The 61,725-nt window shown below is 36.1% G+C and overlaps 2 long non-coding RNA genes across 5 annotated transcripts; one reads left to right on the top strand and one right to left on the bottom strand.

The window, feature by feature from the left end:
• Positions 1–4,407: 4,407 nt before the first annotated feature.
• LOC141380901 (uncharacterized) lies at positions 4,408–27,599 on the top strand. 2 transcript variants are annotated; one of them, XR_012400268.1, is made up of 3 exons: positions 4,408–4,502; positions 12,332–12,454; positions 26,481–27,599. It is a non-coding gene; the product is annotated as an uncharacterized lncRNA (long non-coding RNA). The 2 variants fall into 2 exon arrangements; XR_012400267.1 differs by lacking the exon at positions 26,481–27,599 and adding an exon at positions 15,069–15,239 and having other exon boundaries at positions 4,412–4,502; positions 12,332–14,347.
• A 22,053-nt stretch (positions 27,600–49,652) lies between these two features.
• Positions 49,653–53,228, bottom strand: LOC110439127 (uncharacterized). 3 transcript variants are annotated; one of them, XR_012400432.1, is made up of 6 exons: positions 53,170–53,228; positions 52,981–53,042; positions 52,441–52,507; positions 51,590–51,642; positions 51,364–51,479; positions 49,653–50,594 (listed from the first exon to the last, which is right to left on the bottom strand). It is a non-coding gene; the product is annotated as an uncharacterized lncRNA (long non-coding RNA). The 3 variants fall into 3 exon arrangements; XR_012400434.1 differs by having other exon boundaries at positions 51,590–51,637; XR_012400433.1 differs by lacking the exon at positions 52,981–53,042.
• Positions 53,229–61,725: the final 8,497 nt, after the last annotated feature.

Genomic DNA, 61,725 nt, shown 5'->3' with positions numbered 1-61,725 from the left:
CAGCCTCCAGTTGCATAGTGTCATTGGCCTTGTGTCAGCAGTGCATTGTGGGAAAAGCAGAGTCCCAGCTCTAATTCTAGATGCGCTTACTCCTCATTTCTGAATGCATGAATAGCCTGCGGACCCGATACACACTTCAAGCAAAATCGAACAAATAACTATACTGGTGTGTCGTTTCCAACTAAATCAGGTCAAACAAAGTTCATATCAGGAGTTTGAAACAGCTTGCCAAAGTTAACTTTCCTGAAAAGTTTGCATTGACTACTAGATCTAAAACAAGGCAGTATGGACCCAGATTTGATTTTGGAAACTTGTACACTAAGAAATGACGTTTGTTCAAACTACTTATTTAAAATAAAGGGGGGCAACTTTATTGTTACATGTTCAATCGATCTAAATTTGCCAAAACTAACAAGTTAACTAAATTCCTTCATGCAGTCGGAAAACAACTTAATTGTGTGGAACCCAGCATTTTGTACAGTGTATTACTAAACTATACAAAAACAGAGGTGTTTAATAACAGAATTCAAGCAGAAAAGCATACATTGCATTGACAGTTTCACCAATCAGAGAGTTACAGTGAGCTAAAAGCCCCACCCACTCCAATTAAACAGATGTATGCAAGAAACCACATTATGATGCAGATGCTTACTGTGCAGCTAGCAAAGTGGCAGAAGAAGTGATCAAGCTCCCCCCTATACCATGAAGCAGCTTTGCGTTTTTATTTGAACTGATGTATCCATCCATCCATCTATCCAGTCAATTGTTTTCATTCATTCATCCATCCTTCCGTGTTATTTGTTACCATCCATCCGCGTGTTATTTCTTTACATCCATCCATGTCATTTGTTTCCATGCGTTCATCCATCCATACATTCATGTTTCAATTCATCTATCTGTCATTTGTTTCTATTCATTCATCTGTCCGTCCATCCATCCGTCCATCGATCCATCCATCCATCATTTGTTTACATTTATCCATGTCATTTGTTTCCATCTATTCATCCCATCTATCGTTTGTTTCTATGCATCATTTGCCGGCAGCTAGCTTTCTGCAACTCTCACATGTCGCCCACTGAAGCTAAGCAGGGCTGCGCCCGGTCAGTACCTGGATGGGAGACCACATGGGAAAGCTAGGTTGCTGCCGGAAGTGGTGTTAGTGAGGCCAGCAGGGGGCGCCCAACCTGCGGTCTGTGTCGGTCTTAATGCCCCAGTATAGTGACGGGGACGTTATACTGCTCAGTGAGCACCGTCTTTCGGATGAGACGTTAAACCGAGGTCCCGACTTTCTGTGGTCGTTAAAAATCCCAGGATGTCCTTCAAAAAGAGTAGGGGTTTAACCCCGGCATCCTGGCCAAATCTGCCCACTGGCCTTTGTCCATGATGGCCTCCTAACCATCCCCATATTCAATTGGCTGCATCACTGCCTCCTCTCCACCAATCAGCTGGTGTGTGGTGTGCGGTCTGGTGCAAAATGGCTGCCTTTGCGTCATCCAGGTGGATGCTGCACACTGGTGGTGGATGAGGTGATCCCCCCATTGTGTAAAGCACTTTGAGTGCCCAGAAAAGCGCTGTATAAAATGTGAGGAATTATTATTATTATTATTATTATCCACCCTTTTATTCATCCATACATCTATCCATTCATTCATCCATCTATCCGTCATTTGTTTACATGCATACATCTCATTTGTTTACATGCATTCATGTCATTTGTTTCCATCCATTCATCCATCCGTTCATGTTTCCATCCATTCATCCGTCATTTGTTTCCATCCATCCATCAATCCATCATTTGTTTCCATCCATCCATTATATCCATCTGCTCATTTATCCATGTGTCATATCCATCCATCCATGCCATATTATCCATCTGTTCATCTGTCATTTCCATCTGTCTATCCGTCCATCCATCCACGTTTCCGTTTGTCCTTCTGTCTGTCAATTGTTTCCATTTGTTTCTGTCTATCCATCCGTCCGTCATTTGTTTCCATTCCTCCATCCAAGTGTCATTTATGTCCCTCCATCCATCCATCCATCCATCCATCCATCCATCCATCCATCCATCCATCCATCCATCCATCCATCCATCCTTTCAAGTGTCATTTGTTTCCATCCATCCATCTGTCATATCTGTTCATCCGTCCGTCCATCATATCCACTAATTTGTCCATCCATCCGTCCGTCCGTCCGTCTGTCATTTGTTTCCATCTGCCCATCTTTGGAGTAATCACCACAAAACCGATAGGAAGTCTAATGATGTTTGTTGTTGAGTTTATAGATCAGCTTTGAGCTCTTTGATATAATATATATATATATATATATATATATATATATATATATATATATATATATATATATATATATATATATATATATTTTTTTTTTTTGTAGTTTTAAATACTGTTAGCGCCATTCATTCTTTAATTTCACGTATAGTGTATTTAGGCCTTAGTTACGCAAAAGTATTCCTGAAGTCAGACTGCATCTCGCTCACCTTCAGGCTGACAGGAGGGATGCGGAAGATGCTGAGGACAGGTAGCAGCTGTATTTTATTAGCCGCCGAGCCTTCTGGGAGCTGACTACACTGTAAGTTTGTCACGCAGGATTGATGACTCTTTTTCTATCTGGAAAAAATATTTAAATAAGATGCTATAATCCCTGAGGATGCGACGGCCACAATGAGCTTTAATACTGCCTGCGGTTTTCTCCTGCTGATATGAGCTTCATTCATTTTGGAGTTTACTTGCTTATTTATTTACTTCCCCATCATATCATATCTTTTCTTTTTCTTTTTTCGTTTTTTTTTGTAAACGCAGAATCGACAGATAGCTCGAGCCAAGAACACTTTAATTAAGAGGCCTGCTATAAATCACAATTTTAGCCAGGTGCTCTGTTTTTTAAGCTGATGCTCTATATTATTTATTATAACAATTATTATTAATATTATTTCAAAATTGAAAATTTTACGAAGCACCACAAATACAGTATTTATCAAGTATGGAAGGCCATTCCTGTCGTACAAGGAAAAAACAAGCATGAAATTATCATTTAAAAAGAGATTTTAAAAATAACAACAAAGTTGACGTTTATTTAAATATTGTATTTAAAATGAAATTTTTTGAGATTACTTGCTTTTTTTTTTTTTCCATCATGTCTTTTTTTTTCGTAGAATCGACAGATAGCTTGAGCCAAGGGCCCTTTAATTATAAGGCCTGCTATAAATCACAGTTTTAAGCTAGTTGCTCTGTTTATTTTTGATGACTTTAAAATAGATTTTTAACCCTCTACTGCACTTATTTTAATGGTACATGACAAAAATGATTCCTCATGATTTTTTGGTTCTTTTGGGAGCATTTTATTGTTAAAAGTTGTTTTTGGTTTGAGGCAACGTTATGCAACAGTGGTACAAAATCACAAAGAAAATTCTTCACATATTATATATCAAATAACATCAGTCAGTGATCAGAGAGCAATAATAATTTTACAAATCTTATTCGACTCATAACAGAATCATTAAGGAAATAGGGAAGAACGCATAAACGTAAACAGTGTTCAATATAACCGAGTACTCCCCATTTTGAAAAGTAACATTTTTATCCATTTATCAGTGAATATAGGCAATGTGTTTTGGTGCATTTAAACTCAACAGATTTATTAAACTGATATATTTATTAAAATAATATTTTATTCCCCAAACATCTTAAGATAATACATTTAAATTAATGCGAAAGTTTAGAAAAAAATAAACAATTTCAACTTAATTGTATATTTATTTGTTTCTGTTGAATTTTGCTCTTTTACATTTTTTTTGTTTAATATTTTCCTCTAACATATGAATTTAGGTGTACTAATTTTGGACCGTTATCATAAATTCTTTTGTTAGATTAGCCCTAGATCTAATAATAATTTAAATGAGAGATTTATGGAGGTGTACTCGTATATGTATTACTTTCTAGACAGTCAAAAGTTTACATACATTCCATTGGCATTTTTTTAGCTTTGCTTTTAAACTGTATATCTTTAGTCAAATGTTTTGGGTATCCTTCCACAAGCTTCTCACAATAGTTTGAAGGAATTTTGGCCCATTCCTCCTGACAGAATTGGTGTAACCGAGTCAGATTTGTTGACTGTAGACCAGTGGTGCTCAACCCTGTTCCTGGAGATCGATCTTCCTGCAAAGTTCAGCTCCAACCCTGATCAAACACACCTGAACCAATTAATTAGGACCTAAACAGCACTTGATAATTACAGGCAGGTGTGTTTAATATGGGTTGCAACTGAAATCTGCAGGAAGGTCGATCTCCATGTACAGGGTTGGTCACGCCTGCTGTAGACTGTTCCTGGCTGATGTCTTGAGATGCTGCTTCAGTATTTCTACATAATGTTCTTTCTTTCATGATCTATGCTGTGAAGTGGACCAGTGCCTCCAGCAGCAAAACAGTCCCACAACATGATACTTCCACCCCATACTACACAGTTGGGATGGTGTTCCTAGGCTGGTAAGTTTTCCCCTTTGTCCTCCAAATGTAACACTGGTCATTATGACCTAACACTTCAATCTTAGTTCCATCAGATCACAGGACATGTCTGCAAAAATTATTTGTTTTCCCTGTGTAATTTAGCTAATTGTAATCTGGCTTTTTTGTTGATTCTGGCTTGTTGATTTTCACACGTTGTCACACAAGGAAGCAGTGTGTTTGAGGTTTTCCTTAAATAGTATACTACATTTGTGCCTTAAATTAACTCAAATGTTGTCAATTAGCCAATCAGAAACTTCCAAAACCCTGACACCATCAACTGAGCTTTTTCAGAGGCATAATAATCTTATTGTATGTAAATTTGACATTCAAGAAAAAAATTGTAACAACTTCTCAAAATAATATCTCTCTCATTATTCTGCTATTAAGCATAACAGTAACAAATTTGATAATCCTAACTTACCTAAACGAGAAAAAGTTGTCACATTAACATCTGACTTTTTTTTAAATGGGTATGTGCCTTTTTATACGGTGTATGTAAACTTCTGGTTTCAACTGTATATGGTAGAAATGGTCTTCCACGTTGAAGTGAAGTTATATTTTATCCACAGACTTCCAAAAGCTTTCTGTTGCCGTAGACGGTGTGCAAGATCTCCAGAGAAGCGAGATCCTCAACGGCTTGAAGAGTATTTGCATTTCTGCCATCGTTTTTCACTCGCATTATGTCTTAAACCAAATGATTGGTGTCTGGAAACTCTTACTGGATCTCAGGGGCTTTCGAGGGAATGCAGAGGAGGAATAAGAGAAAAGACATCAATCAAAATGATGCACTTCATTATTTTTCTGAAGAGCTGTAATGTAGCGTACTGACATAATATACCTTATAGAAATGTGAAGAGAAATTCTCCGCATAGTTCAGTCATGCTGTATATTTTGTGTCTTGGTGAACTTGACAGGATTCTGAGTGTACATTCAAGGTCCTGTTACATTTATGTAATTACTTCAGGTAAATTCTTAGAAAAATTTCATGTCGTGTGAATGCGAATGATGAAAGGAATTTCACTTGGTTCTTTTTGTCCCTAAAAAGCAGTGACACTTTATAGCTGTGTGGTAGCCTCACAGCTAGAAGGTCACTGTTTCGAGTCCTGAATGAGCCAGTTGGCATTTCTGTGTGGAGTTTGCATGTTCTCCCCATGTTCAAATGGATTTCCTCCAGGTGCTCTGTTTATTCTCATGGTCCAAAGACATGTGCTATAGGTGAATAGATTAAGCTAAATTGACCGTAGTGTATGAGTATGTGTATGGTTGTTTCTCAGTACTGCGTTGCGTCTGAAAGGGCATCGGCTGTGTAAAACTTGTGCCTGAATAGTTGGGGGTTCATTCCACTGACCTCTGAAATAGAGACTATGCCAAAAGAAAATGAATAAATAAGTACCACATTATTGACATTTTATGGTTTTAATTTTACATTGCTAACAATAATAAATATAATAAGAATAATTTACATTTGTAATTCTGTAAGTATTTGTTCTTTACATTTACAAACAATTTATTATGTAAAATGTAAATATAAAAAACATTTTGGAAAATGCAAATTGAAATACAGAAATACATTGTCATTTAATATATTGCATTGCCATTTTGCATAATACATTTTGAAATGAATTATGCTACTCATATGCTTCCATAGATTAATATATTTATATTCAAACAAGTTATCGCAAAAATTTAAAAATACAAACTTCATTTATATAAATATATTTTATATAATTATATTATTATATATTTGTATATATATATATATATATTCTTTTCCTCTCTCTCTCTCTCTTAATTTTTTTATTTTTATTAAATTGTTTTAAATATTTTTCCCAATTTAATAATTTAGGTGTAGAAATGTTTGGACCATGACCTTATGTTTTTGCTACTGACTAATCAATAAATGTATTTTTGTAATACTGATGATTGTAATGTATATTCATTTATTCATTCATTAATTTTCCTTCGGCTTAGTCTTTGTAAAGCATCCCATTGAAAGTCATTTATGAGACTAGATTTATGAATATTTAATAATTTTATTTTAACATTTTACATAATACATAACTATTATTACTGTAGTTATTATTGTTAACTAAATGTAACATTTAAACTATAAAATTTATATAATGTAAAACTTATTTTTAGCATTTTACATAATTGGTTGTAAATGTAAAAACATTATGTAAAGAAATAAGTAATGTAAATTAGTACTATTGCCGTTAGTATTGTTTTTTTATTATTTTTTTCAGGGATTTTCACCTTTATTTGATAGGACAGTAGAGAATTGACATGCATGGGGAACAGAGAGAGGGGAAGATTCGGCATAGGACTGTGAGGTGGAATCGAACTTGGGTCTCCATGAGCACTGGAGTGCATGTGTCAACACCCTAACCACTACACCCCTGGTGCTGACTACAATTAGTATTCTTAACTAAATGTACAATTTTAACCACAAAATTTAAATAATGTGATTTTATATATATATATATATATATATATATATATATATATATATATATATATATATATATATATATATATATATATATATATATATATATTCAAAACAGTTTTTTTATATTAACATTTTACAAAATAATTTGAAAATGTAAATAATACATATGTATAGACATATGAATATTTTTAACAATCAATTTAGGAATAGTAGGAATTTTAAAAACATTTTAAGTTACCAACCTTACTAAGGCAAATAGTTTTAATAGTCAAAAGCAATTAAACAAACTATATCATCTCTTTATAATAAAATAAACATAAGTGTTAAAGAAACTCTTAATCTTTTTAATAAAATGTTACAAAGTGTGTGCAATGGTAAAGGTAGATCATCATCTGTAAGGTGTGAATAATAATGATACAGTAAACCTCAAACTCTGTAAACAACACAAATTTTGATAATCACATCTGAACTTTAAAGTAAAGGTGAATACCTATATTACCCCTATGCTAAAACATTTCAGAAGGGGTGCTGGTGGCTGGGATGCATAAGAAAAGAAACCAAAAAGCCACTCTGGCAACATCCTTACATCCTTTTTTAATTTACAATCTCTTAACTGCTGCTATACCGCCCTCATTTTTGCATGTGTTGTTATCCTGAAGTCACAAGCGCATGATTTCCTTCATCATTTTTTATGTGCTTTGTACTCTCGTGACTTGATGACCACCAACTGTTTTCCCAGCATGAACTACAGACAAACCATTGCTGCAGCTCCCATGTGTGTATTTCAAAATGAATAATGCTACTCATATGCTTCCATATTAACCTTATTTTCTAAAGGCGCTATGTGACCAAACTTTTATTTTAATTAGGGATGCACGATATATTGGCGGCCATATTGCTATCGACTGATGAATGCTACTTTTAAGGCTACCGTTATTGATCCGATGTCTAAATTAGGCCAATATCTTAAAGCCGATATATTATGTATTATGTATGTACAGAACTGCTGGCCTCGCGTATGCGTTGGCGGAACTTGTTCAGACTTGTCCAGTGCACTTTATGGAGCTCTTCCCACATTGTTTATTCCTTTAAAGTCTGTCCTTTTTTCATGTGGTATTGTTGTGCGTTAATAACTCCGTACTGTAAGTAGTGGTGGGCAAAGCGAGGCTTCATGAAACACTAAAACAGTCAAAGCAAATGTATCGAAGCTTCGAAACTCCACAAACACAGTGATACCTAGTGGTCATTTTTTTATGTATAGAACTGGAACATCTTCAGCAAAGAACAGTTGGGCAAATTGAGGTAATTAACCCCACTTTGTAGGATTGAACCTTCAAGAGATTTAGTGGAGCGGTTAGGGTTCCTGACTACCACTCTGGGATAGTGGGTTCGAATCCAGGCTAATGCAGCTATTTTGAAATGCTTTGTTCTTGTATCGTTTTGTTTCAACATTGGTCAGACATCCGAATATACACTTTGTGAAAAAATATGTCTTGTTTTGGTCACAAAACAGGGTTGTTGCTAGATCAGATACAGTAGTGGCCAGAAGTTAACAATAATTATTTATATTATTAATTAAATTCCCATTGTATTTTATTAACGTCTACCCAAAACCTAAACCCAACCATCACAGTACTTTAAAAAATATTAATTATTGTTTTACAGTGTTACAAAAATGATGCTAAATTGATTGCGGATCAGCAGCTGTATTCTATCTAGACTACACCATAAAACAGTAACATGATTAAAATCATGATTTTATGTATTTTGGAGTATTTGTACAAGTCTGGACTTGAACCCAAGGTAATTTGAAGCACAACATACAACATACGCACCCACAGTCCACTAGGCTATACAAGACAGAAGCTTAATTAAGACGCTGTTAGTCAAATGCAGATTCTTCAGGTCTCGAAACACTTCTGAAATGATCAATGCTTTGAATCGCTTTAGTCATGTGACCAGGTGTTTCAAAACACTTTAGTCACGTGACCTGGGTATTTCGGATCATGCTTTGGTGCGGTGTTTCAAATTGCGCTTCAAGATCTTGACACTGTGTCGAAACGTCAGTTTCATGTCAGCCATCCCTATCAGTAAGTAACCATATTCCTTATCCTTGAAGCTGTTTGATAGAGTATCATTGTGTGTTTTGGTTTAAATCTCCTCAGGAAGAAATATTACATGTGTAAACACAACAGCAGAGATGCACATGTGTCAAACAATTAGTTGGGTTGTTTGTAATCTAATAAGATTATTTGTTATTATTAACGCGTTGCTTACCATGTGTTGTTGATGTATGATTGTATTCAGTTTGATCGGAATATTCATATTGATTATAACGTGCGCACCTAACACTATCACTGCGCACGCACGCGCACACACACACACACACACACACACACACACACACACACACACACACACACACACACACACAATAGAGGTAAAGTTGGTTTTATATTCGGATATTAATTCGGATATATCCGATTTATATCTGATTTATATTCGGATAAGTATTCGGATATTCAGACATTCTCCTTAATAATATAATTTCAGAAAAGTATTCTTTGCAAATTCTAAATAGGGAAATCATATTAGCAGCCAATGACTATCAAAGTACAACATTGTTTACAGTCAGTTAGACAGTGCTAATGTTGTTTAAAGTCATACTTGCATGCTAATTCTGACAGAATATTCAAATTAGCATGGTAAAAAATTTTGAGACAGTTAAAAGAACAAATTTGTGAGTATAAAACCAACTTTACCTCAATACACACACATATCTGATATCTGTCTTCACAGCAGCACGATTGAAGTAAAGTTGGTTTTATATTTCTCTCTATATTATCGATATCGGCCAAAAAATCCATATCGGTGCATAATAGATACAACAATTTAATAAAAACTGTTTTGTTTCAATGAACCAACAATTTTTGTCAATATTAACTGAGAAAAGGATAAAAATATTCATTTTCAAAAGTGACTATACTCATTTATTCTCCTAATATGAACTGTGTATTATATATTTACATGTAAAATTTTATATTTGTATATTATTTTCTTCCAAATGAGTTTTGATCAGTTATCCCATTAAGAAGTAGAACAGAAAGAAAGCCCCCCGGAAATGAAGTTAGGAGAAAATATACTGAGCCAATTTCCTTGTTTATTATGACTAGTAAATCATGAGGCAGATTTTGGCGGTGCGGCTAGTGAGGCGTGCAGTCATGTGTTTGTTGATTGTCGGTCTCAAGGAGAAAACATTCATCTTTGCCTCTGATGTTGTGAACGATCTGTTGACTTCCGTTTTTACTTCAGAGACCAGAAAGACGAGCATGTTTCCTTTGTCTCTCGTTTTATGTTACCTTTTGATTTACTGAATGTGATCAACTGTTGTGCTGCAAGAATTATGGACTTTGTCTCCAATTCTTCCACCTCTTCTAGGATGATCCAATTTCCAGCCCCAGCTCCTGTCCCACACGTTGAGCTCATTTCCCAAAAATTCTGCCAGATGCCAGACAATCCTGCAAAATACAGCTATAGTCAAAAGTATTGGCACCCTTGGTGAATACCAGCAAATGAGGCTGTGAAAATGTCTGTGTATTGTTTATACTGTTATCGTTCATTGAAATATATACACTCACCGGCCACTTTATTAGGTACACCTTACTAGTAGCAGGTTGGACCTGTTTTTGCTTTCAGAACTGCCTTAATCCTTCAAGGAACTGATTCAAAAAGGTACTGGAAATATTCCTCTGAGATTTTGGTCCATACTGACATGATAGCATCACACAGTTGCTGCAGATTTGTCAGCAAATCTCCCATTCCACCACATCCCTAAAGGTGCTTTGCTGGATTGAGATCAGCTTAAATATTTAGTTTTTCAGAACAGAATTTCTCTCCAGGTTGTTTTTCCTTCAGTTTAGCCTCTCATTTTCTAAGTAGTTCATGTCAGGGGACTGGGGTGGCCACGATAGACCCTTGCTTTTGTGCTCAGTAGCACTTTTTTGTGTTAATTTTGATGTTTGTTCCAGCCATGCTTCATTGGTGTCAAGTTTTTTTGTATTGGTATTTGTCTATAGACTTTGTGATTCTGTTTATCTTATAAGTTGGCTGCTCAAAAAATGTTTTTTTTTTAACTGATCATAAAACTATCCCATTGAAGCAGCCCATCTGGCAGTTTTGTGTGTGTGTGTGTGTGTTTAAACAAAGTCTAATAGATGTCTAGACATAGATGACTTGGTTTTAAACAATGCTAAATTTGGGCTGTCAGTGAAAATCAAATAGACCTCTCATGATGCGTTCACTTCGGACAAGGTTGAAGCGTCATGCGCGAGTGATTTACATGTTAAGTCAGTACAAAGACATGAATAGACACACTGCAGCGCAAATGACGCGACGCGAGTTGATCTTTTTGTGCGTTTGATGCTTGAGTTGGAAAATCTGAACTTCAGCAGACATTTGCGCCGCATTAACCAATCAGGAGCTTGCTGTAGGTACATGATTATGATGTAGCGCCTGCAGTTGGTGTCTGGAAGGAAAATCCTGCTGCCGACACTAAACAACAGCTCATTAAACTGGGTTCAGCTCAGTTAGAAGTACCTCTAAAAGCATCCATCATCCAGGTATAGTTTTTGTAGGACTTGATGAGCTCAGAGAGCCGGGTGCACCCCTAAAAGGATCTAGTAGACTCAGACATGGCACCGAATGAATCTACGCTGTTTTTCAGCCTTCCTAAAGCACATAAAAACGCAGCGCTATTTCAATGAAATCCTTGTTAGACATTTAGCAACGAAGCTAGAGTAACCAGGCAGACAGAAACCCCACAGATGATATTCACTTCACAATAGACGTGGATTCATATCTTTAGACGTCTAGTAACTCAAAATTGCTGAGGGGAAGAAGTGGTGACTGACAATTGAATATAGATTTTGTCTTTAAATGAGTGCAAAATTATTTATTTTTGATATATATATATATATATATATATATATATATATATATATATATATATATATATAATTTTTATTTTTTTTATTTTTTTATTTTTTGGTGACAGTCAAAGACAACTTGCTGCATATGTAGGGGTGCCAATATTTTTGCCCGCTGTGTATTGAAGAAAAAAAACAAAAAACAATTTCCCTCCATTACCAGTTGTTTTATTTCATTGAAAGACTTGTTTTTATTTGAAAGAAAGATAAAGAAGGATAAACAGATTTATTTTGACAGCATTCTTTGCTCGTATGTACCAAGAACAATTTTGACCATGGCTGCATGTATAGACATATATTGGCAATTGTTTTTTTCCAAATAGGGGTTGTATGTTTAAAAATTGTGACTTCTGTGTTTACATGTGTTCCAGATTTCCCACATCTGCATTGGCAATGAGGGTAAAATGGCGTAAACAACATGAAGCATGATAAAAGGGATCATTCTACGATGTCGACATGTTCTGCATCTCACTGAAGAAAGCCTCCTATAAACAGTGAGTAATGATTTGTTGCTATTCCAGAGACAAATTATCAATAGCTAATGATTTTATCTGGTCAATAATGAAATGGCAACTGATTAACATGCTAATTTGACTATACAAATGTCAAAGGGAAAATGACACTTGGATCATGGAAGTAATGAAAAATTCTGTATGAGATTGAGAGGAACCATTCCATATCAGATATGAGCCATCTTTGAGAAAAAAAATCATGTTAAATTTAGATTCCTCAGAAATTCACAATTAAAGCTAGTTATATTTGTAGATAACACACACACACACACACACACACACACACACACACACACACACACACACACACAGTTTAAAACTCATTTAAAGTCATCCTCCTTTTTTGCACCATATATTTATACCATATTTATTTTTCCTGAAATTATTAACTACAAGAGTCTCAGATCAGAGTAGCTACTGTAAAAAAAAGCAGAAAAAAATATTAAAGAACAGCAAGAAAGTGAGAACATAGTCACCTCCTTTTCATCCTGATTAGTACAAATGTACTTTTCAAAGTCCTCAGAATAACAAAGTGGAGTCATTGTGACCCATGTTTGTGGGAAATGCAGTTAAAGTCTCCCTGAAATAAAACTGAAAAGTTGTATCAGGTGTTGGTATCAACACGTGTGTGCTCTAAGACAAAGACAAAAATTGCGTTTAGAACAAACAAAAACTTAAACCCTTGCAGTTTCTTACTGTTGCCAATATTGATCCACTGTGCACCTCCGCTTCTCTTCGGAACCCAGTATTCATAGAGTTTGCCTAAACACTTGCATATATATTAGAATAAAACAGTTGTGACAGTGTTGATCTGAACTCTACAACATTTATTAATCAAAGAAAGGAAGGGAAAAACTAAAAGGCCACAATGTTGAAACACAACCATGTACTCTCAGCTCTCTACAGACACAAACATACACACAGTCAGACAACTAGGATATTCAAAAGTATGTGTTATATGCAATTACAGTTTGTTTTTTGTTTTTTTTGGAACCTAGTGCGCTATTTAGTTCACAAACAGTTCAGGCAGTGTAAATTTATATGAATCAAGTCTGGTAAAGGGCCAGTATGTTATTGTTTGCCACTAGAGGGCATTAGTGTTGTCACGATAGCGAAATTTCAATACCAATTGGTAGTAAAATTTTAAAAATGTCCATTTCCAGCTAACATTTGAGAGCGTAATTAAACACCACTGGTTAATGACTGTGATTGGCTGTAAAGGTCATCGGTTCAAATTTTTCAACGATTTTCACCAAGTGCAAACATTTTTTATTTTTTTTCTGATTGTATAATTAAGACCCGCTTTGAGCAAAATTACCGCTGTAGTTTGTTTATGTTTACCCTGAGGTATAATTTCCGAACACAGGAAAGTGAAAGTGAAACCGCCTCTGTGACATGGGAATTATTTTCATGCAGTCTGCCATGCCACTATCATTTAGGATTATTAAAATCCTAAAGGGCCAGTATGTTATTTTTTGCCACTAGAGGGCAAGTATCAACAATATATACATACATATTTGACTTCAGCTATAACGAATGTAAAACGTAAAAGTACATTTGTAGTAGTTTGTAGGAGAACGTTTGTATTCAAAGTAGCAACGCCAAATTTGATGACGCAATAAACCAACACAATCTCACGGCAATTCGTAACTTTTTCATTTAGTGTCTAATTCGTATGAATTCGTACGACCTAATTCGTACAATTTAGTACGATTTGCTCATCCCCCAATGACGGTTGGGGTTAGGGGTGGGGTCAGGTTCCACGCCTCCTTTTTAAAATCGTACCATTTCGTACGACTGAACTCGTACGAATTCGTACCAATTAGCCACTGAACTGGCAAAACGTAAAATACTTAAGTTTTCTCGTGAGATCAGGCTGCAATAAACACAACAGCTTCAAACCAACGCAGGCTGACATTATGACAACTTAGATCTCACAGTGTAAAATACGAATCGTGTTTGTGCAGCCTGACATGTTACAATATTTTAGATTATTTACACAGTGTGAGCTGGGATTTATGTCCTAAAGCAGTGGTTCTCAAAGTGGGAGTCGGGACCCCTCGGGGGTCGCGAGACAATGAGGGTATGGTCGCTTAGTGATTTCCAAAAATCAACATTTTATTAAACTATAAAAAGAATGACCATAATTTATCCATAACCTCCTGGAGAACGAAACAGTAGTTAATAGTAACATTGTTAACATGTTAAGAATAAACATTAAGAAAACAGCATGCAACTAAAAACCATCAGCCTTTCAAAATGTTTTGTTCTTGTGACCCTAGGGGTGATTAAGTTCTATTTAAGACTTTATGAAGATTTTATGGCACCAGGTTAAACTTTCTGACATATTTACGGCACTCACATACATTAAAAATAAATACAGACCACAACTGGACATGGGGGATGGTGTCCGAGTGGCGTTCTCCAAAAATAAAAGATGAATAGACTTGGGCCTATTGGTATGTGTGCACTGTTGGGTGCAAGGTTTATATATTTATAATCACTTGAGAGGATATTGGGGATCGCGAGTGACTGGCTTTGTTTTTTTGTGGGTTGCAGGCTTAAAAGTTTGAGAACTCCTGTCCTAAAGGGCCAGAATGTAGTGTTAGCCACTAGAGGGCATGTATTCACAACAAACAATTGCATATTTGACCTTAGTTACGAGGAATGTCATGTGGAAGTATGTTTGTAGGAGAATGTTTGTATGCAAAGTAGGAACGCCGAATCTGATGACGCAGCGAATGCGGCAACTTCAAACCAACGCAGGACAAGTTTAATTTTTTTTTTTCTGATTGTATTATTGAAACTCCCTTTGAGCAAAATTATTGCTGCAGTTTGTTTATGTTTACCCCGAGACATAATTTCCGAACACAGGAAAGTGAAACTGCGGGTCAGTTTTCTTGCATGTTCACGTATGGCGCATATTGATTGTCTAACATTATGAGAACTGAGATCTTACAGTGTGACATGGGAATTATGTTGGCCCTTCTACAACCATTTAGCAATAAAAATACACAGCTGTAATGTAAATAAAACACTATTGGCTATTATTTTAAAGGAGGAGCGCCTGCAAATTTCAAGGCGCTTTAAAGGGATACCTGAGATCCCCCCCCCGGGTATCTCAGTCCGATCCTTGAGGTAGTCCAGCAGGAATCAGTGGATACACAGGTCTGTAGTGATACGAGGTGCATATAAAAGCGTTTGTTGGCTGAGGCTCCGACTGCAGCTCTGGGGTGATTCTGACTGCATTAAAGCAGGAAAACTGAGGAATTACTTCAGCATTGTGAAGCTGGATTGCATCAGATGTAGATGGAAACCTTTCCTCTGTTGCTCAGCCTACTGTACTGCGAAAATCATCAACTGAGGCAGGTGGATACTGTAAAATGTAACTGCTAGCCTGTCATTATTTATTTAGCTGTTACATATTAAAGGGATAGTTCACCCAAAAGGGAAAACTGTCATAATTTATTTATTCTCCACTTGAGCTTCTTTCTTCTGTTTAAATCAAAAGCAGATAATTTGAAGAATGATGGAAAACAGTAGCCTTTAAACTCTATAGTTGTATTTTTTGTTCCTGCTATGGATATCAGTTGTTAGTTTTTTGTTTTTATTTTTTAACACTCTTCTGATTGTCTTCTTTTGTGTGGGCTAGTTGGCATTTCTGTGTGGAGTTTGCATTTTCTCCCCGTGTTTGCGTGGGTTTCCTCCGGGTGCTCCCGTTTCCCCTACAAGTCCAAGGGCATAAGCTATAGGTGAATTGAATAAGCTAAATTGGTCATAGTATATGTGTGTGAATGCGGGTGTGTATCGGTGATTCCCAGTGCTGGGTTGCGGCTGGAAAAACACAGCACAGCGTAAAACATTTGTCTGATAAGCAACCCGTTTATTCCACTGTGGCGACCCCTTATAAGTGTATATAGCTGAAATGTGCCTCACAAAGGTGAGTGGTTCCAACAAACCACCTGTAGAAACAATCTTCTTTCTATAAGCACCAGACACTTTTTTTACAATCACTCTATATATCTAGAAAACATTGTGGATAGCTGAAGTGTGCCTCACACAGGTGAGTGGGTATGACAAACCAACTGTAAAAACACTCTTCTCTCAATAAGTATCAGACACTTTCTTACAATCACTCCATATCTCCTCCATATCTCTAGAAAGCATTGTGGATATCTGAAGTGTGCCTCACACAGGTGAGTGGGTATGACAAACCACCTGTAGAAACAATCTTCTCTCTATAAGCACCAGACACTTTCTTACAATCACTCTGTATATCTAGAAAACATTGTGGATAGCTGAAGTGTGCCTCAAACAGGTGAGTGGGTATGACAAACCAACTGTAGAAACACTCTTCTCTTAATAAGTATCAGACACTTTCTTACAATCACTCCATATCTCCTCCATATCTCTAGAAAGCATTGTGGATATCTGAAGTGTGCCTCACACAGGTGAGTGGGTATGACAAACCATCTGTAGAAACAATCTTCTCTCTATAAGCACCAGACACTTTCTTACAATCACTCTGTATATCTAGAAAACATTGTGGATAGCTGAAGTGTGCCTCAAACAGGTGAGTGGGTATGACAAACCAACTGTAGAAACACTCTTCTCTCAATAAGTATCAGACACTTTCTTACAATCACTCCATATCTCCTCCATATCTCTAGAAAGCATTGTGGATATCTGAAGTGTGCCTCACACAGGTGAGTGGGTATGACAAACCAACTGTAGAAACACTCTTCTCTCAATAAGTATCAGACACTTTCTTACAATCACTCCATATCTCCTCCATATCTCTAGAAAGCATTGTGAATATCTGAAGTGTGCCTCACACAGGTGAGTGGGTATGACAAACCACCTGTAGAAACACTCTTCTCTCAATAAGTATCAGACACTTTCTTACAATCACTCCATACCTCTAGAAAACATTGTGGATATCTGAAGTGTGCCTCAAACAGGTAAGTGGGTATGAAAAAACACCTGTAGAAACACTGTTCTCTCCATATGCAATTTATTTCACTTTTTAATTATTTTATGAATTGAAATAAAATTGTAAACCATAAACTACAAATAAAATAAAATAAATAATGATAAAATGTTTTTAAAAAAGTTTAGACAGCAAAGAATGATGGATCACAAAAATAACACAATTATGGAAAAGTAAGAATGAAGAGCAAAAAATACACTACAATAAAAGTTTTGTAATGTGTTAATTATGTGGTAATGTGTTCATTAAATAGCTCATCAATTCAACATAAATGAAGTAAGTTCACAGTGCTCATATAAATTAGTTTAACTCAGTTTGTTGCAACTGGTTTCCTTAAACGGTTTGAGTTGCCTTATTAGGTTTTACAAAACTAAGTAGGATTGAGTTCTTCATTTATCGAGTTTTACTGAGCTCAAATTGCTTATTTACTCAAATGGATTAAGTTCACAGTACTCATTAGTATTAGTTTTTTATTATTTAAATGGTTTGTTGCAATCGGTTTCCTCAAATGGTTTGAGTTACCTTAACTTTTTTGGTTTTATAGGGTAATAGAATACAGTAATAAAGAAACAAAAATATGGTAACTAAGTATAGCTAAATTATTAAAATACAATTATTAAAAAACAGCAAGATAATAAAAAATATATTCATCAATATCCCTTAATGCACATTTTTTTCTTGTATCCTATTAAAACCATCCATAAAATGAAGCTGCTAAGTTTTATATATAGCTCTACATAATCAATAGAAGCAAATATGAAGCAGATCTTACAAGTCACTATATGACAATACAAGCCTTGAAAGCATATAGTTAATATAATTGCACTCAAGCCTATTAATAACCTGCTTAGCGTACTAAACACTTAAGCGTTTACACTGGCGCCTTTCTTTCTTTTCCAGCTGTATCTGGTGACATCGACTCACTTTGCAGTCTCTTCAGAAACTTCTAGAAGAGCATAATTGCAGGAGGATGGTGATTATAGAGACCAAATGTGTAGGTAAATTGCTTAACTGAGCTGATAAGAGGAACAAAGGCGATGCGTTTGGAGTTTATTACTCTCCGCAATAATTCACTTCTGCGATTCGCTGTAGAGTGAAGCCACAGAAAGATTTTTCCTTTTAAACAACGGGAGGCTTTTTTTTTTGTTTTTTTGTCTATGTGTGCACATAAAAAGCATTTTTCAGAAAAAATAGTAGTTAAATAGTACGAAAAATAAAAATCGCAATAATAAAAATAATAATAATAGTAATAATAATAATAGCAATAATAGTATATAAAACCATAATTAAATAAATACAGTGCTCAGCATATATAAGTACACCCATCACAAATCTCTCTTTTAATTTAATATTTTAATAGGAAGCTATACAATATTATATTTGTGCATATACATAGATTAGTCATTTAGAAAATTTGTAGGTTGTAATTTGTTTTTGCAATATTTTTATCTTTCAATTTCTAAATATGTTTGGTGACTGAAATATTATTTAAATAAATATTTCTGTTTAATGAATCTGTTGTGTTTTAATGCACCAAAATACATACCTATATTCACTGACAAATGGATTGACTCAATTACGCTGAGCGCTGTACAATAAAAAGACAACGATTAAAAGACAATGTAAAAATGAATAGTACAAATAAAAGGTATAGCTAAAATAATAAAATACAAACAAAATATCTAATCAAAAGACTGCAAAATATTAAAAAACAAGCAAATAAAATGTCAAACAATAGCATACAGTTATAAAAGGGATGATCTAAATAAGAACATCAAAATAATAAAACAATACATAAAAACGCTAATTAAATGAATACAATGTAAAAACATAAGAAAAAAAATTAAAAAAATAAAAACTTATAAATAAATAAAATGCTATAATAAAACAGTGGAATACAATAAAAATAATTATGAAATATATATATATATATATATATATATATATATATATATATATATATATATATATATATATATATATATATATAATTTTTTTTATTATAATATATAATATATTTTTTTAATATATTGGATTTTGCATATTACAGTTAAAATCCGAATTATTAAATCCCCTTTTATGTTATTTTATTATTATTTATTTATATATTTCCCAAATGATGAACAGGGTAAGGAAATTTTCACAGTATGTCTGATAATATTTTATCTTATTTGTTTTATTTTGGCTAGAATAAAAACAGTTTTTAATTTAAAACCATTTTAAGGTCAAAATTAATAGCCAGTTTAAGCTATGCATTTTTCGATATAGACTACAGAACAAACCATCGTTATACAATAATTTGCCTAATTACCCTAATCTGCCTGGTTAACCTAGTTAGTTAAGCCTTTAAATGTCACTTTAAGCTGAAAAATATCTAGTAAAATATTATTAACTGTCATCATGGCAATGATAAAATAAAATATATGATAATGATAGTTACTAGAAATGAGTTATTAAAACTATTATGTTTAGAAATGTGTTGAAAAAATCTTCTCTCCGTTAAACAGAAATTGGGGGAAAAATTAAACAGGTGGACTAATAATTCAGGGGGTTAATATTTTTCATTTCAACTGTACCACTTTTTTAATTACTTATGTTTTTGTTTTGATATTTTCATGATATTCACTCATATGTAGGTCATCGCTGTGGTGGTCTGTGGAAAAAAAGAGCCATAAACATACTATTTTTAGACAAAGCAACATATGGGACACAACATCCAGAGCTGCTTATGGATAAGTTATAACCTTAGATCCTACATGTAAGCAAAAACAAATAAAAACTCAAACCAACAAATCTATAACTCCTGACACAGTGCAGAAACTAAGATGGTGAGGCTTTTTTTTTTTTTTTTTTTTAAGACCTGATTCTACTTGATTTCCATTAAGATCTATACTCACATATCAAATAAGATGTGTATTATGTTGAATGTCACATTTATGGTCAGATGAGGTTAATAGTAACATTTTTAAAAATGAAGATATAAGTAAATACATACTGTAAAGTAAATCTGTAAACTCTGGCAAATAAAAACCTAAATGATGCGTCTCTTCTTTTTGTAAAGATCAGAATCTACTGATGACTGATGATTAAGTCACATTTATTTTCAACTGAATTTAATAGTCCAGTTGAAGATATTTTTTGAAACTTTTCCCTTTTTTTTTTTCAAAAGCAAAAATAAATAACTAAAATAAAAAGTCCATGTGCATGATGTTTTTTTTTCCCTCTTCTTTTCTTTCTTTTTCCAATTGCCCTTGATTGTCTGTATTGTTTTCTTGTTATGTTTAAAATTCCATTAAGATCTACAGTATATCAAAATTGTAGTATATGATGTTAAATATGCCCCATATATGTTTCGCTGAAAATAATAGTCCAATATTGTCAAATAGGTCTTTTTCTTAAACAAGTCAGCAAAAATAAATAAATAAATAAATACTCAAATAAAATACTGATGCATCATGGTCCATGTATAGTCAATTCATCATCCAATCATTTAATTATTCATTTTTTTCTGGAAATTGAAACAGTAAATATTTAGTTTTTCTGTTTATTCTATAGGAGCAAAAAAAAAAAAAAAAAAAAAAAAGCTCATCTTTTATCCTGTCTGTAACGTCATTTACTTCCACATTCTTTACATTTTAAAGCTCTGTACTGGCCCAATACCCCCATAAGTGGTTCCGTTCTCTCATCAGTTGGAATGGAATAACTTTTGCATTTTACATTTTTCCTTTTGCCTGTGATTACTGACATGTGCAGGTACCAAGAAAATTAATTACAGCAACCTACAGTAGATCACACAGAACCTAAAAGGTACACTTATGAATTTCAGTTTACAAAAAAAAAGCCTCTTTTTTTGGAGGGGTTTATTATAACAAAGACAACAAATACACTTATTTTAATTACTTTTAATACTGTTTTATGAAAATCCTAAGAGTTTTCTTTAAAATAATACCAAATGTTTGCATTTACACCTCTGCATTTGGAAAGCTTTTAAATTTGGGTAGGCAAAATCCAGGCGGAAAGCCCAAAAGAGCACTTGTCTTTAAGAGGTTAACTCAAAATGGAAAATTAAAGCAAACACAAAACAAAAATAGAATAATGAGTTAAAAAACTGCATGTATTTGTTTATTCGTTTGATCAAATAACAAGCACAAAAAAAAAAAAGATTTTAAAGTGTGGGCGTGCAAGAAACACCCCTTTTTTCTGCCAATTGGTCAATAGCTTGCTGCTAGGGATGCTTTACCAATTGCAATAACGAAATTGAAGTGAAATTAATAGGCATATGTGGTCTCGGAATATAAAAAAACAAGTCTTTTTGTTTGTGTTTTATGCTCGTTTAATTTTTTGTTTTTACATCAAATCATTTTAAAATCTTGCTTATCCGTTTTTCACCGTCAAAAATAAAATATACTTTAATTTTTTTTTATCGTAAAACAAAAAATCAAAAACGTCAATATTTATTTCTAAAATGAAAGTCCAATGACCAAAATATACACATACATGGACCGTAGTGTTTCCAAATCAAATGACCCACAATATGAATGCAATTGTATTTGACCATTTTCTTCTTTAAAGACCCGATTCTGCTTGATTGTCTGTATTGTTTTCTTGGACTGGAGGTAATACCATTTACGTAGAAATCAATGCTGATAAATATGTCCCATATGTCTGATAGTCTATTAAAAAAAACAAAAAATGTTCAATTTCGCTGTATTTTCAAGTCTGCAAAAATAAAAATACCTCAAAACAAACCTGTAAGTTCTGACAAGTATGTTTGCAAAACAATCAACCGATGAGTCTGTGTATTTTATTTCCTTTTCTAAAGACTCGATTTTGCTTGATTGCCTGTATTGTTTTACTGGGCTGGATGAAAAACCATCAAGATCAAAATCCAAATATATGATGATAAATCCATCCCATTTATTATTCTCCAGAATGTGATCGTCCAATTTACAATCAACCCTCTGTCTCTGGAAACCCGATGCGATGCCTCAGTCCGTTCCAGCGCTTTTCATTGTCTTGCCGGGTGCCAATTCGTCAATCAACTCCATCCCGACCAACCGCTTCACATTTGATTGTTTGGAGTGTTTTAATGCATCTGTCCAGGCAAATGGCGAAGAGAGAGTGACAAAACAGATTTGTGTAAATAAAGATGGAGAGTAAACGGATGTGGCAATTTTTTGAAATTGGGCCAGTTGCGACAGACACCAATCTTTTCCTCCAGGACGGCGGCCGGGCACATCCAAAGCCTTTTGCTTCTTATTTCCATTTCCACGCTCCTAAAATCCTGTCAGCTCCTTCACACACGCAGACAGCCCTCGCATTTCACACCGAATTTCTGTCCTGGCCTCTCGAAACGCTGGAGAGAGAAAGAGAGGGAGAGATGGGGGAGAGAAAGAGAGCTTATCTAATCCATATTCACTGACAGAGAATTGAAAACCTAGACATAATGAGTAAACACAGATTTTTTTTTTTTTTGCAAATGTCTGCCGAGAAGATGTGGACTGTGATGTATGTTTTGCGGACGTCTGTAATGCATTGGGCCTGCAAAAACATGAAAATGTGATGTCTCGCCCACCATTAGCTCAACAAATTGACCGCCCCGAAGCCGCTCGGACTTGATTCATTCCAGCTTTAAAATAACACAACACACGTGTTTTAGACGCGTTGAGCTGCGGCGACAGTAGGGGAGATGCTGTTTTTAGGCTACAGGGGTTAGCGAATCACAGCAAGAAGGTCACTGGTTCGAGTGCTGTCTGGCCAGTTGACATTTCAGTGTGGAGTTTGCATGTTCTCCACTTGTTTACATGGGTTTCGTCCAGGTGCCTCGGTTTCCACCACAGCCCAAAGACATGCGCTGTAGGTTATTTGAATAAACTAAATTGGCAGTGGGATTGAGTGTGTATGAGTGTTGCCCAGTGGTGGGTTGTGGCTGAAAGGCCATCCGCTGCGTAAAACATATGCTGGAATAGTTGGCAGTTCATTCCGCTGTGGTGACCTCTGAAATAGAGACTAAGCCAAAGCAAGCAAGTCAGTGGCGAGGAACAAACTTTACCAATTGACGAAAGCGAATGAAAACCTCGAGAGAAACCAGGCTCAGTTGAGCACGACCATTTCTTCTCTGGCCAAACTTCCTGTGCAGAGCTGCAGTCTAGGAGAATGTTGGACATCCATCGTGGAGCAGCTGCAGGTGGGAGGTACCCGGCAGATGTTTAGGGTGCTTTCACACCTGCGAATCGATTCAGTTATTTTGAAACAGGGATTAAAATTGTTACATTGTTGCTCTTTGCTGTTAGTACGGTTCGCTTTCATGCTGCAAAGTTTCTAATTACTCAAGTTACATGTAAAGTAAACTCTCCTTACATTTGTCCGAGTTTCACGGTTTATTTTGTAGAGTCCCGCTCAGCTGTCAGGGAAGTGGTGGTTTGGTGGTGTTTGACAAGGTGCCCACGACGTTTCTGAAGGGTGAGGAGGGGTGAGAAGGGTGCGGGACGTATTTGAGAACCGGGAGGGACATGCGTGATTACCGGGAGATTATCACTCATTTGTGGGCATCCGGGAGACTCGGGATGTCTGTTGAATGACCTTCCACCCTACTCATAATTCTCTCTGCATATAGCTGTATGCCTATTATATCCATAAAACACTGTGATATAACCGGGCTCGGATCGTAACGCTTTCTCACTACAATCGATCTGCTCCAGAGTTCGTTTCAATCAAGCTTAAACGACCTCATTCAAGTGATCTTGGAGCAACAGTTTTGGCGCGGATCCAAGAGCGATTGGTGGATTTACATATGCCAAACAAACCGCGCTAACTGGGCAAACGAGACAGGTTCCGAAACAAAAGTCTTGGTGTGAAAGCACCCTTAGGCCAGCCTATGGGATGGATGCGCAGACTTGTCTGTCACTGGGGTCTTTCAGGATTCACTTCTAGAGGTATCCATAATCTTGGACCAGGTCGTATCCATTGATGTGATCCAAGATCTGTGAGGAGATTTTGCCAACCATTAAGGAACTCAGGGACAACACGTTCGAAGTGATGATAACAAACATAGAGGACATCAGGAGGTATCCAAAATCTTGGACCAGGCCATATCCTGAGCAGATGCTGTGGCGGTCATGGAGGAGTGGTGAGCGTGAGACTATGGTTGGCCTCATCACTTCGAATGTGTTGTTCCTGAGTTCCTTAATGGTTGGCAAAATCTCTTCACAGATCTTGGATCACATCAATGGAGCTGCACAATCTTTAGAGGCTTCAGGATGAGTATTACCATGTGGAAGTAGAGAATATAATTAGAGAAAACAATTAGCGTAGATACTGTTTATAGTGCATTTTCAATTCAGCTTATTTCATCTTAATTTTTTTTGCGCTTTTAGAATGTAGATTGTGTCAAAGCAGCTTGGAAGTTCTAGTGAATTCAAAGTGTCAGTTCAGTTTTTAGACTTACAGTTCAGTTTCAGTGAGGTTTAATTTTCACTGCTGAAAGTCCAAACACTGAAGAGCAAATCCAACGATGCGCAGCTCCACAAGTCCTAAATCAAACAAACCAGTGGCAACAGCGGTGAGGAACAAAACTTCACCAATTGACGTAAGGAAAAAAAAAAACGTGAAGGGAAAAAAAAAAAAACTTGACAGAAAACAATTGGGCATGACGATTTCTTCTCTGGCCAAACTTGTGCAGAGCTGCAGTCTAGGCGTCAGAAGCTGGAGAACACTGGACGTCCATTATGGAAAACAACAGATTTTAAACATTAATGCAAAAACTGAAGTGCTGTAAATGAAAATAGCAGTTATAGAAATAAACATAGAACCAAACATGTAAAGCATAGGAGTATTTCTAACAAAATGTCTGGTGCATTAAGACAGGAGAAGTGTGTCCTACAGGTGGTTTGTCGAACCCATTCACCTGCATGGAGCACACTTATGCATCATACTGTTATGATCGTTTTGAATTGAGAGAGTGTGTCTGAGCCTTGGACATTATTGAACATTATGTTTTGCAATAAATAAAACTTAATAATTGATTTGTTTCAGCTAATTATAAATGAGTAGTTTAAAAAAAAAACAGTAAGCATAATTTTTTGAGTGCACACTGTAAAAATACTGGGTTTCACACAATTCTTTCATGTTCTCCCGATGCAAATAATTACATTAACTCCAATTTATTTATTTATTTTTTTCATACATCCCCCCCCCCCCAATCCCCCCACCACCACAGACACACACACAAAATTTTTTTTTTTTAAATTGTGTTGTTTAGTTTCTAATACTTAATGTTAACACAATTGTTTTGGTGTAAGATGAACATTTGAAGTTAGAATTGTTAGCGTCCCTGAATTATTAGCCCCCCCTAATTATTTATGTTTATTTCTGTTTAACGGAGAGCATATTTTTTCGACACATTTCTAAACATAATAGTTTTAATTACTCATTTCTAATACCTGATTTATTTTATTTTTGCCATGATGACAGTAAATAATATTTTACAACATATTTTTCAACACACTTCTATACAGTTTAAAGTGACATTTAAAGGCTTAACTAGGTTAATTAGGTTAACTAGGCAGGTTAGGGTATTTAGGCAAGTTAGTCTACAGAACTAACCGTTGTTATACAATATTATATATATATATATATATATATATATATATATATATATATATATATATATATATATATATATAGCTTAAAGGGGCTAAAAATTTTGACCGTAAAAAACTGCTTTTATTCTAACCGAAATAAATCTTTCTCTAGAAGAAAAAAATTATCAGACCTACTGTGAAAATTTCCTTGCTCTGTTAAACATCATTTGGGAAAAAAATCTAAGGGGGGCTAATAATTCTGAATTCACTTGTATATATTTCACAGCAAAACAATGAAATGTCACAAAAATTCCAAAAACTGCAATCACAAAAAGCATATTAGTTTATCTTATTTGGTGTGAAATACTGGTGGGACTGAATAATAGTGATTAAAAAAAAAACCAACATACAATGAGAGCTATCCATTTGATTGCAGGAGACATGGTCTTGCTTTCATTCCTCCGGAGACCTGAAACGAGATGAATGAGAGGGACGGACGCATGCTGCAGGTCCGGGCCAGAAGGTGTTAATCCACTAGGGGATGATGAGGGCTCCGAGTCTGGCCTGAGTGGCATCTGACAGCCTCCTCTCTCGGTGGCTTCGAGTGCCTTGTTTTCACACATTCTGAAATACACATCGCGCTCAGGAGTAAATGAGATTCTGCCATCTGAGAAATTACAACTGCACAGGCCGTCCAAGAGCTCCGGCATGAGGTAGTCACGACAGGGCTTACAATCAATATTTTTTTGTGCGCGCGAAAACCACACAGTCAAGCAGAGAAAGAGAGAGAGGCTGGAGAAAATGAGGCCGAATGGCGTTTCAGTTCCTGGCACTCTAGAGAGAGGGAGACGTTAGATCCAAAAGAAAAGGAGGAAAAAAGTATAAACAGCACCCAGAGTATTTGGGCAAAGTCCCATGAATTATAGAGAGAGTCAAGTGAACACCCCATTGAATTTCAAAAAAAAAAAAAAACGTGGAGGAATAACAGGGCTGTATCTACACTGGGATGATATGCTTGACAACAAGCAAATCCGAGATTTGGGAAAAATGAAAGCTGAAATGTATGAATCCCTGTAGATTTGCCACGAAAATCCTTCTGTTTGTTCACAGTAGACTCTCAAGAAACAAGAATCAGCTCCTGCCTCAGGAACAGACAACCTTGCTGAGTATTTGTAGAGAACGTCCTTGTTTTTCTTCTTTTTTCACAATTTTGGATGTTGTCATGTAAAGAAACTGTTACCTGTGAGCTCCGTGAAGGAAAACTGAAAAACTATTTGCATCTAACATTTTTGAAAACTGCATTAACTAAATTAGCCATAGTGCAGAGGTCTTAAACTGCCCACCCGCAGGCCATTTGAGCCACTGCCTCCGTTCTTCAATTGACGTCAAAATATAACAAGATTCAGCCCAACAAAACATATAAAGTAGTATTCATAGCGCTTCACTTTTTCCATTTTTTTTTTTGTTACAGCCTTATTCCTATATTAATTAATTACACACAATACCCCCTTATGACTATGAAAAAGAGATTTTTTTTAATAGTTGCACATTTATTAAAAATAAAAAACCTGAAAAATCACATGTGCATAAGTATTCACAGCCTTTGCTCAATACTTTGTTGATGCACCTTTGGCTGCAATTGCAGCCTTAAGTCATTTTGAACATGATGCCACAAGCTTGGCACAACTGTCTCTGGGAATTTTTGCATATTCCTCTTTGCACTACCTCTCAAGCTCTATCAGGTTGGATGGAAAGCGACAGTGTACAACCATTTTCAGATCTCTCCAGAGATGTTCAATAGGATTTAGGTTTGGGCTCTGGCTGGGCCACTCAAGGTCATTCACAGAGATGTTGTGAAGCCACTCCATTGATATTTTGTCGGTGTGCTTCAGGTCATTGTCCTGCCGGAAGATGAACCGTCGCCCCAGTCTAAGGTCAAGAGCTCTCTGAAGCAGCTTTTCATTCATGATGTCTCTGTACATTGCTGCATTCATCTTTCCCTCTATTTTGACTAGTCTTCCAGTTCCTGCTGCTGAAAAACCATGCTGCTGCCACCACCATGCTTCACTGTAGGGATGGTATTATTGTGGTATTTGATGAGCGGTGCCTGTTTTTTTTTTTTCCTACTGTAACGCCTGGCATTCACTCCAAAGAGACCAGGGAGTTTTGTTTCTTATGGTCTGAGAGCCCTTCAGATGCCTTTTGGCAAATTCCAGATGGGGAATGGTGTCCGTCTGGCCACTCTACCATATAGGTCTGATTGGTGGATTGTGGCACAGATGATTGTCCTTCTTTTAAGTATATTCAATTCACCTATATCACATGTGTTTGGACTGTGGGGGAAACCAACCTAGAGGAAACCCATGTGAACATGGGGAGAAAATTCAAACAGAAATGCAAACCCTGCTAAAAAATCCAGCTTAAACCAGCCTAGGCTGGTTGGCTGGTTTTAGCTGGTTGACCAGCCTGGTTTTAGAGGGGTTTTGGCCATTTCCAGGCTGGTTTCCAGCCATTTCCAGCTTGGTCTTAGCTGGTCAGGCTGGAAAATTACCAGCCAAATCCAGCTAAAACCAGCTTGACCAGCCTGGTTTAAGCTGGATATAGCTGGTTTTGGCTGGACTCCCAGCTTGACTAGGCTGGTCAAGCTGGTTTTAGCTGGTCATCTCCCAGCCTGACCAGCTAAGACCAGGCTGTAAATGGCTGGAAACCAGCCTGGAAGTGGCCAAAACCCCTCTAAAACCAGCCTGGTCGACCAGCTAAAACCAGCCAACCAGCCTAGGCTGGTTTAGGCTGGATTTTTCAGCAGGGAACTGACCCAGCCAGGACTCGAACCAGCAACCTTCTTGCTGTGAGGCAACAATGCTAATCACTGAGCAACCGTGTCGCCTTAGTTTCAATATTTTAACAAGCAATTTAATTTGAATTTCATTTTAAATTGAATCGATGTATATAATTTTTCAAGTCATTTGCACTTTGGCAGAAGAAGTGCTAATCCCAACTTCCTGCTGTGGTCCCATAAATGTCACATTGCACAGAAGCTAGGTGTTAAATTGGAAAGTAAATTAATAACCACTTTTAGTGGTGTATTATCATATAAATGAAGGTCATATTCTGATTTATGTCGCTGTCTTTTGATTACTCTGAAAGGCCTTTTCAGTGTTAATAAAAGAATTCGTAATCCAGTGTTAATTTTACTTCAATAACAAAACATCTTCGCATACAGGTCGAGGTCATTTATGATACATCAGATATTTTATCAAACAACATTCAGATCCTAAAATACTCATCAAAACACATTCTCTTTAAAGCCAATAAAGAGCTGATAACCTAAAATGTCTTGTTAACAATTCAGAGTTAATTAACAACTTCTCTCCAGTCGTCCATAAAAAAAAAAAAAAGTTTAAATAATCCTCAGTAGCTTCATTCCAATTTGGGCAAGAGAGCAGGGAGAGAGAAAAAAACGCTGTCTGAATTCATATCAGTGAAAAGATAAAAGTGCAGCAGATCTGAAGCAGCTAGCGCTTATGCTAAAGGCGAAGGGCTTTGATCAGTCCAATGTTAGCAAAACGACAACAACTGCTTGTGTCCTTTTTTACGATTGTGTTTGTAATATGCGAGAAGCATGTGGTGTTGCCGAGTCACAGTTTGTTGTTGTTTTATACTGTGGCAGCATTAGGCATTGGTGTTGACGCTAGTTTAGCGTGAAAGCTAATTCTGTTTGGTGGCGTATGAAAAGATCTGTAGTAGAGCTGTAATCGGGCCGTTAAAGTTCAGCCCATGCCCGACCGAATTCGGCCCGAGGCCAACGAGTAAATTTTGATTGACAAATTTTTTAAAGCCCGAACCCATTTACAGCCTGACCTTTTTCAAATATGCACATGCACACAGCTCTTTTTGCCTTTTTTTTCATGAATGAGTTGTTTATATGTGTTTTAACGTAATTTATTGATAATTAACATAGGCTATATGCCACTTGGAAGTTGGAACAAAGAAATAAAATAAGTCCTCTGTAACAGGGCCGGAGTGGGACACCTTTTTAGCCCTGGAGTTTCTAGCCTCAGACCGGCCCACCTCAGTTCACGACTGACTATATTAAAATAAGGTCATTTCCAAATCAGTTTCTAATGACACTATCACGTTTTTTTTTTTTTTTTTTTTTTTTTGAGAAAACAGCTGCTTTAGATCTTCAAATGTTCAACAACCCTAACAGTATTATATGTCTTAACAATACAAATGAAAACAAGTAGTTTCTCTAACAAGGATCGAATCAGGGTCCGCGGCGTCATAACCTAACGTGCTAACCGCTGGACCACAATAGCTGTGTATTGAAATGTGACTCAACTGAATTTTATGTGCGAGAAAATAGATAAAAAGAGAAGAGTTGCGGTAAAATAATGAATAAAAAGGCTGTGGTCAAGTAAATAAATAAATAAATTTAAAAAGTGTGACTGCTGAGAGCAACAGATTCTGGAGCTAGGGACACCGGCCCTCCCGGCCAAAAAAACGGACCGGCCCACCGGGAATTCTCCCAGTCCTCCCGATTAGCCAATCCGGGCCTGCTCTATAACATCGTAACATCTTAGCACTCTAAATAGGCCTCGGTACATACACTTAGCCTTTAAGTTGGCCAACACACCAATCAAGTCTTTCATAACAAATGAAATTAAAATAAACTATAAATTATGACGGGTATTTGGCAATAATGAAATTAAGATAAAGACTCTGTGGTATTTTTTTCACCTCTTCACAATCTGGCATTAAGGAAACGGTGAAGCTGAATAATAAAAGAATAATGCCAACATAAGGCTATAAACTCTGTCTACATTATCAATTTATGGTTTAATTAATATTTAGTCGTAATTTATTTGAAAATCCTTTAAGATTAGGCTTGGTGTTTTTGTGGAGGAACATTATTGAATCCACTGTAGATGGCTTTGGCGCAGTCCTGCGCTCACTGAGCAGCACTGAACACTCTTTCACTGCTGCTGCTACTGGCCGGGATGCATACTGTTCTGGCTAATTTGGCATGCTTTGGGTAGGATTGTTTGTTCATCTTTCACCAGCCAAGAACATTTATTTCATTTTCCATGACAGCAGTTTCAATGCAGCAAGTGACCTCGTCATCTTCCCTGTCAGCTTGCTGTACATTGCTGTTTAGCGCTCTACCGTTATACGCAGTGTAAGAGCAATCGCGAAGTACCAAGCTTGGCGGCTAGAATGACCGTTCTTTTTGAAAGGGCGAATAGCCTGACCGCAGTCAAAATTGGCTCTTTTTGGCTCATTTGTTTCACCTTTGCAGGGATAGATTTTAATGCTGTAACAAACAATTTGATTATTTTCTCACGCTAATCGAATAATGGTTTGTATATTATGAGGCAATGAGAGGCTACAGGAATTTTATGGTTTGTGCCAACATCAAGTTAATATGGTAGTATAAACATTTATACTGCTCAGAGTTATGCGTGAAAGACTTGTTTGCTAATGTGGTCATTGTTTCAGTAAAATACATTAGAAATATAAACTGGAAACAGCAAGTTGTTGTTGTCTACTACAAAGAACCAGTTTATAAGAGTCATTGGCTTAAGAATCATATTACACAGTGCGCAATGGATCTTTTTTGTTTTGTTTTTTTAGAGGAGGACTCTTATATACCAAACAAGGTTCATTTGAGATTCAGACTACACTGCAGAAGTTGTTTTTAATTCAATACTTTAATTTATACTGTGACAGCCTCAAGCATTGATGTTGATGCTAGTTTAGCATGCAAGCTAATTTTGTATAGTGGCTGACGGAAAGATCTGTAGGTCTCTGAAGAAGTGGTTTGTATGCCATGCATCAATGAGAGGCTATGGAAATGTTATGGTTTGTTCAAACATCAAGTTAATATGCTAATATAAACATTTAAACTGCTCAGAGTTGTGCGTGGAAGACTTGTGTGCTAATGTGGCCATTGTTTCAATAAAATACATTAGAAATGTAAACTGGAAACAGGAGGTTGTTGTTGTTCACTAACCAGTTCATAAGAGTCACTTGGTTAAGAATCATATTACACTGTTCAGCTGGAAAGGGGGAACTGTATATACAAAATAAGAGTAATTTGTTTGTGATTCAGATTACACTGCTAAGGATGTTTTTGATGAGTGAGTAAATCTATTTTTTATCTATTTACTGCAAAAAAAAAGTTTGTTGTTTTATACTGTGGCAGACTCGAGCAATGGTGTTGATACTATTACACTGTTCGCGCTGGATCTTTTAGTTCTTTTGGGGGAGGAGACCCTTAAATATAAAATAAGAGTAATTTGTTTGTGGTCCAAACTACACTGCTAGGGATGTTTTGAATTTCTTTATTTCAGTGGTCGTGCTGTATGTTTCAGATACATACACTACAAAGAACCTGTTCATAAGAGTCATTTTATAATCATATTTCAAGCTGTGTGCTTTTGATTCACAACAAAGTAAAACTCAAGAGTCTTTTGTTCGTTAGTTAAATTTAAGTGGTTGTGTTGTATATTTCTAATAGTATAAAAAGTTCAGAGGAGAAATTTGTTCACAAATCATACTTGTCATCCTGTATGATTCAGATTTATTTACTGAAAATAGCTGTTTTGTTAGTCATTTGCTTGATAATCAAACAGGTCAAGGTGTTTCTAATCCATTTGCTGCAAATAAACAATTTCATAAGATGTTTCTAATTCATTAAACCCAAAGAACCATCTCTTGAAGAAAGAACATTTAGGAATAATAATACTATGTTCACTCTTTATGATTCTGATTCATTAACTACACTAAATGACTCAAAGGAATCGTTTGGAGAAACAACATCAGACTTTTCTGTTCTTCCTATTTAATAAAAAAATAAATAAATAAACAGAAAGAACCATTCCTCACAGTAATTTGTTCACTAATCAGTCTGCTTTGGCCACAATGCGCGTTTCTTATTCTTTCTCCATCAAGGACCAGTTCATAAGAGTCATTTGTTTTGACTCAAAATGACAGAAATGATTAGCAAAAGTGTAATGGATGGAAACAAATGCGCTGAAAACATTGCTTACAATGTGCTACTCACTATTATGATTGTTCAGTCAATTTCAGGAAAAAGAATACCCTTAAATGAACTGTGAATGATTCATTTAAATGTCAGTCTTCGTCACTAAGTGGGTGTCTCTTTAAAAACTGCAATCTAGACTAGATTAATGCTGTTGGTCAAAAGTGTGGCAACACTAAACAAGACGTCACAGACACCTGTAAAGTGCGATTGAGGGACTGTCGATGATTTTTTTATTTATTTTTTTGCTTTGGGAAAAACTAATAAAGACTGAGTTAATACGTTGTACCTTATCACAGGACCATGAGGTGTGACTGCAGCTTAACCTGTTTCTCTCTCTCTCTGGGCTCTCCTGTTCTCTTCTTCAGTAATAACTCAGCATTTCGTTCCTCACCGTTCTTGCATGAAATTGGCTATTAAGTGATTTTCGGGGATGGCCAGCACTGTTGTGACACTTACAACCGAAATTGCATTGGCATTGTTGGCGCGTAGGTGTACAGTCAAACAGTACACTTCTCCTGAATAAGCGATGGTTGTTTTTGCAGATGTTAACAAACAGGATGAGCATCTAAAACTGTATCCACAACATCTGCAGATAGTGTTTTCTCTATTGGAGATTGGATATGTCTGGATTTCTCCACAGTAGCTCTGGCTTAGTGCTTCCATACATTACACACAGCATGGGGTCTGAAAGAGATCCATCTTCAATTAGAGTGTTTTATACACAATTGCACCTGTGAAAGCAGGATTTTTATAATGGCAAGGCCACATGAATAATACATTAAATACACACACGCACAATTGAACAAATCCGAGTCGGTACCAAGAAAGGCACTTCAGAGAAATGACAGAATGACTAAATGGCTGTAGGTTCGGAAAATAAATCTTTCCAACCCTACTGATAAAAAACAACAACTGCATATGCTGGTAAGGTATGTTTAATACTGGTCTTGCTGGTTTCAATGCTGGTATTGCTGTTGTAAGATGTGCTGAGATCAGCAAGATAAGCACTGAAACCAGCTAGACCATCATTGAAACCAGCAAGACCAGCATTGAGTCCAGCAAGATCAACATTAAGACCAGACCAACATTTAGACCAGCAAAGCCAACATTGACACCAGCATTAAAACCAGCAAAACCAGCAAGGCCAAAATTGAAACCAGCAAGACCAGCATTGAGTCCAGCAAGATCAACATTGAGACCAACATCCAGACCAGCATTAAAACCAGCAAGACCAGCATTAAGTCCAGCAAGTCCAGCAAGACCAACATTGAGACCATGTAAGACCAACATTAAAACTAGCAAGATCAACATTGAGACCAGCAAGACCAGCATTAAAACCAGCAAGAACAGCATTGAGACTAGCAAGGCCAACAGTAAGACCAGCATTAAAACCATCAAGACCAGCATTTAGTCCAACAAGATCAACATTGAGACCAGCATTGAGTCCAGCAAGACCAGCATTAAAACCAGCAAGACCAACATTGAGACCAGCAAGACCAGCAATAAAACCTGCAAGAACAACATGAGACCAGCAAGGCCAACAGTAAGACCAGCATTAAAACCAGCAAGAACAGCATTGAGACCAGCAAGACCAACATTAAAAACCAGCAAGACCAGCATTAAAAACCAGCAAGAACAACATTGAGACTAGCAAGGCCAACAGTAAGACCAGCATTAAAACCATAAAGACCAGCATTTAGTCCAACAATATCAACATTGAAACAAGCATTGAGTCCAGCAAGACCAGCATTGAAACCAGCAAGACCAACATTGAGACCAGCAAGACAAACATTAAGAACAGCAAGACCAGCAATAAAACCTGCAAGAACAGCATTGAGACCAGCACGGCCAACAGTAAGACCAGCATTAAAACCAGCAAGAACAACATTGAGACCAGCAAGACCAACATTAAAAACCAGCAAGACCAGCATTAAAACCAGCAAGAGCAGCATTGAGACCAGCAAGATCAGCACTGATACCAACAAGACCAGAATTAAAAACCAGCAAGACCAGCATTAAATCCAGCAAGAGCAGCATTGAGACCAGCAAGATCAGCACTGATATCAGCAACACCAACATTAAAAACCAGCAAAACCAGCGATAAAATCAGCAAGATTAGCATTGAGACCAACAAGAGCAACATTGAGACCAGAATGACCAACATTAAAAACCAGCAAGACCAACGTTGAGACCAGCAAGATCATCATTAAAACCAGCAAGACCAACATTGAAACTAGCAAGGCCTACACTGAGACCAGCAAGACCAACGTTGAGACCAGAAAGACCATCATTAAAACCAATAAGACCAGCATTGAATCCAGCAAGACCAGCATTGAGTCTAGCATTAAGACCAGCATTGAGATAAGAGCAGCACACTCTTTTCATTTCTATTTAAATTTGAAGCTACATGCTAGTCACAAGCTAACACGCTAAACATTGCTATGTTAAATTTTGACAAGTCATATTGAATGCTCCGCACATTTGGACTAAATAGCAATAGCTTTAGCTTTACAAACTGAAACTTCCAAGTTAGCAAGTAGCTAAATTATAACCAAGCAAGATGTTAGCAAGCAATGTAAGTACTTCCACATCTAACAAAAAGTAACTTTAAAAAAAGCAGCATCCTTAGGAGATGTTTGTGTCTTTTAGCTACTACATAGATTTAGAGCTACTTACTAGCCACAAGCTAACTTGCTAAACATAGATACACATTAGCCTACATTTTGGCCAGACAAAACTAAAATAAAAAAGACTGCTCTCTATGTTCGCGATTGAACAAATTCAAGTCAGTTTTGGGAATTGTCAGAATGACTAAATAGCTGTAGCTTCAAAAAAATGAAGCTTCCCAAGTTAGTAAGTGGCTAAACCACAGACGTTAGCTACCCAAGTAAGCAAAGTTTGACAAAAGTAAACTACTTCAAAGATGGTAATGGTGGACGTTCTTATCTTTGAAACTGCTTTATTTGCTAGTAGCTACATTTTAAACTTTGACCAGATATAAGTACAGTGCATGTTTAAAATGTCCGGTATAATCAAATTTAATTTAATACATTTTAGCAGCCCCAAAACTGAATTTAGAGAAGGAACCATTTCTTACAACTTATTTATTCCAGTAGACAGTGGCATATTAACCTTTTTAAAGGGTTTTTGTGTTATGTTATGTTATGTTATGTTATGTTATGTTATATTGTAATCCAGTAGGTGCTATCCCTTTTTGTGATATACCTAGTTAGGCTTTTTTTCAAGCTCTGTCAATAAAACACATGGGGTGAAATGGCCAAAAATGAAGGAATTCCACTCTAAGTATAATCATGTTTGCCCATCAAATCCTCATGCCATTTCAAGAAAGCTATGCTATGAAGTCCCATTATTTATTTAGAGGAGGGAAAACCCCATGATGACTGGATATCGAGTGAGAATATATGGAAGAAATAGGGTTGAAACCACATACAGGGATGAACATAAAATCAGTACAACTCTTGTTTTGCTTTTTGTTTATTCATATTTAAAATTTTTTAGAGAAGTCTTACTATTTAAAAGCAAACTTAGTTTTTTAATTAAGGGTTAAAATGTCAAAATTAAAGATCATTAAACTCAGTATGGGGCTTTTGCTTTTTTATAGTATACCTTTATACTAGGGATGGGAAGATTAACCGATATGTATCGATACGCAGTCATGCGCGTGCACGATGCGAGTGCATCGGTAGAGCAGCAGAGGATGAATGAAATTTTGGAAGCAAATCAAGATGCATCGGTTTTTGCGAGATGCATCGGTTTTTCCAAGATACAGCTTATATTTTTAATATAGAATGTATTTTTTATTTATTAACAAGTGTTGTCAACCTGTTTTGGCGCATAATTTAATCGACCTACATAAAGTAAGCCTTAGCAACGGATTTGCGGATGTGTACACTTACACTACAACTCAGTGTATCAGGTGTGCAGATGAAGCTAGTGGAGCGCCCTCAGAAAGCGCGAGAAGCAAAACAAACATTTTATTCCCCACTGAGTTTTAAATCTAAAGTATGGCAACATTATGGATTTAAGGATGGACGACATGACAGGACAGATGCAATTTGCAAAATGTGCCGCGCATCTGTAAAATACGAGGGCAGTACGAGTAATCTGAAATCTCACTTAAAGCGGCGCCACGGTTTTGTTGTGGAAGCATCTTCCAGTGTTCCTGCATCCCCGGCTTTCGCACTGCTTCAACTGTAGCTACCAGCTCCAAAAGTGGTGAGAAAAGCATTGAAAGTTTTTTTTCCATGCGCAACAGTTTTTTTCGCTCTACGCCAATAACGGATGCTATTGCATTGTTCATCTGCAAAGACATTCAGCCTAGTGTCACGGAGAACGAAGGTTTTAAACACCTCCTCCTGTTAATTTTTATTTAATTATAATAATAATAATAATAATATTAATAATAATAATGTTAAAATTAATGGGTGTCACGGTGGCACAGAGGGTAGTTTGACCACCTCACAGCAAGAAGATTGCTGGTTTGTCATATTTTTATTAGCGTGTTGTTTACAGTGACAGTGATGTTTCAAAGCAGCATAACACTGCTAGTTCACGACCTTAAGTTTTGAATATTCAGTGGCAAAATATATCTTTGTAAAACTTGTTTTCATAGTTGAAAAGTTAAATCACAATTCTTGTTGTGCAATGGTAAACCTTTATGTTGAAAGAGTGCAAATATATATAATTTAATATATATTGCACTTATACATTCTGTTTATCTTGAAAATACTTAAATAATATGTGCTATATGTTCTAAAATGGCCCTCTACTGTAAACTGACACTCTGGCTGTGAGAGAAAAGCCAGTTTGTAAAAAAAAGTCTTGGTTTTACTTGGTTAATAAATAATCAAACTCATTCAATGGCACAGCATCCTCTTTCACATCATCTCATAAACTTGATCTAATTAGTTAGTGCTGAATTATCGCATTGTATCGTGATATGGGTGTGAATCGTATCGTGTTGCATCGCAATATGTCACAGATGTATCGCTAATATATCGGATCGTATTCTTTGTATCGAGATGCGTATCGGATCGGCATTATAGCTTAGATGCCCAACCCTACTTCATACATGTATAATACCCTAATTTGTAGTTTTATATGGATATAACAAGCAAAACCGCAAATACAGTGTTTTGTTTTCATCCAATTAAATGACCACCCAACTAATCGATTATTAAAATAAATTAGTTGCAGCCCTACTTGGGATGAATAGATGAGTTCATGATAAAAAGATGAGTGCATAATATAAATGTATATTCCAAACCAAGTCTTTATTAATAGACCTAGACATTCACAAAACAGTAGGGAGAACACTATAACAGTGTTGTGAAATGGCAGCTGGATTCGCAAGCGGTCTGGAGACGGAGCGGTGTTCAGATTATAGCGCTGAACTCCTCTGTCTGACCTGCCTGGTTTGCTTGACGACCTGCACTGATTAAAGTGACGCCTGCAGACTACAGCAGGAGCCGCGTGTCACCTTGATGCTCTAATTAACATTATCAGTCCTTTCATTTGCGTCCATTACAATGGCAGATCTACGTGTGTGAAATTGAATGACACTGCTGCGCTTGTGCATGTTATTTATTTATTTATTTTTTACATTGGATTCAGTTATAATACTAATTTATTACAAATTAAATAATTATGGAGATATACAGAATAACATTTCCTTTATTTTTTTCCAATTCGTTTTCAGCTAGGAATTCAAATATATGTAGTTTCTTGTGGTTTTGTTTTTTAATACATAGGGTTAGGATTAGGGTTCAATTTTACTGAACTGAAAATGTTACGATCTCCAACAATCTAGCGAATGCGGATCGCTTGAACTACACACACACACACACAAACACACACACATTAACAAACTACAATGCCCAGCATGCACCTCACACACACCGGTTCCTGATTCCCACTGATTACATACGCAGCTGGAAGATCATCATGTACTGATTTCAAAGACTATGAACTCAGCACACACAGACACATCAATGCTGAGTCTTGTTAAACTGTTTAGTGAGCATTACGATGTGTTTTCCTTTGCCTTGCTGTGTTTGATACTTTGCTTTGTTTCTTTGTTTGCCACCTGTACCAACCATTTGCCTGTTTATTGACCACGCTTTGGATTATCTGTGTGCACCTGTTTCAACTTTTGCTAGCAAGAAGATTCTCGTAATTAAGGACTGAGCACCTATGGTACATAGGCCCTATTGGAGTTGCTCTGCTTCTTCTTCTCTTTCTCTAGAATGAATCTCATTTTTTAGGGTCTAGACATGCTCAAAAACTCTGAAAAAATGCACATGCGCCAAAAGTTGTGAAATAAGGGTTTTGGAAGTAGCTGTGGCAAAATATCTTGATAGCGCCACCTATGCACTTTTGATGGATTGGCTCCCGAGCTATGTTTCATTAACGTATACGAAAATTGTCACACATCTCAAACATTCCAATACCTACAAAAAAGTCTCTTGGGGCGAAATCTGAAACCAACAGGAAGTCCGATATTTTTAACTTCCTCTGCCAAAAAAAGTGCAGTTTTTGCCATTTCCAGGCTTTGTAATTAAAAGTTTTTTTTAATCTCCTACTGAAAAAAACAGCTTAAACCAGCCTAGGCTGGTTGGCTGGTTTTAGCTGGTCAACCAGGCTGGTTTTAGAGGGGATTTGGCCATTTCCAGGCTGGTTTCCAGCCATTTCCAGCCTGGTCTTAGCTGGTCAGGCTGGCAGATGACCAGCTTAAACAAGCTTGACCAGCCTAGCCAAGCTGGGAGCCCAGCCAAAACCAGTTATGTCCAGCTTAAACCAGGCTGGTCAAGCTGGTTTTAGCTGGTCATTTTTCAGCCTGACCAGCTAAGACCAGACTGGAAATGTCTGGAAACCAGCCTGGAAATGGCCAAAACCCCTCTAAAACCAGGCTGGTCAACCAGCTAAAGCCAGCCAACCAGCCTAGGCTGGTTTAAGCTGGATTTTTCAGCAGGGACAGATCAACACCAAAATTGGGTATTGTCATTTAAAGGCCTTGGTGATATTAAATTGCGAAGATCAAGAGTTTTCTTTGAAGGGCGTTTCCATGGCGGTTTCACAAACTTTGACGTTTGGTCACGAAACAGAAAGCTGTAATAACTCAGGCATGCATTGTCCGATCTGTGAAGCTGTAGGTCCCTTTCATCGCTGCTATTGGATCTTCAACTCCATAGTCACGCATCCAACTCCCATTACAACAACATGGCAGCTGTAAAACCTTAAAATAATTTTTAGTTTTGATGTAAACTACCGTATTTCATTAAGTTATGGGCTGGGCCTGCTGGGCCATGTGATAGCTTTTCTATGTAATTTTGGCTTGTTTTTCTTATTCAATCATTTTCTTTTCGAATCAGTCACTTTATCAATCAGTGGTGACCACAGCGGAATGAACCACCAACTTATCCAGCATATGTTTTATGCGACGGATGCCCTTCCAGCTGCAACCCATCACTGGGAAACAGCCATACGCACTCATTCACACACATACTCTACAGACAATTTAGCTTACACTATTCACCTATACCACACATCTTTTGGTGGGGGAAACGGGAGCACCTGGAGGAAACCCAAGCAAACACGGGGAGAACATGCAAACTCCACACAGAAATGCCAACTGACCCAGCCAAGGCTCGAACTAGTTACTTACTTGCTGTGCAACTTTTCTAGGGTTACATTCAGTATGGGGGCGTGTGAGAGATCTGCAGAGTGGAGGGCAATATCAACAGCCTGAGGTATTAGGACATTTGTGCTGCCCATTACAGGAAAGGGCAAATTCTTCAGCAGGATAGCACTTCTCGTACTTCAGCCTCCACATCAAATTTCCTGAAAGCAAAGAAGTTTAAGGTGCTTCAGGATTGACCAGCCCAGTCACCAGACATGAACACAATTGAGCATGTCTGGGGTGAGATGAAGGAGGAGGCATCGAAGATGAATCCAAAGAATCTTGATGAACTCTGGGAGTCCTGCAAGATGGCTTTCTTTGCCATTCCAGATGACTTTATTAATAAGTTATTTGAGTCATTGCAGAGATGTATGGATGCAGTCCTCCAAGCTCATGAGTCATACACAATATTAATTCTTTTTCCACTGCACCATGACTTTATATTCGATACTGTACGTTATTTCTGTTAAGTGACAAGACTCTTTTCTGAGCAAAGTCAGACCTTACTGTCCTAATTAAATAATGAGAACTCAAGGCACAATCATATTTTATTTTAGTAAAATAAGCATAACCATGAGGCCTTTGCCTTTCATATAAACCACTTTTGTTACCAATCGATCAACTAGACGTCAAGTTATTATGTGTTGTTTCTAAAACTTGAAAAGGGGACAAGACTTTTGTCAGGTAGTGTATAAAGGCTGTTGTTCACATGCTCTGTTTGTTTGCTCTCTCTGGTTGTTGTTGTCAGAGCAGGTGTGTGTTTAATGTATTTTTCAGAGGCCGCTCGACTGTGATTAGCATACTAGCATAGCACAGCACAGCTAATTAATTCGCAGAGAGGGTCTTAATCCAAGAATGACACAATGTTCTTTTGCCCCTCTGGAAATGTAAATGTGTCTTACCTGGCTGATTATAATAAGTGCTTTATTTGACTGTTTTCAGAAATTCTCACATACGAGGAACAAACTTGACCAATCGACAAAAGTGAAAGAAAAACCTAGAGAGAAACCAGGCTCAGTTGGGCATGTACTGTGTGTGTATGTGTGTGTGTGTGTCTATATATATATATATATATATATATATATATATATATATATATATATATATATATATATATATATATACATACATACATACATATACACCAATCAACATATATATATCATGTGTATATATATATATATATATACACACACACACACACACACACACATATATATATATATATATATATATTTATTTATTTATTTACATATATATATATATATATATATATATATATATATATATATATATATATATATATATATGGCCAAACTTCTTGTGCACAGCTGCAGTCTAGGCACTGGACATCCATCGTGGAGAAGCTGCAGGTCTAAATAGGTCCCCAGCAGGTGTACAGGCTACGTACAGTTGTACATTATATGTGCAATAACAGTATAAAGTATTTTTTTCCCCCAAATATTCATCGTATATTGTCCTCCAAAAGGTGTGCATAAGTAAATGTGGAGAAAATGCACTTGTGAGCACCTTTAAACACAAAGTTAGATCCTCTAGGTGCAGGAACGTGTGAAATATTCAGCTGTAATGTATAGTTAATGAAGGCTTGGCTGTGAATATCTGACATCGGCCAGAAAGCTCCAGTGTTTTTCTGTCAGACTGTTGACTCTGAAGACCTCCATATCCTCCAGATCCAGATCCCCATTCACCAGATCCCAGATTCCCCTCTGAAACACTGGACGAAACACAATGCATCCATTCGTGAGGGAGAAAGACAAGAAATATATCGATTTTATTTCTTTGTTATAAAAAAAGAAGTACGTATGCTCACCAAGGCTGCATTTATTTGACTAAAAATACAGTAAAATATTATTTTAGTCTAAATTACATTTTCTTATTGAATGTAGTTTGTGATTTGAAGTTTTGTGATTTGAATTTTCACATCACTGTCACATTCGGGAGATCATTCTGATATAAGGATCTGCTGCTTCAATGTGGAACAGTTATTTTAAACGATATTAATATTATAAACTGTATATAAGAAAAACCAAATCATCATATACAAGTACAATATTACAGAGAAATTAGAGACATTTAAAGTGATAACAAGAAGTTGCCTTGAGGTGAAAGAAGAAGGGTGAACTTTCTTGCATTCGCCCCTGGTGAGGTGTAGATCTGTGTTTCCTGCCCTTGTATGCATTATCAACAGTGATTTAAATAGAACAGTTCAACAGTTGGTTTCCCGATCTTCTTTTCAGATCAGAAAGTCTATAGTTGTATTGCATAGCAATTTTTATGGTCTTGTCTCATGAAATTTAATAACAGTTCTCAGGGTCTGATGTTCTGGAGACTTAGGGCCTACTTACACTATGCCATTCGTACTGTGCCCAGGCCCATTTACCCGAATCGTTTAAGAAGTGTGAGTGCGCTGAATCGGGCTCAAGCACGGTACACTTGGCCGGCCCTGGCCCAGTTGGTAGAGGTGGGCCTAAGCGCGGTTCACTTGGGCTTTGGGGCGGTAAACTTGTAGTGTGAGTGCAAAATGCGCCAAAGCCCGAATCTGAAAGCGAGACGTGACTTTTAAGGGACTGTTTCAAATGGATTTATTCATCATTCTTACTGTTCAGTGAACGCAAACTGCCGTAGTTTATTAAATACGCAAACTTCTCAATGCACAACAGCTGCGCACCTTCAGCAGACCTTCTCATTCCTGCAGCACGAGGGCTTTATGATTGTTTATGAGCGCCAAAAGTGGCGGATCTGTTCGGCGAAATATCTGACTGCGTGTCAACGCATGCCTAAGGACTGTTTAGCGAAATATTTGACAGCATGTCACTGCATATCCAATGACTGAAACGATATAACTAGAGCAATCTCCACTGTGCTACTGAGTGAGAGCGCTTCTCACTGAACAGCGCAGCAGCGATAACGTAAGCATGCCGAAGCCCGATTGTGGTGTGAGTGCGGGCCGTCGGAGGAGACGGGAGTGGGGACAAGCGTGCTTTGGCCCAGTTCGGGGCAAATGTACCTAGTGTGAGTACAGCCTTACAGAAACAAGATTTAAAATTTTGTTTTGGGACGTCTATACAGCAGTTATTATTATGGATTATAGATAGAGAAATTTACAGATTTAAACATTTTTTAAAGCATGATCGTAAAATCCTAAACACCATTATGAATGTATTAAAACATATGCTTGTTTGTTGTAAAAATTCTTAGTAATGTCAAAAAACACTTACATTTGTGCATCTCTTAACTCGTGTGCTGCCATGTTGTTGGTGTAGCTGCTGTATTCTATGAAACTTTTGTAGCTCTGCGTTTTTTGTGTGGTCCTGGAAAATCTCAATTTCTAGGGCTATTTAGCCCTTCTCCTTAGCCCTGTACCTTCAAGCTAAACAATTGGGCCACACCTACCCCTTCACTTGAACGCAGAATCAAGGGTAGCAACTGAAATCTTCTGGTAGGTGGCTCTCCAGGAACAGGGTTGGCCACCCCTGGGCTAAGGGGTAGCATTGAAATTGGCCTTAAGGTTATGTCTACACTAAAGGTCAATTTATACTTCTGTGTCAAGCACACACATATGATCTGGTGCAGCCTTTGCGTGGTCGCATACCCCTCACTGTATCTGACAGCGACGCTGACATGCACCTCTCAAAAAATATAACTACATGTTGCAGTGACACAAAGCATAAGCCCTGTAATCCGCCAGTTTGTTATCGTTGATGAGTGTGAGCGGGGACGAGAGCTGCTGGAGAACAACAAGCCCATTGGAACGAGTGTCTACAGCTGTTGAGTCAACAAAACACCCGTGAAGAAACTCAGAGGAACATAAAAACTCACTGCTTGCTAGAGTTTCGGAAGTGTTATTGTAGAGCAACAGAAACACCATGCAGAAGTATAAATGCACGACATGCGCCATGGGTCACGCCGATCACTAGACGCAGAAGTATAAATCAGCCTTCATCCAGATGAATTTAAAAATTTCAACTAAAAACGCTCCACTTCAACACCATCATTTTCAGTTTATTCTGTAAAACTGGTCATTCAAACAATTTCATTCATGTACTGCACATGCCCACTAACATAAGACGCTTTGACCTGCATTATATCCGGCTTTCGTTTATTTACTTTCTGTCTCTTTGAAACGTCACTGCAAAATGTCGCAATTGTCATACGCCGCTGTACAATATCTTCTAGTAAATGTTCCACGCCCTTTGAAGAGAGGCAACATGGAGCATGTACAATCTGACATTAATCTTTAATGAAGCTGTCAAGATGGACAGCATCCAAAACATCAGCTTTACAATATCGTCCATAATGTTAGCTGAATTGTTCACCTGACTAAAATGCAGCATAGTTTTTGAAAGCCTCAGTTTTCACAGCCCACACTGGGACACTAAAAACAGCTTTTTCAAATGTATCAATTTTGGACAGCGTTTTCAAAATGCTCATTTACATTTTGTAAAAACTTTATTTTAGTGTGGATGGAAAGCTGAAACCGAGAGGTTATATAATAGAGAAATAATATGCATTTTTAAATGAAAGGGTATTAATTTGAGCATGTCAGGATTTAACATCTGATGCTGGTTTAACATCTATGTTGATCCTGGAACATCATTTTTGCTCAAAAATATAATCCATACCTACTCCCTACCCCTAAACCCAACAATAACTATAAAATATGACCAATATCAGAGGAGAATAGTTGGATAACAATCATGTAGAAGTGCATAAACCTAACCGGAAGACTAAAATGATCATAAATGGTAAACATACCCCTTAATTCTGATTGGCTGATTGTAATGTTGTTTCAGGATCAACATAGATATTAATCCAGGAACATGTCCTACTTGGTGAAACCAGGTTGGGAATTACTTTGGACATGCTGGCCTAAGAATCTTACCTGACCTCAATCTTTTGACTTGTGTAGGTACACTGCTATAAGAAACAACATAAAGAGATCACTTGAAAGTCTTAGTTTCTCTGGAATAAGTGAAATGTCAATAATTATTGGGACTAATAATGTTGCCTCCATATTAATATCATTGCTGTTAATACAATGTATCCTTCAGATAAACATGTAGTCAGTTGGAGCACTTTATCCCTAGAAAATTGTGAATGCTATTTTATTAATTCATTCTTTTATCTATTGTTTTGCATATTATTCTACCAAATTTAGATTTCTTAACTCTAAGGTCAAATCACTGGTATTGTGTTGTCTAATAAATAAATATAGACATGTCTAAAAGGACACTTTATATTAACCAATTGTCTTTTTATGCTCTAAATGACAACGTTTTACTATTAGAGAATTTTCATAAGTAAGACGAAATTACGTTGTATTAATTTGGATTATAAATTCACTGGATCTGGATTGACAGGCTGTTACTGTATATATAAAAATAAAAAAGCACTACAAAACCCCACGCAGCTGCTTGTGAGAGAAGAAAGAGAAAAGAAAACACATACATATTCATTGAGTTTTGAAGAACACGCATAAAAGGGATGATTTGGGAAGAGTGAGCGAACGCAGCCAGAGGACGCCATTAATATTTAAAGTTATTTAATCGAATGCCCTCTCGCTCGGTTGGAGGAGGACACTTGGACCGCTTTTTGAGACCCCCCCGTCCTCGCCACCCACACTAAACATGTCCAGGAATGACTGATGCCAGTTTGCGGGGTTTCAAATCTGAATTTTTCACCGGCAGCCTTGGGAGACGACGGGATATGCGGTGAGGGTTAAAACGTATAAATAACGTGTCGTGGACAAAGACGCTCAATCACGCTAACAGTTTTGTGGCTATATCTTCACAGCTCATTGCCCAGAGCGAGGCACGGGCTGATGAAGACTATAGAGGAAGATTGAGCAGCGTACGATGCTTCCTCTTTAGGCAACACTCTAGGGAGCATAACTCTTTTAAGGGGACAAGGTCTTAGATATTAGTTTTGATGGTAAGACACTGATCTGACTATGAGAGACTGGCAGATAGCATGAGAGCTAACTTTTTAAAAGTTTTTTTATGACCCAAGATCAACAAGTCATCTTGTGCTTTAAGTTTTTTTACAGTGAATCCAGACAGCGCTTCACATTTTAATGTTACACCCTTATACCAAAATGGATAAAATTAATTTATTTCCTCAGAAATCTACACACAATTCCCCATAATGACAATGTGGTAAACAGCTTTTTGAAATTGTTGCAAATTTATATATAAAAAAAACCCCCTGAAAAATCTAATGTACATAAGAAATGAAGCTCTAAATTGAGCTCAGGTATTTTTTGTTTCACTAATCTTTCTTAAGATGTTTCAGCAGCTAAATTGGAGTTCACCTTGGCAAATTCAGTTGATTGGACATGATTTGAAAAGGTATACACCTGTCTATATAAGGTCCCAGGGTTGACAGTGCATGTCAAAGCACAAACTAAGCATGAAGACAAAGAAATTGCCTGTAGACCTCCAAGACAGGATTGTCTCAAGGCACAAGGCTGGGGAGCTTACAGAAACATTTTAGCTGCTCTGAAAGTTCAAATGAGCACAGTGACCTTCATCATTCGTAAGTTGAATATGTTTGGAACAAACAGGACTCTTCCTAGAGCTGGCCTGCCATCTAAGCTGAGTGATTGGGGGAGAAGGGCCTTAGTCAGGGGGGTGATTAATAACCTGATGGTCACACTGTCTAGTTCCAGCATTCTTCTGTGGAGAGAGGAGAACCTTACAGAAGAACAACCATCTGTGCAGCAATCCAACAATCAGGCCTGAATGTTAGAGTGGCCAGACGGAAGCTGGTACATTAAAAAAAAAATCTGTTTTTATGGATTTAAAGTGAGTGACAGTTTAAAATGATCACTAGCGTCATGTGTGATGCTGCTGCGAAACAATGGAATTATTAAAATGTATTTTAGGTGTAACATTAATTTGCTACAATGCTGCCAGCGGGGCAAAAATGGACGGGAATGCTAATGAACCAAAATGTAGAGTAGCTGTAAATACCCTGCTAATTGTAACTTACCAGGTAAGTAGGTAAGTATATAGGTAAATAGATTTACCAAGTAAGTTTATTATTCTTATTTTTTTTGGTAAGCGATTGAGTAAAACACTAATATTCAACTCTGGAGAGCGCCAAATATGTACCAGGAGGTACGTGTTTTTGCATATTTTGTTTTCATGAATCCACCAGAGGCCGCTGTGAATGCTTTTTGACATCTTAAATTTCTCTCACGAGTGCTATTCATGCCTGCTGTTCTTGCGTAAATCCACCAGAGGCTGACTGACTGACTGACCGATCGACTGACCCACCCTCCTTCTATCCTACCCCCAACCAATAGTGTTTTCAAAAGCATCAATCGACCTGATTTGACCGGAGCCTCTCTTTGCATCTCAAGTCCACCGACGTACATGGTGAGCTACTGGAAAAACTGGTGCGGGAAAGCAGTCTATAATGAGACAAGTTGTTAGCTGGTAAGCGCAAAAAGGAATGTCAAATCGCCCCATAGTTATTGACGATCTCCAGAAATGTATATAGGGCTACGTTTTCAGAATGAGCCTATGTTGCTAATATTTGTTGTATAAATTTTTTTTTGGCAAATTAAAAAAAAAAAAAAATGGGTAAAGGGCATTTAGTCAAAAATTTGGTATTTGTATTAGTTGTGATTGGAAATCATGAATCTTCCACCAAATATTGAGGTCTTATTTTTTCTGAAGTAAAAAAAATATATAATGTGTTGTTTAAAAATACACTCTAAAAACTGCTGGGTTGAAAACAACCCAATTTGGGTTGTTTTGGTAACCCAGCGCTGGGTAAAAAAGGGACAAACCCAACGCTGGGTTACTTTAACCCAGCAAGTTGGGTTACAAGTTTAACCCAGCATGCTGGGTTGTGATTTTAACCCAACTATTAGTTAAAAATTACTACACTGCTGGGTTGAATGTAACCCAAAATGGGTCAGAAATTTAATCTAGAAACTGATGATTAAAATCACTAAAATAAAAACAATTCTACAGCAATACATAGTTGTTCAGTAATGGAATTTTATTTATGACAAAAGATAAAATGTGTCCAAATGAATTTGAGATTTTTCCCATCTGCACCTCAGCATTAACCCTTTGACTGCCTGCTCTACCAAATGGTTGACCTCGTTTTTACTGTTTTAAATAATGACTGTTAAAGTCATAAGAAAAAAGATGATTTAGTGTTCAAAATATTTCTTTTAAATATATATATATATATATATATATATATATATATATATATATTTTTTTTTTTTTTTTTTTTTTTTTTTTTTTTTTTTTAATTGGTCTTACACATAATTTTTCAGATTTTTCATAATTCTGGTACTTTTACCATAAACATACATATCAATCATTTGGTAGAGGTTGATATTTTAGAAATTATAACATGTGTTAAAATGTACTGATTGTGTTCAATAGCGACATTAGCAGTTGAGAAATGCAATCCAATTTTTTTTCTTGAAAGGGTAGTTAAAGGGTTAAGACGATTTCTGTGAAAATTTATCAAACTGTATCACAGAAACACTGACTAAAGTTCAGTAACAATGCATCAGACTGAAATCAGACAAATTACCTTAAGAAAATGCATATTTGAAATACATTCAAAAACATTTATAAATCAGGAGTCATCAGTAAGAGGCAATTGCAATGTTATTGCAGAGTAGAGAAAAACAATAGTATAAGGAAGTAATAATGAAAATGCATCTAAATGACTGAAGTCAGAAAGTAATTTGAGCACAAACATCAACATATTCTCATATAAATCATCAACTGCAATGCAGAAAAAAATATGTGAAAGTAATAATGAAAAGGCATCAAACAGCTTGAAAAAACAAAACAAACAATAAAAACTAAGAAAATACAAATTTTATATTAAGAAAAAATAAGAAAACATTTTATAACTTTCCCTTTAACAATTATGTGCCAACATCAATATATGAGCTATAAAGCAATCATCAGTAAGGATGATCAAGTTCAATGTAAATGCAGTTTTGAAGAAAAAACAGATATAAAAGTTAAAATGAAACCTGAGGATGGAAGCATTTTAAAACAAATTTGAAATAGGAAAACTTTTTTTAACTTTTACTCGAACAATTATGTGCAAACATCAATCCTGAGATATAAAAGAGTCTGTAAGAAACATTAGTTGCAATGTAACTGCAGTGTAGAGTGTCTTAAAAAATATCTAGTCCATTATTATGTGCCGTCATCATAGCAAAGAGAAAAGTAATCAGTTATTAGAAATGAGTTATTAAAACTATTCTTTAGAAATGGGTGTCATGGTGGCACAGTGGGTAGTACGATTGCCTCACAGCAACAAGGTCGGTGGTTTAAGCCTCAGCAGGGTCAGTTGGTGTTTCTGTGTGGAGTTTGCATGTTTTCCCCGTGTTCGTGTGGGTTTTCTCTGGGTGCTCCTTTTCCCCCACAATCCAAAGTACAAGTTAAAGAACACAGAATCCAAGGAAGCAGTGAGGTCACAGTATTAATGATTAATGTTTGTCAGCAAAAATTAATGCTAGCAGAACCCTTACTGCTAGTGTCTTCTCCCCAGGATGTCCATAAACCACAGTCTGCCACACCAGGGAACACTGCTTGGGGTAGTTCACACCAAAGATGTAGAATGCTTTATAGCAAACGTCCACTTTGGCAAGTAATGTACTTTGCAATAATAAATAGCACAGCACGTGAGCAAAGGCTTGAAAGAAGTGGTGGTCTCCAAGGATGAGAACATGAGGAAACTCAATAGATTCTTGAATTCAATGGATGAAGATACTCAGCAATATTGGTCCCAATCTGAAAAAATAAATAGAAGTAAGATTTATTAAAAACTCAAAAGTGTAAAAGTTAAATATCTTTAGAGTTAACTTTAGAACACCTAAAATACCTTTAGAAGCAATTAAGGCCATAACACACCAAGCTATCAGCCAGTGTTGGCATTAGTTAACCACTGACCATGGCACCATGCTGCAATATTTTGGCCCGAGTGAAGATGACAATGCAACAACAGGTTTGCCTAAGGAACTTTTTTTAATAAGTAATAGTAAGGCAAGATGAGCATTTGAAATTATTAAGTATTTAATTGTGTTTTCTTAATGAGAATAGATAAGACCCTTCTTCCTGAGCTGGGACTGTTTGCAACCGTATTTGTATCATTTGAAGCCGCATTTAAATTTTCTTTAAAAACTTCAAAAATGAGGCACAATCTCAGTTCAAGATGGATAAAATTGCTGAAATATTTTCCTAAAAAAAAAATCTTTCTGACTGAAGAAAGAATGACATGAACATCTTGGGAGACAAGGGGGTGAGTACATTATGTGTGAATCTTTTGTTGGAAGTGGACTTCTCCTTAAATGAAAATAATTGGCTTACAGGCCATTTAGAGTTTGTTGCATTCACTATCTATATAAAGCATCTTATCATTAAAAATTTGAAACCATAGCTGTGACCAAATCACAACTTTCACAAAACCGTCATCTTTTTTATGTTTTACGCAGCAGATGCCCTTTCAACTACAACCCATCACACTCTCATTTACACACACACTATGGACAATTCAGCTTACCCAATTCAGCTACACCGCATGTCATTGGACTGTGGAGGGGAAACCCATCCAAGGCTCAAACCAGCGACCATCTTGCTGTGAGGCGACAGCACTACCCACTGCGCCCCCATGCCACCCTAATAACAAACATAAAAATAACATTTTCATTGTTAATAAAATAACTAAGACAATCATTATGCATTAAATGCATCATTATGCATCGAGAAACCTTTAATTGAATCCTTACCCTCTGAATTGTATTCAAATTGACCTAAAAACGAGGAAAGGTTCGCTCCTGTGCTAAAAATAAAACAAGAGAATGTCACTGGTTGCATGAACAGCAGATTTTAAAAAATAACCAGACAAAAACAAATTTGTATTAGAGTTCAATCTCTCAGTTTAAAGTGTTGAAGTGGCTAATGATTACTAGGGCTGCCCCATAATAATTGAATAACCATTAGTCAACTAAAAATTTATTATTCATTCATTCATTTTCTTTTTAGCTTTGTCGCTTTATTAATCTGGGGTAACCACAATGGAATGAACCACCAACATATCCAGCATAAGTTTTATGCAGCGAATGCCCTTTCAGCTGCAACCCATCACTGGGAAACAAATACTCATTCACACACATACACCATTGACAATTTAGTCTACTTAATTCACCTTTACCACATCTTTGGAAACCTGGGCACCTGGAGGAAACCCACGCGAACACGGGGAGAACATGCAAACTCCACACAGAAAGGCCTATTGACCCAGCCAAGGATCGATCAAGTGACCTTGTTGCTATGAGGCGAATGTGCTACCCACTAGTTGCAGAAAAAAAGTCCACACTGGCAAAGTCAATGTATGCTGCATGAATCCGCTGTGTAAAAAATATGCTGGATAAGTTGGCGGTTCATTCCGCTGTGGCGACCCCAGATTAATAAAGGGACTGAGTCAAAAAGAAAATGAATTAATGAATAAATGGTTTATTAATAAATCTGTAATTATTCAACTAATGCTTCAAATGAACATCACAAGTCAACCAGACAAATGTTTAGACAAGGGCAGCCCTAATGATTACAATGAACCAAGTAAAATATTATTACATACCTTCAAATGTGGGGATTAACTCCTCAAGATTGCATTCTTTTAGTTTGATTTTCACGCAATTATCCATCTGAAAAAGAATAACAGATAAAAGCGTTTAAGCAAAATTAAGTAAAAAAAGATCATGTTAGCCAAAAGTCACTATATCACAAAAATACTCCTAAATGATAATAATTATCCAGGGTGTCACATAAAACGGTGGTCAAACTTTTTCTTTTTGCAGTCGAAGATGATTAGGTTGGAATTAGCCTTAGCTCAGACATTTCCGTTAGCATGAAACGACCCTTACATACAGGATTAATTAAAGATAGCTCAAATCACGTCTAGAATGTAAAATGCTCATAGTAAATTAATAACATTTGCTATTCAATGTACAGATATACAGCTAAACAAAATGTACATGCAGAGCAGGACAATTATTGTATATATTTTGATTTAAAAAAAAACATTGTTAGAAGCTGAATTCAACACTTTTGCATCAAAGTATTGTCACAAAAATCCATGAACAAACTTAAGAAATACAAGAGTAAAAATACTACTTACTGCTTTACAGTTAACACCCCAGAAAGATCACAAATCACAGTAACGTTACTTACTGTCATCACCTAGCCAACATAAAAATCTGTGTCATTCAAAAGGCATTTTATTACAATTAAAAGCTCCTAAATTATCCTAGGTGTTGTGTTTATAAAGTGGTCATCAAACATGCTTCACGTTAGTTTCATTAGTTACCTTATACTTTTCGAGCTCCTTCCGATGCCATGCGCGCTTACCCGTCCACCGATCAACAGGCTGGGCGTGAGGGGAGCACAGGTCAGGCGTTAGGCGGAGCAACAGCTCGGGCGTTAGGCGGAGAAACAGGTCCGGAGAAACAGGTCGCCGTTAGGCGGAGAAACAGGTCCGGAGAAACAGGTCGCCGTTAGGCGGAGAAACAGATCCGGAGAAACAGGTGGCTCGTCAGGCGGACTCGGAGCAACAGTTCAGCCATAAGGCGAGCACAGGTCAGCGTGAGGCGGAGCAACAAGTCGGCCATCAGGCGGAGAAACAGAAAAAAAAGCGCGTGTATATTATACTAAGTAAACTAAGTGTGTTATTTCTTATGAAAATTGTTAAATACACACTAAATAACTTACGTCTCACACAGAATTTCACTCGCTTCCCCTCAAAGACAGCGCAAAGAAAATGGCGGTTTCTCACGTTGATGTCCCTGCATGTTGACGTGACGTGCGTGCTCTCTTTCACGTCCGCGTTCCCAACCCAGCACTGCTGGGTTATAGATAAAGATCGATTTTCAACCCAAATTGGGTTGAATCAACCCAATTTTGTTACCCAGCAGTCTCAACCCAGCATTTGGGTTAAAAAACCAACCCAGCGTTTTTTAGAGTGTATATATATATTAACATACATTATTCAGGAACACTAAATGCACTGACTTTTCATGTTGTTCTGCAAAGTGTAAAGATAATTATTTTCTTTATATATATATATATATATATATATATATATATATATATATATATATATATATATATATATATATATATATATATATATATATATAGCTTTGCATATACTGTAGATGCTGATAAATAAGGCAACAAACAGGCGGACTTGAATGGTTTTCTCCACATGTTTTTATTCTTAACCTTTAAAAACATACAGAGCTACTCATCCATACTCATTCAGACTGCCTGTGAAGTGTTAAGTGATAAGCTAATGCTGACATTTATTATCTTCACAAATGGGCCTTTGTAACAAACAGCTGCTATTTGTGTCACTTTTATACATATACACTTAAATGTGAAAAACTGTTTTTAAAACGCATTATAACTACTTCTAACTTCACCAAAAATGTCAAATAGCTAAAAGAAAATGCAATCAGTTTATTCAGTTGGAATAAATTGGACAGTGAATTAAAACATAAACAAGCTTGTGAGATGACAAACAAGATTCTGCAATTTTAAACTAACATATATTTTTGTTATTATTATGATTTTTATTATTTGTAGTAGTAGTAGTGGTAGAAATAATAAATAAATATATAAAAAAATAATTGTTAATGCAATTATGACTTGTAATGTTTGTAACAATTTAGTTTTTTATGTTTCTTTTTAAAACAAAAATTATAAATGTTTATTACTATGTAAATATTTAATCCATCAACACTTAAAATACTACTTTAAAACAAATGATCAAACAAGCACATGTTCAATTTGAATAACTAAAATACTAAAACATAAGTACTGGCCACTTTATTAGGTACACCTTACTAGTACTGACTTGGACTCCCCTTTGCCTTCAAAACTGCCTTAATTCTTCGTGGCATAGATTCAACAAGGTACAGGAAATATTCCTCAGAGAATTTGGTCCATATTGACATGATGGCATCACACAGTTGCTGCAGATTTGTAAGCTGCACATCCATCATGCGAATCTCCCGTTCCACCACATCCCAAAGGTGCTCTATTGGATTGATATCTGGTGACTGTGGAGGCCATTTGAATACAGTGTCCTCATTGTTATGTTCAATAAACCAGTCTGAGGCGCTTTATGACATGGCATGTTATCCTGCTGGAAGTAGCCATCAGAAGATGGGAACACTGTGGTCATAAAAGGTAGGACATGGTCAGCAACAATACTCAGGTAGGCTGTGGCCTATACACGATGCTCAGTTGTTACTAATGGGCCCTAAGTGTGCCAACAAAATATCCCCACACCATTACACCACCACCACCACCAGCCTGAATACAAGGCAGAGTGGATCCATGCTCTCATGTTATTGATGCAAAATTCTGACCCTACCATCTGAATGTCGCAGCAGAAATCGAGACTCATCAGACCAGGCAACGCTTTTCCAATCTTATATTCTCCAATTTTAGTAAGCCTGTGCGAATTGTAGCCTCAGTTTCCCGTTCTTAGCTGACAGGAGTGGATATATAATAACAGGATATTATATAATATATATAGTATTTGTGTGTGTATATATTTATTTTTTATCTTATCCTATTTGACAGTAACATGAAATACTGTCAAAAATGTTTTCTAACTGAATAAGCCCTAATAGAATGACCTCATTGTTTTTGTGGCCCAAAGTCCAATCACGTTCGTCCGGTACTGCAGTCAGTCCATCTGCTGTTCCCATAATGCAATTCTCCTCTAATGTCCTAATGTTGGACTAATGAGCGCGGTGGGTGCAGGAAGGCTAATAGAAGGGTCGTTTGTACTCGCCCGTCCTGGCGACATAGTTTAATAAGAAGCAGAGAACGCAAACTCCATTAGAAATTCAGCAGACGACAATATTCTATTACATGAAGGCCATGAAACGCTCATTACAGAGGTAAATATGCCGCGCAGGTTCATGCTTAGCCTTGAGCAACGTGAGGTCATATTAGCATCGCGCTACCAAACACTCGCCGTCATGTTGAGGTAAAAAGAAGTTGTAGGCAAGTAAAACAACTTCATTTTTCATGCTGTGTTGCCTATTAATATTTATACTCTTTAGCATAAATAGCTCTTACCGCTCACTTTTTTAAGCGAATCAGCAGTGCATTCATTAGCAAAAGAGAGAGTGGAAGTTTCTGAAGATGTTTTGAGCCGTGAATCGCAGCGCTCTTCAAAAGAGGGGTTTCCTTTAGATATGCTTATGTATGCTGGATTTGAGAACATTGGCATAAAGCCCTGGCAGAGAGCGGAGAAAACCCCATACACAACTGTCTGCTCAGTTTACACATCACAGTCGTCCTGTTTGTGCAGATTTGTGGGTAAAAAAAAAAGAAACTAAAAAACAACATTAAAGGGATAGTTTGCCCAAAAGGCATAGCTGACTCACCTTGTTTGGTTCTAAATCATATAAAATTGCATGCGTCATAAGTTCCTAACATATTTAAAATATGTTTAATATATTTAAATAAAAATTTATAATAAATACGTTTATTATTATTATTATTATAGCTGCAAGTACAATGTTAAATGCAATTAGCTGACTAGTTAAAGTGAATAAACTTTAGACGATTAGTTGACTTTAGCTTTTTTTGACAATTAATTGACCTTAGTCTTTAAATAAATATGTTGCTCTTAAAGAGATTAATTGACTTTACTTCATAATTAAGTAAAGCCATAGTTTTTTAAAGCGATTAGTTGTCTACTTAAATGTGCAATCTCATTGCTTTTAAAGTGATTAGTTGACTTATTGAGTAAACTCGTGGATTTTAAAGCGATTCGTTGACTTGGTGAGTAAACTCTTGGTTCACTTACTAAGTCAACTAACCGATTAAGTCAACTAATCGCTTTAAAATCCATGGGTTTACCCGCTGAGTCAACTAATCATTTTAAAAAACAAGAGTCTACTCAGTCAACTATTAAAATCCATGAGTTAACCCACTGAGTCAACTAATCACTTAAAAAAGCAAGTTTACTCACTAAGTCAACTAATTTCTTTAAAAACCATGAGTATATTTATCAAGTCAATGAATTGCTTAAAAAAACATGAGTTTACTCACTAAGTCAACTAAATGATTAAGTCAACCAATCGCTTTAAAATCCATGAGTTTACCCGCTGAGTCAACTAATCATTTAAAAAAAACATGAGTTTACTCAGTCAAATAATCACTTTAAGATCCATGAGTTTACTAATCAACTTAGTGAATCGCTTTTAAATTCACGAGATTACTCACTAATTCAACTAATCACTTTAAAATCCATGAGTTAACCCACTGAGTCAACTAATCACTTAAAAAAGCAAGTTTACTCACTAAGTCAACTAATTTCTTTAAAAACCATGAGTATATTTATCAAGTCAATGAATTGCTTTAAAAAACATGAGTTTACTCACTAAGTCAACTAATCGATTAAGTCAACCAATCGCTTTAAAATCCATGAGTTTACCCGCTGAGTCAACTAATCATTTAAAAAAAAAACATGAGTTTACTCAGTCAACTTATCACTTTAAAATCCACGAGTTTACTCATCAACTTAGTGAATCGCTTTTAAATTCACAAGATTACTCACTAAGTCAACTAATCACTTTAAAATCCATGAGTTAACCCACTGAGTCAACTAATCACTTAAAAAAGCAAGTTTACTCACTAAGTCAACTAATTTCTTTAAAAACCACGAGTATATTTATCAAGTCAATGAATTGCTTTAAAAAACATGTGTTCACTCACTAAGTCAACTAATCGTTTAAGTCAACCAATTGCTTTAAAATTCATGAGTTTACTCACTAAGTCAACTAATTGCTTTAAAATCCACAAGTTTACTTACTAAGTCATGAGTTTACTCAATAAGTCAACTAATCACTTAAGTCAGTGGTGTCCAAACTTGGTCGTGGAGGGTCGGTGTTCTGCATATTTTAGTTCCAAGCCCAATTAAACAAAACTGAACCAGCTAACCAAGCTCTTTATAGGTATACTAGAGTTCCAGGCAGGTGTGTTGGAGGAAGTTAAAGCTAAACTATGCAGGACATCGGCCCACCAGGACCGAGTTTGGACACCCCTGACTTAAGTCAACTAATCACTTAAAAAACTTATGGTTTTAAAGTGATTAGTTGACTTAGTGAGTAAACTCATGAATTTTAAAGCGATTTGTAGACTTGGTGAGTAAACTCATGGTTTTTAAAGTGATAAGTTGACTTTACTTAGTTAAAAAACCTGTAACTTTTAATTAGTTGACTGCTTAAAAAAAGAGAGTAAACCCATTGTTTTTAAAGCGATTAGTTGACTTTACCTAATAAAACTGAGTAAACCCATTGTTTTAAAGCAGTTGTTGGCTATATTTAGTGACTTAATAAATACTATTTAATTAATAAAACTTTAAGACATTTCCTTTAGAAAAAAATAAGATAAATCTGTTTTTCCTATTTCCTAGTAAACTAATTTCTACGACAAAGTCGTAATTAATTTAAATACCTCATTTACTTAAATGCAAAATGTTGTCTTTAATTTTAAAAATGAGTTAAGGCAACAAGTTTACTTTTTTTATGTTTTTATTTATATATATTTTTAGGTAAACAAACTTGATGCTTTTTACAGTGCTGAATGTTTCCTTAACGTTCGTGTAACATTTATAATATATTATTTAAATGCATTTTGTTGCACAATGCTGGGACATTCAGAAAAACACAACTAAATTGGAGCAACAGCCCAAAATTTCAAGAACTTATTTTCATTTGCTGGGGTTCTCCATTAATATTTTATCATTCGCAAGCCTTTTATAACAGGAAGTGATGCGCCTTGACTTTATTCCATTAAAAGATGTCTGTAGGACATTGCTGGAAATGGCTCTGAATCTCCTCTACACTCAATTGAAATTTAGCTCAGCAAACACTCATTAATACAGCAGTACATGCTTGAGAAAGGCAAATGAAATTTGAGAGATTATTGCAGGCAGGCAGTCCAGCAGACATCCTTGCCAGCTTCTCATTTAACCTTAATTAAAAGCAAAGAAACAGACAACAATGCCTGCCATTCTTAAAGAACTCTTCACTGTTTTCCAGTCCTCCCAGGAGAGAGAATATTTTGATAAAGCACTTTTTTTTGCCTATTGTGCCATTGGCAGGTGAATGAAATGTCCATTGCTCTACTAAATTCTGAAATGGGGACTTTTGAAGACTTTTAAGCGTTTATGAATGACATATTATGGGTTGAGATTTCCTTTTAATTCACTTTTATTTGAGGGTTCAGCTTCCTAAAATTAGTCTAGATTCAAGACAAAATGTAAAATATATACATTTTATAGTATATATATATATATATATATATATATATATATATATATATATATATATATATGGGATTTTATATGAATTAGATTGTCATATTGCTGGGGCATAAACATAAATAATTAAAGTGCCCCATTATGGGTTTTTGAAAAAGACCTTCCATGCAGTGTGTAACATAGCACTAAGTTTATAAAACATCCAGCTTGTTTAAAACTAATGATTCTTTAACAAAATAGTCGACTCAGAGTTGAATAAACAAATTGTGTTGGGTCTGGATCTTTTGCCCAAACACATCGACATCAACATACATCACCAAATATGAAGTGCCGGTTCCGGTAAAACATGAACACGCGCCTTTCCCTTTAGACACTAGCGGAGCGTGGGGGATCACAGGACTGATCATGAGGCAAAGATGATAATCACTGACAGATGGAGATGCGGCTGCGGAGAATAAAGGGTTAAAGTTCATTTTCAGAGCAGTACCGCAGTACACTGTCAGAAAAAAGGTACACGGTGGTACAAATGATGTTCCCTAAGGATCTGTTTTGTACCTTTGTAAAAATTGTATTTTATATAGTACAGAAAAGACCTCTTATGATACTTTTATGTACCTTTTATGGTATAATGAAATGAAGGTAAGCAATTGTTCTCACAAAAAGGTACATAAGTGTTGGACAACTCCTTTATTACAATAACTATGAAATTAAATAATACTGGAAAAGCAAAGTGAATTTATGAGTAATTTCCATATTAAAACATGAGTCATTATTTAAAAGTATATGCTTAAAGAAACTCATAAACATTATTTATTAAGTTCTATAATACAAAACAACTGGTAAAACTATAGGTTTTGTAAACTAAACATTTAAGACATTTTTAATAAACATTTGGTAAGCATTCTGATAAATAAATTTCATTACTGATATCCGCACCTTTTGCAGTTTGCTTTCCAATACACACGTGAGCTGGCAAAAGTCCTGTATATGCAAAATGTTCATGCAGACATTTTAGTACTGTAAAACTAATCAAACATTGTGCAATATTTTGTTACAATACTTTTGCATAATTATATTTCTACTTTAAAATTAAGTAAATTACTTTTAGCTTTTAAGTGATAACAAAGGTATCGTGTGAAAATTAGAGAAAAAAAGTTATATATTGTACATGGTAGAATGTATTACTGTTAGAAAAGTGAAAAGTGTTGAGAAATGTAAAGAAAATAGATCTTTTGATTTATGTAAAAGTTTTTTATTATTATTTATTGTAAATGGAAAAGGTGCATTTGCACAAAAACAAACTTTTTTAAAAACATTGTTTCAAAATTAATTTGATGTTTTATAATTAATTAAAATTGACACATTTTGGATATAGTAAAATGCCTTTAAATAGTTCTTATAGGAACACAGTTGACACTATTAAGGTACAAAGGGTCTTGTCAGTGTAGAGATAGCTTCATGGATCAGATTTGTACCTTTGATGAAGGTTGATCTGCAGGTTTTAAAAAACAAAGGTACATTTTGGTTTCCCAGGGTACAGATCATGTCCTTAAAGGTACAAACTGCACTGGTACACATTCGTTTCTTTGTCGTAAGGTACAGTTCTGTTCCATAAAAAGGTACTGCTACAGCGACAAGGGTTTGTACCTTCTTTGGTACAACATTGTACCATTTTTCCTGAGAGTGCAGAAGAAAAGATATCAGACATACTGTGAACATTTTTCTTGCTCTGTTAAATATAATTTGGGAAATATGAAAAAATAAAAGAATAAATAGAAAAAATCAAACCGGGGCTTATAATTCTGACTTGAGCTGTGTGTATATATATATATATATATATATATATATATATATATATATATGTTTGTGTGTATGCATGTATATATATATATATATATATATACATACATACAAATATATATATATATATATATATATATATATATATATATATATATATATATATATATATATATTCTTATGTAAGTGGTTTAAATAAGTTGAAATTAAAGTTTAAAGTTTTAGAAAAAGAGAAATAAAACATAATTCCAACATATTAAATCATAATTGAAAATGAAATGCAATATTTTAGCAAGTAGTAATACTAAACTCTTGAAACAAAAGTCAGATCTTAATATAGTGTCAATGATTTTCATGTTCAGACATGAATATTTCCATATATCAATATTAATTCATTCATTTTCTTTTCGACTTAGTCCCTTATTAATCAGGAGCAGAATGAACCGGCAATTTAACCAGCATATGTTTTACGCAGCAGATGTCCTTTCAGCTGCAACCCAGCAATAGGAAACACCAATACACTCTGGCATTCACACTCTTACACTACGGCCAATTTTAGCTTATTCAATTCACCTATACCACATGTCTTTGGACTGTGGAGGAAACCCACACCAACATGGGAGAGCATGCAATCTCCACACAGAAATGCCAACTGGCCCAGCTGAGGCTCAAACCAGCAACCTTCTTGCTGTGAGGCGACAGTGCTACCCACTGCGTTAAATAACTCCTCTTTTTCAGAATGAGCCATCAACACATTGAATTTTCTTTCGTATC

The sequence above is a fragment of the Danio rerio genome, chromosome 25 (assembly GCF_049306965.1).
Source record: "Danio rerio strain Tuebingen ecotype United States chromosome 25, GRCz12tu, whole genome shotgun sequence".
NCBI lineage: Eukaryota > Metazoa > Chordata > Actinopteri > Cypriniformes > Danionidae > Danio > Danio rerio.
This window is presented reverse-complemented; position numbering and strand designations above follow the sequence as displayed.